General features: G+C 34.1%; 4 protein-coding genes and 2 pseudogenes across 10 annotated transcripts; 2 read left to right on the forward strand and 4 right to left on the reverse strand.

Moving 5' to 3' along the window:
• Nucleotides 1–13,424: 13,424 nt before the first annotated feature.
• On the reverse strand, nucleotides 13,425–15,124 carry LOC120159399 (annotated as a pseudogene).
• A 774-nt stretch (nucleotides 15,125–15,898) lies between these two features.
• LOC120159574 (plastidic ATP/ADP-transporter-like) lies at nucleotides 15,899–18,947 on the reverse strand. Its single transcript, XM_039170139.1, has 5 exons — nucleotides 18,198–18,947; nucleotides 17,402–17,656; nucleotides 17,040–17,183; nucleotides 16,592–16,939; nucleotides 15,899–16,501 (listed from the first exon to the last, which is right to left on the reverse strand). The coding sequence occupies exons 1-5, from the start codon at nucleotides 18,945–18,947 to the stop codon at nucleotides 16,142–16,144; spliced, it is 1,857 nt and encodes a 618-aa protein (XP_039026070.1). The 3' UTR covers nucleotides 15,899–16,141.
• A 10,160-nt stretch (nucleotides 18,948–29,107) lies between these two features.
• LOC120159600 lies at nucleotides 29,108–34,780 on the forward strand (annotated as a pseudogene).
• Nucleotides 34,781–38,451: 3,671 nt separating this feature from the next.
• LOC120159468 lies at nucleotides 38,452–40,214 on the forward strand. Its single transcript, XM_039170063.1, has 3 exons — nucleotides 38,452–38,540; nucleotides 39,021–39,533; nucleotides 39,623–40,214. The coding sequence occupies exons 1-3, from the start codon at nucleotides 38,471–38,473 to the stop codon at nucleotides 40,159–40,161; spliced, it is 1,122 nt and encodes a 373-aa protein (XP_039025994.1). The 5' UTR covers nucleotides 38,452–38,470; the 3' UTR covers nucleotides 40,162–40,214.
• Nucleotides 40,215–41,063: 849 nt separating this feature from the next.
• LOC120159476 lies at nucleotides 41,064–51,402 on the reverse strand. 7 transcript variants are annotated; one of them, XR_005519356.1, is made up of 4 exons: nucleotides 50,905–51,402; nucleotides 50,286–50,798; nucleotides 42,851–42,991; nucleotides 41,064–42,477 (listed from the first exon to the last, which is right to left on the reverse strand). XR_005519356.1 is itself a non-coding variant. In XM_039170068.1 (3 exons), the coding sequence occupies exons 1-3, from the start codon at nucleotides 51,304–51,306 to the stop codon at nucleotides 42,929–42,931; spliced, it is 978 nt and encodes a 325-aa protein (XP_039025999.1). In that variant the 5' UTR covers nucleotides 51,307–51,401; the 3' UTR covers nucleotides 42,485–42,928. The 7 variants fall into 7 exon arrangements, 4 of the variants coding, with proteins under 4 accessions (XP_039025999.1, XP_039026000.1, XP_039026001.1 ...); XR_005519358.1 differs by lacking the exons at nucleotides 41,064–42,477; nucleotides 42,851–42,991 and adding exons at nucleotides 47,892–48,210; nucleotides 49,319–49,501 and having other exon boundaries at nucleotides 50,649–50,798; nucleotides 50,905–51,401; XR_005519357.1 differs by lacking the exons at nucleotides 41,064–42,477; nucleotides 42,851–42,991 and adding exons at nucleotides 48,897–49,235; nucleotides 49,319–49,501 and having other exon boundaries at nucleotides 50,649–50,798; nucleotides 50,905–51,401.
• Nucleotides 51,403–58,773: 7,371 nt separating this feature from the next.
• Nucleotides 58,774–60,001, reverse strand: LOC120159515. The gene is made up of 4 exons (XM_039170100.1): nucleotides 59,971–60,001; nucleotides 59,658–59,756; nucleotides 59,220–59,330; nucleotides 58,774–59,129 (listed from the first exon to the last, which is right to left on the reverse strand). The coding sequence occupies exons 1-4, from the start codon at nucleotides 59,999–60,001 to the stop codon at nucleotides 58,774–58,776; spliced, it is 597 nt and encodes a 198-aa protein (XP_039026031.1).
• Nucleotides 60,002–72,089: the final 12,088 nt, after the last annotated feature.

Here is a 72,089-nt window from a genome sequence, read left to right on the forward strand (position 1 = left end):
GCAGATCTTTTACTAAGAGAGAAAATTTACAGGTGTTTACAAAACACTCACTACTCACAAGAAAGCTCTCTAGTATAGGAAGAAAGAAATGTTTTGGGATGATTTTGAAGCTAAATGGGTAAGGGTATTTATAGTAGAAACTTAGGGACTAATCTTTGAAAATACCCTAAAGTGCAATGACTAAAGTGAATTTACCCATTCCTATTTTCAACAAACATCTACCAAAATTTTACCAAACTTTGAAAAACATTTTTCAAAGAAACATTTACCAAACTTTGAAAAAAAACATTTTCCAAAGTTGGTTGCCAAACTTTGAAACTTTTAACAGGATGAACAGCTTCTTCGCCATATATCGGAGAGTGGGGGAAAAGGATATACAGCTTGCTCGCCTTAAATCAGAGCTTGCATTCAAGGATCAACAGCTTGCTCACCTTATACATGGTGAACTTGCTCGCCTTAGATCAGAGAATGAGATGCTGAGAAATAACAAAGATGAAATGATTGCTGGCCTAATATCAGAGAATGAGATGCTCAGAAAAGAAATTACATCAGAGAAATAACAACCTCCTCACTCATTGAACAAATGCTCCAATCTCTATTTCATCTAATCTCCACTACTTTATGCAATCCGGAATTCATTTACTGCATTATCAGTCTAGTCTCGTGGCTTTCGTTTCGAGTATGTTATTCAACTTACAACTTGGTACTGCTATTATTACTACTACCAAATACACTACAAATTTTATTGCACCGAACCTTGGTGCTCGTAGTAATATCACATTACTGACTTAAAGTTAATGTCATGGAATTAAACGTCATGTGATTACAAAATGTAAAACAGAAGAATATAACCATCTGTTTTTGGTTTCCTGTATATTGTTAAGGTTCAGTAAATGATCACTGACATTTAAGTAAATTTCTCTTTTTTATTAATGTTTTAAAATTAATAATTTAATCATTAAAATTAACAATTTAACTATTAAAATTACCAATTTATAATAAATCGGTCGTTCGAGTTTAAAACTCTCGTGCTTTCTTCAACGACGAGCACCAAAAGCTTCGGGGATAGCTCGTGGATCATCTGAAGAACATAGTTTAAAGCTCTCTTGCTTTCTTTAACGACGTGATGAAGTTGAAGAATGCTGATAACGACAAGAACTTCGTTATTGTATACTTTGATGTCTTTGGGTTTTAGGTTTTCTAAATTGCTTTCGACAATGGCGGATTCGAAGTTATTCCCATGGAATTTTTTTAGTCTAATAGTAATACAAATATTTTGCAAATACAACAGCTCGAATTCGAATTTTTTAAAGAGAACAACATCTATTTAACCACTTAGACTATTCAATGAATTCTTTACGAATTACAGCATAAAAATGTTAAGAGTGACACTAAATTTTCTTTAATTTATCTAATAACCTGAAAAGTGTTATATAACTATATTAATTATCAATACATATTTAGTTATAAATTTGAACTTTTGGGTTGGATTAGTATTTTGGATCTGTCATTTATGCATTTGGTTGTTTCTTCAAAACCATCCCCATCGCCATTTTTTTCAATAATTTATATGTTGTCATGCTGTATGCGAACGAGTTGGAAAAGAGCCCCATCGCCATTTTTTCAACAATTTATATGTTATGTTGTATGCGAACGAGGATGTCGGAAAAGAGTCATTCTGTCAACTATATATATATATATATTGTGGCAGATTGGGGTGGTGGTAGTTTTCTAGAAAGGGAGCGCATCTCATTTACTCGAGAGGGTTGATGCACTGGTTAAAGAATATTCAATACTTTGAAGGGGGAAAAAGATGATTCTGAACCTCTATTTTAAATTTATAGATATGCCACTGCTGCAACATGTTAAAGAATATTTATATTATGAGTTATTGGAAAAAGTTGACAATAAATTTAAGGAGCTTATCTTGGAACATGACTAGGTTTCAAATCTCTCTAATGCATTGTTTGTATTTCTTTTGGGTGAAGCAAACAAATGGTCCTCGGACTATATGATATTATTTTGCTGAATCTCCCAAATATTTAAAGTTACAAAACGGTCCCCTGACTGTAGGGCACTGCTTTGTTAAGTCCCTCGACAATTAAAAGTTACAAAATAATCACCTGACTGATCATATATTTCAAATTCATCATTTTCTATTAAAAATTTAACGGTGGTTTGAGCTTAACGTTAACCTGTTAACTAAGATATCATTTGATCCTAGAATCGTTTGAATGTATATTCATTGAGATTCTGGGATCAAGTGCTATAATATATTGGTCAGCAGGTTAACATTCAGCTCGGATGATCATCAATTTTAAATAGAAAAGGACAAGTTTGAAATCTATGAATAATGACCATTTTATAACTTTTAATAGTATAGAGACTTAAAAAATAATACCATATATCTAGAGGACCATTTCTTTACTTTACCCAATTTTTTCCTGGTTTGAAATCTATGAATAGTTGGATGGCCATTTTATAACTTTTAATAGTAGAGAGACTTAATAAAATAATATCATATAGTTGAAGGACTATTTGTGTACTTTACCCCATATTTTCTACTTTGTATCTTGTAAGACTAGAACATGGTTTTCAGAACCGGACCGGTTAGCGAACCGGCCATGCTACTGGTTCACTGGTTCAACCGGTCGAACCGGTCCGACCGGTCGGAAGAACTGGACGACGTCATAATTATTTAAAAAATTAAATAAAAATACCAAAAATATTTAATAAAAAATATTTTTTTTATATCACAATTCATATTCAAAGCAAGTCATAACATATATAAGTTAAAAACCATAAAATCAAGTGAAACAAAATGATTCAAATTAACTACAACATAATATTTAAGGTAAAACATATTAAATAATAAATATAACTATATAACTATAATTAAAAAAATAAATTTGGGGATAAAAAAATCATAACAAAATGATATTGTTTGGTTTAATTTTTTTTTAAAACAATCTCACATGGCTAAGAAACATAGAAGATCGTCCCAACTAACTTCTATAAATAATAGAAGTAATTTGGCATTCAAAATCATAGAGTCTTTTGGTGAACATTAAGTGAACTATTCTTTCACTTCAATCAAGCTCGAATTTTAGGCTTCAATCGAGCTTCTAAATTTTTTTTTAGTTCAATCCTTTTCGAGTTCAAGCCTTTTCGAGTTCAAGTTTCAATATTATATTTCGAGTTCGAGTTGAACTTGATAAATTTTAGCTCGTGAGTTTGAGTATAGTTGAGCTTACTTTTAAAGTGTTCAAGTTCGAGTCGAGCTCAGCAATACTCGAGTTCAACTTAGCTCGTTTAACAAACGATGTCGTTTGGTTTAACTTAAAAAAAAATTGACGGTTTTTCCCGATTTTTTTCGGTTTTCAACCGGTCCGGTTTGAACGGTTCAACGATTCTGATCGATTCACTAATAACGGTTCAACCAGTCTAGATTGAACCGGACTAAACAACGATTTCTGATTGAACCGGCCAGTCCAGTCCGATTTTCAAAACACTGGACTAGAAACGTTTTATTGAGGTGGTGATATCACTTTTCATGGGCATAAGCATGACTTAATATAATATTGAAGCAAGGGGTTTGGCCTTGTATTCTACCGGTTGCATCAACTGAAATTTTATTTTCTTTAATTTTTTTTCTACTTTCTATCTTGTCAGACTATAAATGTTTTCATATTGAGGTGGTCTTTTAATTCGGATATCATTAATGCCTCCTTGTATAGATTCCGCGTTTGTTTTGTGTACTTCATATCTTGGATTTAATAGTCTAAATCTTAGTTTTGACGGTTTAATTTATGAATTAGTTATTGGAAAAAGTTGACAATAAATTTAAGGATTTCTTATCTTGGAACATGACTAGGTCTCTAATGCATTGATTGTATTTCTTTTGGGTGAAGTACACAAATGGTCCTCCGACTATACGATATTGTTTTGTTAAATCTCTCAACTATTTAAAGTTACAAAATGGTCCCTTGACTATAGGACACTGCTTTGTTAAGTCCCTCAATAATTAAAAGTTACAAAAATGGTCACTCGACTATTTATGTATTCAAATTCATCATTTTCTATTAAAAAATTAATGATCGTCTGAGCTTGACGTTAATTTGCTAACTAAGATATGATAAAATTTGATCTTATAATCGTTTGAATGTATATTCATTTGAGATTATGGGATCAAATGTTATAATACCTTGGTCAGCAAGTTAACGTTTAGCTCGGATGATCGTCAAATTTTAAATAGAAAAGGACAGGTTTGAAACTATGAATAGTTGGATGATCATTTATAACTTTTAATAGTAGAGAAACTTAATATCATATAGTTGGAGGACTATTTTTGTACTTTACCCATTTTTTCCATATCATGTAAGCATGACTTAATATTAAAGCAAGGGGTTTGGCCTTGTATTCTACCGGTTGCATCAACTGAAATTTTATTTTCTTTAATTTTTTCTACTTTGTATATTGTCAGACTAGAAATGTTTTAATATTGAGGTGGTCTTTTAATTTTATTTAATTTCATCGTTATTTAATTATTTCAAATATTGAGGTGAATTAATCACTAATATCTAATTTATTGATCTAGTAATCTAAATCGAGTATTACAAAACTAATGGTGACTCTTCCATTATATACACACTCGTATCGACAGAGACCTGTACCTCATTCTCCGCCCCCCTTAAAGTCTCGGGCTATTGCAACCTCCTTATTTGGAGGAAAACTTCTGGGAAGATCAAGGTAGAGAAGCACAATTTGAGACCAAGTAGGAAGAGAACCATTTTAACGGAAAGGTCGAAGGATCATGGGAGATAACTGGGGATCAACAGAGGATCAGCCTTCAGGTATTTCTTTTACTGGAACTTCATTCATTACCATCTTCAAATCTTTTTGAAATTCTCAAAACTTGATCAAATCATCATTGTGATGGAAACTCGAACAAGTGTGGACGAGCCTGAGGTCCGAACTAGAAACTGTTTGTCTGGCACCGATTCCTCGCGATATCGGCTGCCTCTTTTGTTCTTCTCTGACCGGAAAATTTCTCAAGACACTCTCTCTCTCGTCCAGTACCTTCTGCAAGTTACTTCAGCAACTAAAATCTCACAGCCTCGATAGTTTATCTCCAGGATTGGCTGGACTGGACGTAAACATGCCGGAAGCAGCAAATGCATGCCCAACATGTGAATCGATAAACACCAAGTTTTGTTACCTCAGTGACTACAGACCCGACACTTTTGCAAGACATGTAGAAGGTACTGAACCAGAGGGGGTGTCTTGAGAAATGTTCCGGTCGAAGGTGTGGATATAGTAGGAACAAAAGAAGCAGTGTCAGGCAAAAAAACATAAAGTTCTCGAGTACTATTTCTTCAAACAGTACCATGAACACCGATATTAATTTAGGCCTCCGACCTCAGGTTTGTCCACCGAGGTTCATGTCTCTTTTGCATCATCTTACAGAATTTGGCGTCAGTGATCATATTGGTTTACTATGGGACACTGTTAGATGGTTTTTTCAATTGGCTGATAAAAAAATACTTTGAAATATTACATGGATTTTTCTTTTGTTTTTTTATAAGTTTGGAGTAAAAATATTTATTGTGGCAGATTGTGGTGGTGGTAGTTGGCAAGAAAGGGCGCCGAGTCCTTGCATACCGATCTCATTCACACAAGACAATTCCATACGCCCACCCCGCTCACCCTTGCTTTTCTCGGACTACTTCGATGGTAAGGCTGCAACCTGTTAGGAAATGTTCATTTATATTTTTCACTGAAAACTTGACGGTTCAAACTGATAGTATATATGTTTTTGAACTGCTTTATGTTTTTAGGCTCTGACGGCTTTAACCAGATGTTGGGTTCTCAAACCCAAGGGTACGCTGATGGTTCCATGCAGCCTAATGATCTTCCGAGCCACCCACATATTGGTAATATCATTAACCACTCTTCTTTTCTTGCACTAATTTTCCTTTAATCTCGTGCGTGTAAGCTATATGAATAAGTTTTTCATTTTACAAAGAAAGCTGCAAATGTTCTTTAGCTTTGCTTTCTCGTCCACATATCTAATTTCATCAAGTGAATGGCCCTGTTCATCCCTAGCTTTCTCGGGCAACAATCATCAATCTACTCCCACCCCAACATCACTAAGCAAAGATAAAAAATACAGGCTCCGTCTCAAAGCAAAACAGCAGGCTAAGGATCGTTGCATCGAAATGCTGAATCAACGAATTTCAAGGATGAATAGTGAACTTGCTAGCCTTAGATCAGAGAATGAGATGCTGAGAAATAACATAGATGAAATGATTGCTGGCCTAATATCAGAGAATGAGATGCTGAGAAAAGAAATTACAACTATCAAGCATAACAACCTCCTCATTCATTAAACAAATGCTCCAATCTCTATTTCATCTAATCTCCACCACTTTATGCAATCCGGATTTCATTTTCTGCTTTATCAGTCTCGTCTCGTGGCTTTCGTTTTAAGTATGTTATTGAACTTACAACTTGTACTGTTATTATTACTATTACCACATACTTTGTTTACAAATTTTACTACCGCATTCGCATAGTAATACTATGATATTATTGACATAAAGGTAATTATGTTATGGAATTAAACGTCATAATGATATTACAAAATGTAAAACAAAAGAATATAACCGTCTGTTGTTGGTTTTTTATATATTGTTAAGGTAAGGTAAATTGTCTGTGTAAAATGATCATTGATGTTTCTCATTTAGTTATTAAGATTATTGATTTGTAACAAATTATTATTCGACATTATCAGTGTGGCTGACACCGTTAATGGAGTGCTTCCATGAATCTGTCATGAAGAGAAGGCCCATTTTGGCTTGAATCTTGCTCGACCTCGACGAGCACCAAAAGTTTTGGGGACAGCTTGTCGTTTAAAGCTCTCCTGCTTTCTTTATCGATGCGATGAAGTTGAAGAATGCTGTTAACGAGAAGAAGTCAAGAATTTTGTTATCTTGTACTTTGATGTCTTCGGGGTTTAGGTTCTCTAAGTTGCTTTCGACTATGGCAAATTCGAAATTGATTTCCATGGATTTTGCATATGCTTTAATTTCTTTTCCGATGGTGTAGAACCGCTCGACACAGAGGCCGACTGCGGTTATTTGGAGGCGTGTGCACCGCTTCCGCCGCCGCCTCTTCCACCGCCTTGATAGCAAGGTATCTTTGACTGTAAGTCAATATATGATCTCAGAAGCGAACTTTTGATAAACAACCGAAACTACCATTGCTGCCACTCCGACTCATCCCTCCACCGCCGTCGCTGTTTCCGCCATTAGAAACACTTCTGGAGCTTCCGATCGTTCGGTTATACTGATATTCCGTTTCAGACTGTTATTATCTCTGGTATCTTCTAAAAAAATGCGGGTAAAATCAGCGCCAATTTTGTCCGACATTAAAGGCAGGAAAAGGGTTTGAATAAAGAACTATGGCCGAACGTTTCAGGTCCCAGACAAGTCACTTCTTCAACCCTACTCGTTTGTAGGGATTTAAATATCCGTCGTGACCGTAATAGCGCTTCTGATATAACGTTGGTCATGCCGTCTCATATTATTATTATATGATCTCGATACCAGTAATCACTGTAATAACATTTGCTACGTTTACAATCCCGTCATAATGCAATAAAAAATACGACTATAACCGTTATTTAAATCCATGCTCGTTTGACAGAAAATCTGAGGGCATATTTTCCCCTTTTTGATCATCAACGAGACTCCTTATTAACAAAACGAAGAAGAAAATGACAAACAAAAATTCACGTTGGAATATGAAGATGAATGTCCCGTAAAAGACAGAAAAACCGCATAACGACAATGAGCCGGTGAGAACGGCAAATTTGAGGGAGAGCCGGTGAGTGCGGCAAATTGAGCAATAGCCGGTGAGAACGGCAATTTGAGACAGGTAAGGTAACAGAGCTGAGAGGAGCACGAAGGAAGCTTACAGATTATGGGAGACAAACGGGGATCAGCAGAGGATCCACCTTCAGGTATTTCTTTTACTACAACTTCATTATTACCTACTTTAAATCTTTTTTACGTTCAACTTGATATAATCATCATTGTGTTGGAAACATTGGACAAGTGTTCTAAGACAACACTGCTACCAAATTCAGTAAGATGATGCATATGAGCCGTCAACCTCGGTGGACGAACCCGTGACTCGAAAACAACTGCAGTTTCTTCGAGTAGGATTTCTACTAACAGTGCTAGAAACACGGATATTTTAGGCCTCTGACCTCAGGTTCATGGCTCATTTGTGTCATCTTACAGAATTCGACAGTAGTGATCATATTGGGTTGAATTATGGGACACTGTTAGATGACTATTTCAATCGACTGATAAAGAAAAAAATCTTCAAAAAATTACATGGATTTTCCTTGTATTTTGTATAAGGTTGGAGTTATATACATATTGTATTTGTGGCAGATTGTGGTGATGATAGTTGGCAAGGAAGGGCACCGAGTCCTGGCATACCCATCTCATTCACTCAAGAGAATTTCATACCGCCACATCGCTCACCCTTGCTTTTCTCGGACTACTTCGATGGTGAGGCTCAACCTGTTAGGAATGTTTTTTAATATTTTTCACTGAAAACTTGACACTTCGAACTGGAAATATTTATGTTTTTCTGTTCTTATACAATTTCATAAGATTACACAAAATTTTGAGCACCGTGTGAAGAATAATGCATGTATAAAGACCAAGTTCACAGTGTTGGAGTTCTATATATTTTGTTCCGTTCCGTGGCAGAATGGTTCCATTGTGGTCGGGACTGGGCCATCTCATTCAGTCAAGATGCGGAATCTGCGAGTTTTCCCCAACATGATGTGCCGCAACCTATGCAAGGTTATACAGATGGTTCGATTACTCGGCCAAATGATCTTCAACATTTAGGTATATCATTAAACATTCCTTCCTTAAAAGTTATAATGGTTTTGGGGTTTTTTTAGAGCTTACTAACAACAAGATCAGCCCCAAATACATCAATAGCTTTTTGGGTAAGGATCAGCCCAAAGTGAAACCTAAAACCTAAATGAAAGAATGACTCGTAAACATGTCTACCGTTATGGGGTTTAACAGTCCTTCCTGTGAAATTAATATTGCTCACTCTTTGTTCTTTTTCATTGCAAAAACTGAGTACGTATATGTTAAGGATTGAAGAGAAATAGAGAAGAATACGAGAATAGAGATGATAGATGAGGAGAGAATTTAGAGAAAAGGAAAGTTCATTCATTTCATGAGGAAAAATGTTGATTACGCAGCAGTATTATTTAGTTACAAGCTGGTACAGGGAATCTAACAATGCCAGCTAGCATTCCTTACTAACAAAATACTAACAAACTGCTTCTTATCCTTCTTTTGTTGCAGCTGGTATTGGCCTTCTGACTCGGACTGCTCCAACTCTTCCTGAATCCACTCAGCCTGCTCCAACTCATTCGGTAAGTTAATCATATGCCCTTCACGTGCTTCAATTCCCAATTCCTCCTCTTCAATCCCTAACCCTTCCTTAATAATTCCCAAATCCCTTTCCTCGAGTCTAACTTCTTCTTCTATGCCTTCTCTCTGTGCATGACATTACCCCTTCCACGAATAGATCCTTGTCCCCAAGGATCGAAAATTGGAAACTGAGGTCTCAGAATGGTATGAGCTTCCCAAGTATAGTGATTTGAGTTCAAGTTCATCCATCGTACAAGTAAATTCTGCCAGTAAGGTTGCAATCTTAGGTATACTTTTCTCCAATTTGAAACTGTCGTTCACTTCGATTTTTATCAGCATGTTGTTTAATTTGTTCTGCAACATATCTGGGACTGTATGCACTATGAAATCTGAACACCATAGTAGAGTAGGTGGTTTATCAAATTTACATTTACTTCATACCACACCGCATCATTGTTTTGTGAAACTTTTCTCTTCCCTGTATCTTTTGGCCTCTCATTTCTCCGTTTCAAAGTAACAAGTTGCCCAACTCGAAGACCATAGAATGGAGAGGTAGAAACCCAATAGCTAGGCATGGTTCTTGGATTGACAGCGGTAAGATTAGAGCACTCCAAAAGATTAGAGCAACCATCTCTACCATTTGAAGTTTAAGGAAAAATTTTCCAAATGGTTCAGACATTCTAAGTTCTTCAACAACCAAATTTGATCGAACTAATGTGTACCCAAATAACAAACGGTTGTTATAATCTGCATCTGCCCTCATTTCAATAAGTGTGAACATGTTACGAAGGACAACAGTCGTCAAAACTGTCACCTTTGCATCGTCACAGCCACCCCCTCTAAGCATCCTCTCCTCAACTTTCTTCAGCTTCTTTTTGTTGTATCTGTGCCAAGCTGCTTGTATAAAACAAGCAGCCCAAGACCTCCACTGCTGCGAATAGAACCTAAAAGTGTGGCGCAGCTGCTTACTGTGAAGCCGACAAAACTGAGAAGCAACAAACTTTAAGTCATCGGCCATTAGAGCGAAGGCTTCAACTTCTGTCAGAGCTCGAACAGTTCTAGTCGAGATAGGGAGGTTCGACGAAGAATAGGGATCTAGTGCCCATGTGAGAAGCTCCTCTCCACAGAAATCCCCAGCCCCCAGATATTCAGAATTAAAGAAACCAGTTCTTCCAACATTTGTTGTCATGGTCAATAGTTTGCTCCTCATGATGAAGAGCATCTCATCAACTGGGTCTCCCTCCCGAACAATGTAGCTTTCCTCTGTGTAGAGAACTGGCTTGAGACGATCACACATTGCATCCAATAATTGCTCATCCATTTTCTCAAACATCGGTACTCTTATGAGCAGAGCCAAACAAAGATGGCGCTTTATATCCCTTCTTAGGTTCTTGGGGAGATTACAAAGTAAATTCTATTCATCAACTCCTCTAGTTTCTTGCCACCTATATTGCTCGTATCGTCTTATCCGCTCCCTTAGACTCTCAGGTAGTAAGCGGTGGGACATCCATTGCTCTGCATCGCGTCGTTTCACTCGCATCTTCTCCAACCTGGTAGTGGTGGACTGCAAATATGTCTGCATATTTCCAATAAGAAATGAAAATAGAACCAAGCCCGAGATTGAAATGAAAACTGCAAAGCAGATCTCGAAGACATAGGTACTAGTTTTAAGACTCTGACCCAGAGAACTTAGATTTTGCAGACCCCACCAGAAACAGTAAAAAAATTTCTCTAGAAAATCTTCCGACTCCACAACACCTAATTGAAGGGCATCAAGGAATATCCCAAAATTGAAAAGAGTCGTGTTGGGTGTTTGTATAGGACACGATTGATTCAGCAGCACACTAAAAGAAGAATCACCATCACAGTAAAATAAACGGGGGAAACATTCTGTATTATTCTTACAGGCGTCTTTTCAGCATGTGTATTCTCTTTCAATGGAAAACAAGTACCAAAAAACCCCAACAACTTGAGCATTCTCTGAAATGGTTTGATCTTGTTCCTCGATGTCCATTGAATTTTCAAGAACACGAGTTGCTACACCTTCACGTAGCAATCCAAGAAGAATATGCTCGGATTCAATATAGTTATGGCCAAGTTGGCGGTTTTCTTCCAAAAAGAGTTCCAATATAGTGTGGGCTGCTTTGAACCTATATGGGTCAACCAGGGAATCTTGAGACTGTCTGGAAATCACTTGACATTGACCATCATGAAACTCAAATTTGACACCTTGAATAGATTCTGACAAAATATCCAATCCTACCAACTTGGGAGCAGTAAACATTGAGTAAGATTATCTTCTGTCAGTATCAAGCTCACTTCTTCTTTACTATCCTTTTGATTTGCAAGGGATGAGGCATGATCACTACCAACTTGAAGACACTCTTCCATAGTTAAACCTTTACCTAAGAAAACATCATCATTGCATGGGATCTCAGGATCCTCGCAGTTCAATATGCAACAAATCATTTCATCATGAAGTTCAAGAGAATGAGGATTTGACAAAGACGCAGATGAAGGCAAATTGATTTTCGGATTCCCAAAATGCGATTGTTCAGCATGTCCAGATTGTGAATGTTGGTCTGGAACTTCATCCAACTTTGCAGGACAAGCAGTTTCCGAAGTACCAGGACACACATCTGAAACTAATGTTTCAGGTTCTTTAGTCTTTGGTGTTGGTAACTTATCGAACACCTGGGAATCATCATGTTTTTCCTCACACTTTTTACCAGTAAGCAACTGTAAAATGTGCTCCACATCTCTCTGTTGCGACGCTATTTTGGATTCCAACATAGTCAACCGACTGTCCTGCTTCTGCCACCATTTAGGAAGGTTATTTCCCTCTGTAGTTTGCTTCACCAGATTGGTAAGTTCTGCAATCTGCTGCTGGATTGAAGAAAGATTAGGATTTTCGACCATGGTTTGGTATTTTTCTGGGTATAGCAATGAACAAGTTGCCAAGATGAATAGCTCTGAATACCAATTTGTTATGGATTGAAGAGAAATAGAGAAGAATACGAGAATAGAGATGATAGATGAGGAGAGAATTTAGAGAAAAGGAAAGTTCATTCATTTCATGAGGAAAAATGTTGATTACACAGCAGTATTATTTAGTTACAAGATGGTACAAGGAATCTAACAATGCCAGCTGGCATTCCTTACTAACAAAATACTAACAAACTGCTTCTTATCCTTCTTTTGTTGCAGCTGGTATTGGCCTTCTGACTCGGACTGCTCCAACTCTTCCTGAATCCACTCAGCCTGCTCCAACTCATTCGGTAAGTTAATCATATGCCCTTCGCGTGCTTCAATTCCCAATTCCTCCTCTTCAATCCCTAACCCTTCCTTAATAATTCCCAAATCCCTTTCCTCGAGTCTAACTTCTTCTTCTATGCCTTTTCTCTTGTGCATGACAGTATATTCCACCTCTGGGGTTTGATATCAGCAAGCATTTGGTTCTGGATTCTGATGCAGCGCAAAATCGTCAGCCGTTGCAAAGATCACTAAGCAAAGATAAAAAATACAGGCTGCGTCTCAAAGCAAAGGAGCGGGCTAAGGATCGTCGCATCGAAATGCTGAATCGACAAATTTTAAGGATGAATGGTGAACTTGCTGGCCTCAGATCATAGAATGAGATGCTGATAAATAACAAGGATGAACAGATTGCTGGCCTTATATCAGAGATTGAGACGCTGAGAAAAGAAATTACATGTATCAAGCATAACAACCTCCTCATTCATTGAACAAATGCTCCAATCTCTACTCAATCTAATCTCGACTACTTTATGTAATCGGGATTCGTTTTGTGCATTATCAGTCTCGTGGCTTTGGTTTTGAGTATGTTATTGAACTTACAACTTGTACTGTTGTTATTTTTACCATACACTTTGCCACAGGGTTGGGAATCATACAAATTCATTTAATACAGTACAAATCATATTATTGCTACATTAATCCATTCAAGACATGGATTTTGTCCACTTGGGAGGAGTCCTACCTCGAACAAACTTTGCTTTGACATCCGTGGGTGTTTGCCTCCCGAAGTTACTCTCTCGGTCCTCTTCAATCCTCTCAAAAACACTCACGCTACTCTTAAGCGAAGGCATTATCCCCAGCTTCCTCTACCTGAAAAACCCTTTCCTCTTATCCATTAGTTTCTCCTTTTGCATCTGCATTGCCAGACATTGGCTCTGGACCCTCAGCAGCTCTTCTGTCAGCTTCTTTATCTCTATTTCTTGAGCGTTGATTTCTCGACATGCACCGAGCTGGGGGTTCAAGTCCGGCTGTGTTCGGACTCCTTGCTCTGCTGAACAATCCGCTCCAATCAACATGTCTATTGAGCTTGGTTTCTCATAGAACAAAACTTGAATCACGGCCCGAACAGGCAGACGTTCGTTTAGAGCAGCATGCAGGGATGCTTCTGGTGAGAGTTTTTGACAATCTATCAATCTGCACAGAACCTTCCTGTCTTGCTTTGACACACCTGGATGTTCCTGCAACAATTTAATATATTGTTTTCTTCATTTAAAGCAAAGACAATTTAATTGAATCATTGGTGAAGTGAAACTAGATGGATGCCTTTAGCAAGACAATTAATGTTTGAGCTAGAAAGAAATGGGAATGATATGAGCATACTTTGAGGTAAGTGTCAATGAAACGGTACAAGCCGTCATCCATGGCTCGGGCTTGGCTAGGAATAGCAGCACCAAGTGCTATAAACTCATCCAAGCTCAGATTGGTATCCAAAGCTGCTTCTGCCAAGTAGCAATCCACTAGCTTAGCTACTTTAACAGCCGCAATGCCGCTTCTAGCTCCTTCATCGAGGCCGGAAAATCTCTTAACCAGCCTTATCACAAGCTCGACATCCAACAGAGTGCCACTAGTGTGACTAAACGAAGGAATAAGCTTGGTCAAGCTGCCATGAAATCCTTTTCTCCAGCTCGGCTCTGTACGAAGGCTCCACACCGACCATGTTGGCCGTCCGGAGGAGGCGTAGGAGAAAGTTGCTGGGGATGGAATCCCATTCGGGTGGCAGAATTCCCACCAGGGTTTCAACAAAGAACCTCTTTTTCATCCACGAAGCCGACGCACTCTCCGGCGATGACTCTTCGAGACTGGTAGGGCCCTTTCAGCATCATCGCCGGAGAGATCAGGTAACCATTTTGATTCATAATGTACTATGAACGAACCTATTAATTGGGGACGAACCCCCTTGGACTTAATCCCTGAGATTGTCTTCACAAAGTAGTCCATGTCAAGTATACATGCATCATCGAACCAGCACTCGGCTGTGGATTGGTACGGCTTTCCTGGGGAAGTGATGGATGATTCCGTTAAAGCTAGCTTATTCATCCTGAACCTTACACAGTACCAGAAGAGTGAATTAAGAGGAAACAGTTATATATTGTGCTTCAAATAGACAAGTTGGTTTCTGGGGGACTATATAACATTGGTTTTTTGGGGGAGTAAAAGGAAAAAGTGAAACTTGAGGGGCTTAAGATTGAGGATTGGTTCATTTAGGTACTGACGGGAGGCTGGGGTGAAGATGAAGATGGACAAGAGGGGTAAAGGGTAGAGACAAAATGTTCATAAATGCTAAAATAAACCATCCAGTGACAGTGAGGCACCACATGAACTTATTCTCTGCTTCATCCAAAGGAGAACAAAGATAATTAATATGAATACCTTAGAGTGAAAGTGACCTGAAACTGATCTCTCTTGCCTACATGGGTCTTTTTGGGATGGCAGCTAGATTGGTGTACGTTTTCATACGCACTATGTAACATCAAGGTCTATACAAAATCGAAACCGCCATAGTTTTGCTGATCTTACGATTTGATCCCGAGACTTGTCAGATATCGGAAGTTAAAAGTGAAAGAACTATTGCAGAATCAATGGTGGGGAAAGGTACAATTCTAAATCAATTTTTTTTTTTACTTGTGATGTAAGAATACATTAGGTCTGAATATTTTCCCCAAGGAAACTGATTAAAGCAAGCTTAACATGGAGGAACCAAAACAAAAAACCTTTTGCTGGGAAATGTTTATATAATATTATGAGAATGAATGAAACGGATACATTAAGCCAAATAACAAAGATTTGTTACTTTCTGGAAGAGTGAACACGTGAACCTTGGTTTTTGCTTGGTTGTTTCTCGAGAAATTGAAGCCTGCACCTCTGCCCTGTGCATGGAAAGCAATACCAGTGAAGCATAACTTTTCTCGGTTCGTCATAGAGTCAACCTTGGGCTTGTATTACACATGAAAATACATAAACAGAACACGAATTGTCGAGTTTAACAAAAATGCTTGGTCTCTACTCTCTATGGCTAAAACTGGTTTTAAGAAGGCAGAAAATATAAACTCATGGCTCAGAGTACAGCTAAAAGATATGTTGGAGCATTTAATAACATGCAATACTCAGAATTTAGATCAAAAAATGGTTTCAATTTATGTGAAATCCAAATTAAATTCCAAGATACAAAGATTAAACAAACACTAAGCTCAACATCTGAGGAAATGGACTAAAAACGAAGTCGAGCATTTTTGTTTCCGCGGCTAATGTTCTTTGTATAAATAAAAGTAAATTCTAGTGCCAACAGTCACCTACCGCTGCATCTTATCAGCTTCTTATTCTTCCTGTTGAGCAACAAATGGAAGAAATTTTTTCTAGATATTGCTTGGAGTTGATGTTTCCGATGAACTTCCGGTCGAGTCACTCGCAGCTGAGTTTAGTGATGAACCACTTGCAAGAGAACCGTTTCCACTTTCAGACACAACTGGGATCTTAACCGCAGCTCTTTCCATCTCCTTCTCGAGTTCTTCTTCCCTGCGCAATTCTGTGAATTGAGTATCCAAAGACCTGGCTGCTGCTAGCCATGCAAGAACGATCACCAGAAGTATTCCTCCAAGGTATGGGGTTGAATTCGCAAGTGATCCGAAGGTCAAGATCATAAACTGCTGAATCAGAGCACCTCCTGATTTCCCCAGTGGATTGCAAACGACGTCGATTGCAGCCTTCCCTTTAACCTAAAGAGAGCATCAAATAAATTCTAAGTTAAACGACCAGAAGTTGCACGAAAAAACCGGAAGTTCGAATTGTGAGTAAAGATTCCAAACCTTGGTGTCTTCGTCCAAAGGAATATAGGCCATTTCTTTGCAAGGATCAAATAAACTGTACTTTGCGCTTTTGCTGAAAATGTTTTGCATGGCACCCACATATACGGCCGCAAGAAGAGGAGTCATTCCAAACTGTGCAAGAGTTGGCACGAGAGGACCACCAAATAATATCAACGAGAAGAAACCAACTCCAGTTAGAAGCAGGACAGTGGGTGTAATGCTGGCTGCAACTCCCCATCCGTATTTGTCAAAAATAAATTGACTTAGTAGCATCATAGTGAATGTCGCAATTCCAGTGGCAGTTGAGAAGTCACCCATGAAAGAGGAGTATTCGTTCGGGCTTGGAAACTGCAATATGGAGGGAGAGTCATTAGTTACTGAGCCAGTTATGATATAAAAGATAAAGAGAACAAAAGAGAAGAGCAGAAGAATAACCAAATAGGTTTACCTGAGCTTTAAGCTTCGATTTCCATGTAACTTCAACGAGGTTGATGCTAATACCATATGCAACCACCAAAGTGGCAAGATCCCGAATGTACTTGGAAGACACCAAGAATTTCAAGCTCTCCATTGTTCCCATCTTAGGCTTTTCCTGCAAACCGATTGACAATAAAAAAGAAACAAGGCTTCATCACTTTCATTGCATATACAACATAAGCATGGTGAAAAGTTTTTTCCTTTTAAACTCATAATGTCTCAACTCAAAAGACTTGAAATGAAAGTTTGTAATCAAACAGGCAGATCATGGAGCCTATGTATCTTGGTAAACAAATATGACAGAACAAGAAAAATAGCTCAAAAATGGATTACCTTCTTCTTCTTGCTACGTGTGGGAAGAGGAACAAACTTATTCACCCACCAATACAGGAAACAGATGGTAAGCCCCATCAATACGACAATGCTCATCATTCCCTTCAAGGATATGGCCCAACCATCAACTCCGGGACCCAAATTTTGCCTCATAGTAGAAAAGTACTTAACAGTTCGACCGGAGAAAATGAGGGCTATATTGGCTCCTAGTCCAAACAGAGGATAGAATCTTTTTGCTTCGTCTACAGTCGTTATCTGCACGAGAAAAATGCAGCAGTAGGTAAATACAGCTTTAATTCTCGAAATCAAGTAAAGGTTTCAGAGATGCAACTAAACAGAAAGACTATACAAAATGCACCAAATTAAAAACATCGAGATACAAGTAACAAGTTGCCAATAAACATGCAGCAGAGAAAATGCCACAATTAGAAAATAGATATTAGAACTGAAACAAAATCTTTGAAGTATACGTATCATCGAACATATTAACGAGACTTAAATACAGAAATCAATCAGAACTAATCAAAAGAAGCAAAATCATTGAAGATGCTATCTAGTTTTGAAAGACAGAAAGAAAGCAACTAGATGACTAGATATGTAGTCATACTGGCAAAACCTTAAACCAATACTAACTAGGAATGCACAAAAAAATTCCAAAGTCTGTCAGATTTACAAATCTTTAATTAAAAACTACTGATTTCTGACACAATAATCAGCACAGATAAAACCAACAAGCTAATATAACCATGAGGGTAAATAACTTGTAAAATTCAATTCCATAAGATAATATGTTCACCTGATTGGCAAACCCCCAAAATAGAACAGAAATGACCACGCTGCCCCAAAGTTCAGCCATGACATAGAACAAACAGAAGCTCCAAATCCTCATAATTGCAAGCGGACCGAGGAATCTGGGTCCAAGAACTGCAAGAAGCTTATCAGCAAGTGCCTCAGGGTGGATGTAATTGCTGAGAGGATACAATAGGAACCCAAATGCACCAAAAAAGGCTATAAAGGGAACAATAACAGTGTAGAAAAGAGCCTTCTTTGGCAACACATCAGCCAACTTCGTGTACAACAACATGAACCCAACGGCCATAGGCAAATTAACCCATGTCTTTAAGAATGGTATAATCTCAGCACTGCTTCCCTTAGCCGTCACCACCAACACATCCTTTGTATCCCTAAGGATTGTGTAATTGAAAAGGATGCAAAAGAACATTAACCCAAGCGGGATAATCTTCTTGAGTGTCACAAGTTCAATACCCAGAAACTTTGGCGGCTGAGTTTCACCATACAAAGGCTGCCCATCAGCAGCAGCAGCCTCAGCCTTGCAAATAAAGCTCTTCCCTTTAGAGGATAAACCGTTTGGTTTTGCTACAACGCTTGGAACTCTTTTGTAAGATATAGATAACCCATTAAGGCCTAAGGGTTTTGTGGAGAAAAGCCTCTGCTTTAAGCCTTGTGATGGGTTCAAAAGGCTTCTGACTCTGGTTGGAGTTGGTGGCAGTGAAAGAAGCCCTCTGCTTTGTAAAACAGCTTCCATATCTCTCTTAAGCTTCCTTCAAAAGAATTGAGAAATCAAATCCCCTCAAAAAGATTTGAACTTTTTTTTCTCAGAACATAAAGAGAAACACAGAAAGGGAAGAAGGAAGATGAAGAGATAAGGTGGGCAAATTATGAGTCTGGAGAAGAAGATTGCTTTCTCAAAAGAGAATAGGGCACTAAAGGAGTACCCTTTTTAAATCAAATAAACATAAAACCAAACCCGAAGCACAAAAAACTAGAACTTTTTTTAATCAAAGTTTAAGGATTTAAAACTTTTTATAAGTTCAGAAGAGATTTTTTTTCAAGGGTAAATAAAAATTAAAAGGTTCAGATAAGAAACAGATGGAGAGTGACACCCTGATTCCATGGAAACTGTGATAAAGGGGCTGTTATTGAATTCGCAACACAACCACCCAAGCTTTGACCAACTTGCCATTTTCTTATTAAAAATATCAGTTTGGTTCACATGGGAAATTTGAGATATTTTCCACTTTTTTCTTTCATTGCTTTCGTGCATGACACATCACAAAAAAGCGGCTTCATTGTTAAAATTGATCCCTGAATCATATATTAATTTTCATATTGGTCCTTAAAGTTTTGTTCGAAAGTGATATTTAAACGATTAATTTGCTCTCAGCTTAGTTAGAAAAATAGTACCATCAATAAGATTGTGGCATATAACATGTTCTTATTTGTTGGCATATAAGATAAAATAAAAATAATAGTTTAAGTATCACTTCTTATAAAAGAATTGAAAATCAATTGAAAATTAAGACATAATTTAAGGATTAAATTACTAATAAAGCTTTAAATTTTATGAATTAGTTAAATTCCTTAATTCATCAAAAAGTATATATGTTCTGAATCTATTTTCATAGGGTTTTTTCTTCTATATTTATCTAAATGTATATTTTTTATGATCTCAATGTAGTTTGAATCTACACAATTAGCATATTAATTAATTAAATGGAAATGGGACCAATGTGTGCAATAATAGCCGTGAATGTATGAACGGTGGAAATAAGGTCTCCCACTTATGAATCATATGATGAATTATTGATTATGTAAGAATGCTAATTTAAAATTAAATCACCAATGAGCAAGTAAATCGATTTGATAAATTGTTTATTTTTATTTTTTTTATATTTTTTAGGTTATGGATTTTAGACCGTTAAGAGTATTCTTTTTTTTATTTTTGGAGTCTCACTTTAAGTGGATGAGAGCGAGTGTTCGATCGAGTCGAGTAAAAAAAAATTTGAGTTATTTGAGTTGACGAGTCCTATTTCATAACTCTGAATTGACTTGAAATTTTTTAAAGTCAAGTCGAGCCAATTTTTTTAATTTTTTTTTAAATTTAATTGTAAATATTTACAATATTATGATATTATTTTATTTCAATTTAAATGTTATTTTGAACCAAATACAATACATATATATTTTTTTATATGTGATTTATATATATCGTACAAAGTCGAGAGACTTGACTCATACTTCGACTCAAACTTGAAAATCAATCTACTAACTACTAAAAATTTTGAGTTATTCGAATTATATTTTACAACTCGATTTGAACTTTAAATTTTTTCGAGTCGTGTTTATGAAATTACAACTCGAAGTCGATTCGAGTCGAGTTTTGCTCACCCCTATAAGTAGGATTAAAATTAGATTTAGAATTTATCAAAAATTTATATGACAAAAAAAAAACTCATCAAGTAGTCTCAATGACAAAAGTGAAGATTGTTCTTCCTAGATATTTTTGGTTCGAGCAACTACGTTTGTAGGAATGTGTGTGCATTGTTAATAGATTAAGAAATTTCTGAACATATACTACTTTGTAATCATCTCAGACATTTCAAAAAAAAAAGATTATATCATCAAATGCACAAACCAAACGACTCAATGTTTAAAGGAATGATTGTTATCCCTAAAATTTCTGAGCTTGAACACATCGTCTGTAGATGATGTTTAAGCATTCATTATTAAATTGATAAAAATACTTCGAACAAATATTTCTTTATAATCAGTTTTGATTAAAAAATCTATGATGAAATAAATACTTGATTTGAACCCTGTTTTTGAAAAATAAAAACCAAACGTGGAGCATGCTTTCTTTTAAGCTTCCACCTTTGTCTTATACCAAATTTTTGGTCAAAACAAGTGGCTTCCACACAGAGTTTCAGCCTAAATGCTTCTTCCTAATATTCCAAATATAAATACATTCCAATGTATATTTCTTTAGAAAAAATAAATAAATTCAATGTGCAATTGTCCATACAGGTATGGAATCGGACGGTATCGTAATAAGACTAACATAAAATTGTAAAGTTATTGTAACCTCAATCTTAATATTAAATCAAGGTCTATTCAGTAAAATAAATTATCGTCTTGTTGGTGTTGAAATTATATTTGTGCGAGGATGAATACGTATACATGTCTACTTTAGAATTTAATTTTTTTTAATAATAATTATCTATTTTTATTGTATTCATCGCGAAATTTTATTTATATTTATATTATATATGAAAATTGTATATTATTAATATATTGTATTTACTCTCAAAAATAATTTTAAATCTGTATATTGTAATTGCTTGAAAAAAGCTAAGGCATGGTACAACCCTCCCTAATTTGTCAGGGCGTAGCCATGCAAATTACTTCCCCCGCGCCGACGGTATTGTATTTGCGTATAAATATGCAACACGTGACTGAAGAAGAAATAAAAGTACAAATTTTGTCGTATGGTTGGGGTTAAGTAAGGTGGACGGTGATGGAAAGGGAGGAGAAGCGTGGGAAATACGAATGGATGGTATATATAGAGATAATTATTTCTCGAAAAATTTAAAATTGTCTATTTTTTTATTAAAAATATCTTCATTTTCTTAATATTTTATAAATTTATTTCTTTATTAAAATTTATAAATTTATTTCTCTAATATAAAATCTTTACCTCCCTTCCCTAATAAAAGTAACGCTCAAATATTGTTGTGGTCACCGTCACCGACGCAACGCTGCCTTCACCAAAGCGATTAGTTTGTTGCATAAAGGTAACAGTAACCGCTGACTCTGTGCCCACAACAACCCTCCTTGTTCCAGGAACGCTAATTTCTAAATAAGGTTCCAAGTGAGAGGTCTAATATTCATTAACATCCTCTCGCAATATTCCAAGTAATTTAACACCGTCCCTTAACTAATTCTAACTCCGTACGTGGTCAAACCTTGGATGAGACTTGGAACTTTGAACATTTAACGGCTGCTAAAGCAACTTGAAGCCCGACCTTACCAAACCCATAGAAGAATACTAATAAAATCAAACCTTCTCTTCTTGGTATTGATTCAGCCATTTTAGGGTTGGAGGCTACAAGTTGAGGTGATGGGTCCAATAACCATTCTGACTAATGCATGCAGCTGGCTCACAGTCGGCTACCAATATACCTTCCAATATACCCATAACAACGAACGAACGATGCTCGTCAATCCACGCGGTTGTTAAAAAAAGTGAAGGGATGGGAAATTGGCTAACGATAGCGACGGCAATGGCAAAGGCCAAAACAGGACAGAAACGGTATTTTGTTGGCACTCAGTACACCCACGTCAGGTTAAGTCTCCACCATTCTCATCATTAAAAGGGAGTTTGGGCTACCCCTTGGCGCCACTACGTTGTCTGCATGTGCTACAAGTTTACATACAACATGCCTTGTTTCAACTACATATCTTTTAATATATATTTTCACCCAGAGTTATAGGGGTATGGTCCAAATTTAAGCGGATAAAATAATTTACTCCCTGAATTTGAGAACTTTTCAGTGTCTTATCCTCAAAAGAAATAAAAATAAGCTACAAGTCCAAGTTCAAGGACTAATGTAGATCAAAACAAAATTATTTTTCTTCCCTTCTGTTTGATATTTTAGGTTATTTACACAGTGGAAGATAGTTTTCTTCTATCATATATGTCTTCCTAATTTGATATTAGTTCTTCAAAATTGTTGAGAGGCTTTTAGGTTGCTAGAAGAAAGATGGTTTACTTGGTAGCAAGGAAATTATTTTCCTCTTATTTTAGGTTGGTTCCTATTGCTCTTTCTAGCATGCATGTTGAATATATAGAGATGGCATGGGGTTTTAGGACTCGTTTGGGTCATCCCTTCACATAAAATACTGGGATTTAGTTTTATCAAAAAAAGGAAAAAATTAAAATTGTAATGAATGTTTACAACTATAAAAGTAAACGAAATACATAATTAGGGCATTTCCTAAAACATTGATACAATAAACTAGTCACTTGTAATCATAAAATGATCATATAAGGAAAAATAAAAATACATCTAAAAAAATAGAACAAAATATAGATACAAACAAATCTGATTGTATCGAAAGTTGAACCACAATAAGGGATTAAACTACTAAAAGACAACCAAAAGTCGCAAATCAAAGACGAGTTTCGTGCGAAAACTATCTCCAAATGCAAATCACATATCCAAATCCAGTTCGATAGTCCAAAGTAGTGAAGACAAACGACATAATAAAAAATAAACGTCATCTTAATCAATTGAGGCAACATCAAATTCAATCTTGAAAAAATTAATGAAGAGAATGATTAAACAACCGATAAAAAAGATCAAAAATATGTAAAAAGACATAAGAAAACGTACTATAAAGTTATAGGAAAAAGATTTTCATAAGGGAAAAGTAAATATTCAATCTAAGAAAACAAAATATGAATAAGGAATACCGACCGTGATGAACAACATTAAAACTGGTATCATCGCCAGCAAACAAAGATAAAAAAAAGAGAGAGAGAGAAAGGGATGCAAAGGAAACCAAGGCAACCCTATGTTAAATCGATTTTGATGATTATTAATTGAGTAAATTTAAAAAAAAATATTTCCATTGAATTTTTAAAAATTAAATATTTTAGTTTCTCGATTTTGAAAATAATATATTTTTATTTTGAATAATTAAAAAGATCGTACTCCATTTATTTTGGAAACTATCTAGTTAATTATCTCAATAAAAGAATTTTATTTTGAATATTTAAAAGAAAATTGAAAAACCTTTTTATCGAAAGTACACACACGATTATATACATATGAATATCAAAACTATTATGCAATGCAAAAAGCACAACAACAACAACAACAACAACAACAACAAATAATAATAATAATAATAATAATAATAATAATAATAATAATAATAATAATATAAAACAACAACAACAATAATAATAATAATAATAATAAGGGTAAAGTATATAAATAACCCTGAACTTTTAGGACGCTTGTATTTTGGTCACCCAACTTTTGAAACTTACAATACAATCATCGAACTTTTAGTTCGTTTTCAGTAAGGTTCAGGTTGTTACCTTATGTTAGGTTTAGTTGATGTGGCAATTAACGGTTGTTAACCCCCTCTTCTTCTTTTCTTCCTCATATTTCTTTTTCATCTTCTTATCTTTCTTCTCCTTTTTAACCAATGGAGGATGGAGGAGAGACGATTGTGAGGAGGCTCGACCGACCTGGTTTTGTTCGGAATGGTGTAAGGACTCCAACAGTGGTGGTGATGTGGCGAACGGATGACCCAATCGACCAAAAATGAATGAAAACAGAAAAGGAGCTTTGGGGGGTTTTCGACGAGATTCAGGGCCCTCTCCACAGTGAACGTAGGTGAGTTTCAGTGAGTGGCTAACAAGATTTTGGTCGAAATTGGGCGGCGCTCCAATTGGTACCGGCGGTGACGGTCACTAGTGACTAACGACGAAGATTAAGGATATGTGTTCGAATGGTCCTCATAATTTAGGATGAATAGTGGATGGTAAGTATGAATTGAGTGTAATATCCCAAATTTTTTACTTGTGACCAAAATGTAAAATTTGAAAGTTAATTAGCCAAAATATAAAGTTAGGAAAAGTTTAGGGACTAAAGTGTAATTTTAAAAAGTTATATATGGTCCCGTAGTTAACCCCCAAGAATGACATTTCCTTGGGAATTAGATTTTTTGTACGAATTTTGTATTAAAAGTTGTAAAGCTATAAAGTTCGAGAAAAATTCAAATAATCGAATCGAATCAGATTTTTAAGAATTTTGAAGGATGCTGAGGCAATGTTAAACTGTCATTTCCATGACTTAAATATGAAGGATTTAAAATTTATCATTGGATTTAAGTTGGTTTTCCATATTCAATTTGGATCGTTGGATGAAAAATGGCGAGATTGCAATTTTAGAAAATTCAAAGGGAAAAGTTGGTAACTACTAACTTATTGGTTTATTTTTTACCATTAGATGAATAAATTTACATGTGGAAAGTTATGGAGCCTTGGATTTCAAGGGCAAAATGGTCATTTTTCATTAAATAAAATTTTAATTAATTTTATCATTAAAAGATGACCAATAGGCTTAGATTTTTGTTTAAGAAAATCAAGATTTCTTCATCTTCTCCTTTGGGCCGTGAGTCTCCATACAAGGTAAGAATATTTTCTTTTGATTTCAAGCTAATTTCATAGGAATTTAGATGAAAACATGAAATACAAAGTTGATCTCCATGAAATTCTCTATCATTTGGTACCATTATTAATGTTTTCCATGCCTAGAATATTTAATTCTTGAATTGGATGGATGAAGGGGATATTAGGTTTGAAGATTTAAGGCTTGATTATGGTGTAGTAATGTTGAGGATTATTTCATGCGTATGATGATTGAACTACTTGAAAATTCATATATATATATATATATATATTCGACCAACATAGGGTTTAAGTGGAAGTTAGTTGTTTGAATTGAAATTGATATGTAATTGATTGTAGATGATTAGAAATGATGCTTAGAAGTTGAATTTATGCTTAAATCAAGTTTGAAATCAAGTCCAAGTGTTAGGGTATATTCGATCATGGTGAAATTTATAGGGGAAAATATATAAAAATTTCCTTAAGGTTATAATTGATGAATGGATGATTATGCAAGCCTTAGAAAGTTGTTATGACCAATTTGGAAGCTTATAAAGGTTAAGGGACCAAATTGTAAAAAGGAGGAAATGTGTGTTTGAAATGGAAATTAGCATGAAGTTGACGAGTAAAGTCTGAATGTGTAATAAGATTGTTTGATTTTATTGTTGGATACTTGGTTTAGAAGGTTTAAATGACAAGGGACCATTTTGAATGAATTAGAAATATTGAGATGAATTCTCAAAGAATTCATTTAATGGTTAAATGGTGAAATTTGAAATGGTTAGTTGAATTATAAGTTGATATGAATATTAGGAGGATTGAAATATATTTTAAGTGTTTCGGTTAGTTTTGACGTTTTGAAATGGATTTAGAATTGAATAAGTATCGATAAATTTTTTATGAATTTCATTAATAGATTGTGCCTATGTTAGTAGGATACTAATCTATTCTTTGAAATTGTATGTAATGGGTAAATAATACTTGTGTAGAAATAATACTTGTGTAGATCGTGATAAAAAACAAGTTCAAAGTGAATCAAAATCAAAGGAAAAAATTCAAGAATAAAGGAATATCGATAATAGGATTTCTAGTGAGGCATTATCAGGTGAGTGCATTTTACTTATACTATGATTATTATGACATGAGGAAGACTTGTGGTGAGTCAACCTCGAATGATTTGAAAAGAATTTGATTTCAAATCGTTTTACTATATATTTCATATTATTTTGCTAAATGATTTCTTTGAATGATTTCGGGTATGAACTGCCCACTATACTCTATACTGTTAAACGATACTTGATCTTGTTGATTTTGGAAAAGGACTATGATACGTGAATGATATATGAAACGATGGAAATGACTATTGTAAATGCATTGAGAGTTGTAGGTATAATTGGCATGCCATAGAGGTGGAGCAGCACGTCTAACGTCACTTATGTGACGGTGGTGCTATTAGCAGCTGCATGATTATTTAGCACGTCTGACGTTTGTGTGACGGTGGTGCTACTATCAATGATACCTAGCACGCATGACGTTACTTATGTAACAATGGTGCTACTTAAGTATATGCTCTTTTGACTCGCATATCTTGCATTCTTATTGATTTACATTGGGCTATGAAATGAATAAAGTGAAAGGCTTATTTGAAATGATAAGAAAATGAAATAGTCTGATCGATCTGAATTGGAAGTAAAGTTTTATTAAGAATTCTGATTTGACTTAAAACGTTTCATGATGAATCTTCGAATCATAGACAATCTTTTATATGATGTTATTATATTTTATACATATGTGATATTTTGATAAATATGTTTTATTATTGTTATTATTTTATTGATACTATATTGTATTTATATTATTATTATTAATAGAACTTAATGCCTCACTAAGTGTATACTTAGCGTGTGAGGAATTTTCACGCGTAGGAAAAAGTAAGTGTATGGAGTAAGGAGCTAAGCCCAACATCAACTTTTGAAGATTAGATCTGCTTATGGAGTAAGGAGCTAAGCCCAACATCAACTTTTGAAGATTAGATCTGCTCCATAACCAATATGTCATCTTTTGAATATTGATAGTACTAATTAGCATGTATATTATATGGTTATGATACTTAGAACTAGAGATGCTTAAATCTGGTTTTAAATGGATGATTCTTGTTGTTACAATTATGAATGATTGTTTGTTATTTAGTATTTTAGTAAAATGATTTTAATTATTAAGGAGATGAAATATTTTATGAACTTTGACAATAGTTAAATAATTTTGATAGAAACACTTTTTTACTGATTTTAGTTGGGGATTGGTTTGTAAGTATTATGTGATATCTTGGACTCGTATGCGAAAATGTATATGGTAAATGGGTGTTACATTGAGGGTCGAGGCATGTTCGGGAAGAGACGCCAGTGACGATGGTGATGACGATGTGAGCCACCTGACCGAAGGTGGGGTGAGAGAAGAAGAAGAAGAAGAAGAAGAAGAAGAAGAAAGGGGTTAACTGGAGTTAAGAGCCACATCAGCTAAAACTAAAGGGAGGGAACGACATAGACCTTACTGAAAACGAACTAAAAATTTGATGATTGTATTGCAAATTTCAAAAGTTGGGTGACCAAAATGAAAGTGCCCCAAAAGTTCAAGGACTATTCATATACTTTACCCTAATAATAAAATTAACAATATATGGACCTAACAGAAAACGGAAATAAAAAGATGAGAAAGAAAAGATAACATGTGAATCGATGACTAAATTGAATTAAGATAAAAAAGGAACGACATTGTAAATTTGTAAATCATTTCAGCATACTAATGTATGACATTGTAGATTCAGTGACATATCAATAAATATTTTTTGGATGGGCACAAATTTTTCGTACAAGTAGATTCATACAATAAATAAATTATTGTCAATATATAATTTATAGTGTCATGATCTTAGCACGAATATAAATGATAATAAATTATAGTGTCATGATCTAATTACTAAGACATCAATTTATAATTTAAAAATTAAAATCAAAATCTAATTAGTCTAGTCTCGAAATTATAAAGACACAAAATATTTAAATAAAATAAAAATAGACAATATTTAATTAATTTAATTTTAAAATAAAAAATAAAAATATTTATACCGGAAAATTAGGTCAACGTCTAATTTACATAGGTTTTTCCTAAGAAGTTATCATACAAAAGAATTGAGGGGTGATAGAGCCTGCCACCCACCACTTGTTCTATTCAGGTAGATATGAATAAATTTTATAAAATTTAAATATATACTTTATTTTATAATTTAATTTTTTATTATCTTCATTATATAAATGAATATCATCGTTTAAATCCAAGTTAATTATATTATCATTTAAATATCTCTATTTAATAAGTCCAAAAAGTTTAAAAACAAAATTCTGGAAAGTAAAACGAATAATACAGAAGAAGATTCGAAATGACTAAAAACAAAGAGGAACTAAAATGTCCAAAATTGAAATATATAATATAGAAAACAAAATTAATATTTATAAATAGTTTAATTTGTTTCTTATTGTCATTTAGCCTAAAATCCGAATTTTGACAAATACCTTCACCTAACCATACTTTATTTATCCAGAACAGCGGGAAAAAGATAAAAGAAACGAATAGATAGGTCGCCAGTCGCGCTCTTCCGCGATATGGATATATTATACACGCACTTGTGACAAATAATATATATATATATGTGTGTGTGTATGTGTGTATTGGAGAGAAAGTAACGCACGACATTGTCATTAACGCTGGCGTATTCTGGAAGAAAATTAAAATAAAAGGCCAATCGATTATATCGTTTTTCTCTCTTATTCTCTACGTTTCAGAGTTTGAATCTAATTTGGTTTGTGATTATTTTCTGAGAGTTGCTTTGGGATAATAATGGGAAGCGAAGTGGAGAAGAAAGCGGTTTTCGATACGGAGTCGGCGGAGGAGGTGGTTAAGGAGTTGAGAGCTAGCTTCGTAGCCGGAAAGACTAAAACCTACGAATGGAGAAGGACACAGTTGACAGCTATGTTGAAAATGATAGACGAGAACGAGCCGCAAATCGTCGCGGCTCTTCGCGACGATCTTTCAAAGCCAGAACTCGAATCCTCCATCTACGAGGTCAAAGCTTTTATTCATTTAAAACTTTAGTATTTATTGCAATGATTTTTTTAAAGTTTGATTTTGGCTGTTTACTATTATTATTATTGTTATTGTTATTGTTATTATTATTATTATTATTATTGTTTGATTAAATTTTGAAATTGATGAGAACACAACGGAGTTATTCTTATATCATGATTTGTGAATCATAGTATTAGTACAGTCAATAGGCTGCTGTAAGCCAGCTATGTTGATTCTTTTTATTCGCAATCAACTATGGAATTTTCACTGAGACTTGTTTTAGATTTTAATTGTAATAGAAAAAATTAATTGATAGTCGACCTGTCTCGAAAAATTAGAACAAAAGATTTGATGATTCATATTTGGTTACTGATAAAGAAGTTCAGCTACTTCTTTGTCTCTAAGGTCAATTGGTGATCTCTCTCTCTCTCTCTCATACATAAAGATATATTTTGTATTAATTATAAATTTTGTGTGAAACCTTGTTTCATGTAATTTTCAAGTGAGCATCCTGAAACTCGTGAATCAAGCAATTAGGCAGTTTTGAGAATTAGGAGTTTTTTTTTTTCTGGTGTCCAAAAATTTTAAAAGTGTGAAAATGCGTGAGACACTTGAAATCTTGCTGGACAGAAGTTGTAAACAGCTAGAAATCATGTACTTCGATCTTTATTGCTAATCCATCTAGCTGAATATACACCGACAGGATATAATTATTGTAAAAATTTAGATATTTTAAAAGAATTAAATCCTACAATTTATGAGAAACTGTGAGAACCTTGTTTGTAGCCATTATATATTATTGAGCTTGTAAGAGTTAAGTTGAAGTGTTGACTTACATGCACAAGAACTAAGGCCAATATTTATGTAGTATTGTTATTTTATTGAATTTTTTATTGAGTCCACGAAGTGTAAATGGTTTGATTGATTACTTTTTAATTCAACCAAGTTAAAAATACCTTGATATCTAGAACATGATTTTAGCTTATTTCAGATCCTTAAAAAAATTAACTGTTTTTTAAAATATTTACCTTGATTTTCTCAACCACTTTTTGCTATTTTTAGCCCGCACTACTATAGATATCAAGCTTCTTTTTCATTCTAAACCCACCAAAATTAGTTATATTTTTAGGATTTTAACTCATAAGAAACAATTATAGGGATGACCATTGTCCAGGAGCAATTAAATTTTTGTCATATTGACAATTCTATTTTGAGACGTCTCTCTTTTTTAAATTTGTTTGTCTTAATAGTTGATGTTTTATACTGCAACTGATGTTAAGCTCTAAATATCACAATATTAGGAAACATGGTACCATGGATTAGGTAACGCTATATGAGTTGTTTATTCCTGAATTTACTTGCATCAATTCTTTTCTAAGGAAGTCTCAAATGAAATACGATATGTTTGGTCCTCCTGTGGCGTTGACTTGGTTTATTCTGCAGATAGCAATGCTAAAGAACTCTTGTAAATTGGCTCTTACGAAAATGAAGCATTGGATGATGCCTGAAAAGGTAGACTTTTTACCAAGATATCTTAACTGGTTGGAAGCTTTTGTGATAGATTCTTCTTGACATTAAAAGAGTTTAATATGATTAGATTCACATCTTTGCAGGCAAAAACTTCATTAACGACATTTCCTTCGTCTGCTGAAATTGTATCTGAGCCATTGGGTGTTGTGTTAATTATCTCAGCATGGAATTATCCTTTTTGTATGTTATATATCCTTATGAACATGTTGAGAACTATGTTCTTCTGTCTTTCCCCCCCCCTCTTATGTTTGATACCATATTTCTTCTTTCAGTGTTGTCTCTTGATCCAGTGGTTGGAGCTATTGCAGCTGGTAATGCTATAGTCTTAAAGCCATCAGAGATTTCTCCAGCTACTGCATCATTGCTCGCAAAACTGGTAAAAGATTATTTGGATTGCTCTTGCATAAAGGTTGTTGAAGGGGCTGTTCTGAAACAACAGCACTACTGGAGCAAAAGTGGGACAAAATCATGTATACAGGTTATTGTTTTTTATTCCATTTACCTTCTCTAGCTAGATCTTAATGTCAAAATGATGCATTCCACACTAGGACAACTGCATTATAGGCTCATATGTGCATCATCCTTCAAGAAGTTTTCTACTGAAGTTGGTATCAGATTTGTAGCTTTCTAATACTTGTTACCAACCTAGCGTTGGAGGCAGCCTACTACCCTACCTCCCCTTACCCCATTACATATGGGAATAGGGTCAGCTAATTTTATACTTGTTACCAAACAGTTGGATGGAGGATTGGATTTGAATTCTTAAATTGTGCTGTCAGTTGTGCTGTTTAGAAACTCTGTACATAGTGAAGAAGAGACTGATGGTTGCAGTTGATCAGTTAACACTATTTCCCTTTTTGCTTTTAGTTCATATGTTTCTTTGTAGCTTATATGAGGTGTATATCACTATGTGATATTGTGTTAGATTCAAAATCAGGCATTCTTCAATTTTGGGTGGTTTATAGCTCAGTGTTTATCTGAACAGGTTATCTTGATAAGCACTATTTGCAGATTCTCCTAGCAATATTTTTTCTCTCAAGGATTTATTGTTGATAGTTGTGGTTATTTTTCTACACTGACTGCCACTTACCAGGCCAACCTACTGCAACTCTCATCCTTTGTCAGGTTTGGGATGGAAAATTATAAAGTACAAAACATTATGGCTTTAAGTTGGGCTCTTTTTATTGAAATCTCACTTCAACATGAACCTTTTCCCCTCTGTGAGTTGATTAGAATGAAGTACAACAAATCCTTAATGGGATATTTTGAAGAAAGTTGCATGGTCCTTGGTTGCAAAAAGCTAATGTGTTAACCTTGAGGAAAGGTTTTTGTAAATTGCAGCACTTGAACCAGTCAATATTTTGTTGGAATAAGGAGGTACAACTGGCGTAATTGTGCTCAACAGTTTCTCACCTTAAGTATTTGGAAAGAAAGGAAGAGGATTTTGCTTTAGCATATTAGATATATTTGATGTTTTGTAAAAATTCTGGTGCGGTGATATGCAGTTTTTGGATTATCTTCTATGACACCATGTTTTAAATTGTGTTTTTTAAAAAGATTAGAACACAAAGCAAAATTTTGGTGCTCTTCCAGAAGTAGTAATTTTCAATTTTAAATTGTGTTTTCAAAGAGATTAAAACATATGGCAAAATTTTGGTGCTCTTCCAGAAGTAGTAATTTTCGATTTATGGTTGTCATTGATGCTTTAGGGATTGTCATGCTATAGTATTTCCGTTGTCATTCCATTCTGATAAAAAAAAGCATTATGGATCAAAACTTTCTTGAATTTTTAGGCAATGGGAGAATTGCTCGCATTGTAATGGCTGCTGCTGCAAAGCACTTAACACCAGTTGTTTTGGAGCTTGGAGGAAAGTGTCCAGTTATTGTTGATTCAGGCATTGATTTACAGGTAAGCGTAATGTTTTTTTTTACCACCACGTTGGCTTTCTTTGCTACTTACTGACATATTGTGTGTATCTTTAGGTTGCAACTAGGAGGATTATTGCGGGCAAGTGGGGGTGTAATAATGGACAAGCCTGTATTTCTCCTGATTACATCATTACAACAAAAGATTATGCTCTGGAGTTGGTAAGGTTGCCAGTTCAGGTTTACATTTGTAATCCATTTCTTTTCAATCATTTTTCTCATGCACTTTTCATTCTGCAGGTGGATTCTTTTAAATGTGAATTGGAGCGATTTTATGGAAAGAATCCATTGGAGTCAAAGGACTTGTCTCGCATAGTGAATTCTAACCACTTTGCTCGTTTGCTAAAGCTTTTGGACGAGGACAAGGTTTCTAGTAAGATCGTCTATGGAGGTGAAAGAGATGAAACAAACTTGTAAGTTATAATCTGGGTTTTGCTTCTCTTTCAAGTGAACTGGGCATTTTAACACTGTTAAAACTCTCTTTTCCCCAATATCAGGAAGATTGCTCCCACTATCTTGCTTGATGTCCCACAAGATTCACTGATCATGAGTGAAGAGATATTTGGTCCGTTGCTTCCAATTATCACGGTAGGAGCTAAAAGAGTCTATTCAAGTAAAAAAATTGCAATTTATTTTTAATTTTCTTTCAAGTTTCTGTTGTTTATGTGTGGTAGCGCCTGTCCTTAAAAATTACAGTCTAAACCCCCTTTTTTTGTTGCTTGAGCGAAAATAATGTATACCATTTTCTTCAAATGGAACACAAATAATAGGACCTGCTCACCCTTTACTAGCAATTAAGTTTATGAAATAACAACTAAGCAATACATTTTTGAAAAGCTTGCAAGGGGAAAGTTCCACTATGATTTATCTGCGTAGAAAGAATGGCCCGGCAAAATTTATACCATCTGGGAATCGAAATGAATAATTATCTCAGTAGTTTTCTAAATCGGTTATAGAGAAAGATACGTGACATACACCTTACTTTTCTTGTCGTTGGTTTTATAACAGATTGACAAAGTGGAAGACAGCTTCGATTTGATAAATTTTCTGGAACAAAGCCACTAGCAGCTTATCTATTTACCCGTAACAATAAGCTAAAAGAGAAGTTTGTTGAAAAAGTCTCTGCAGGAGGTTTGGTTGTCAATGACACTACTGTACATGTAAGTAAACTTTTAACTCGTGGGGTCAATGTGGGCATGCATGATGCATGCATTATACAGTTTACATTTGTATTTATTTAACTTTAAAATTGTTGCTAATCTCCATGGCCAGGTGCAAATCATCCCTCAATATAGTTGAATGGTTAGATATAAAATATAAATGTCAAGTTTTTGTTTCCTAACTATACTAGATTCATTCTCATTCTTATTGAACTTTAGAAGTATATGTGATACGGACCTGATATTGTTTTCAGCTTGCTGAACCCACTTTGCCATTTGGAGGAGTCGGGGACAGCGGGATGGGTGCATACCATGGGAAATTCTCCTTTGATACTTTCAGCCATAAGAAGGCTGTTCTTTATAGAAGTTTTGCTGGTGATGCACCTGTGAGGTACCCACCGTACACGTCGGGAAAGCTAAGATTAATGCGGGCTCTTCTTGGCGGTAGCATAATAGACATAATCCGTGCTTTGCTGGGATGGTCCAAGGCTTAAATGAAAAACATGTGTGGCTATCTCTGTTGTAAGTTTTTATATGTTTCCATGTAATGCAGTTTGCTGATTTCAGCGTATTTTAAGCATTTAAGTCGGTTTGAAGACCACAGTTGGTTGTATACTAAGTATAAAATATGTAAATGACACTTTGATTTCATCTGAACTTGAGTGTGCAGAATAACGTCTAACTGATATTGCAATTGGCATTGTAACACCCAAATACCGATGCGGGTGACCCGATCAGATCTAAGGTGTCACATTAGGATCATCAGAGCGACCCACCATAACAATCTTGAAAAAATTTAAAATTTATGTTAAAACGTGTAAAGTCATAAAACAAATTATAATTAAAATACAAGTTCAGAAAATTATACTACAAACAGAATTTACGATCATACATGTTTCAGACTCGGATATAAAAAACCTGAATACAACCTACATGCCCCTTAATCACATATACTGTACTCTGCAAGAACGCCGGTGGAACTCCAAAACTGATGTCGATAGTTGCACTGGATTAATTCTTTTAACCTGAAATAGTGAGTAACAGAGTGAGCTTTGAGAAGCTCAGTAATACAGAACTACCAAGTGATGCGGAACGGAAGAACATGCAAATAATAGGCAAGCATAATTTTCCTTATTAATTCAGACATCTACATATTTTTGTGATGAGTTGAGGTCCCACTAATATTTCATCGAGTAAAAGCCATGAAAATTTCAGTTCATAAGAAACATTCAAAGTACCAAGTTTTCAGGAGGCCTGTAAGGATTTATCAGTTTGATCAAAGTTGAATCTCCAGACTCCAACCTACCTAGATAATGTCCCAATAAAACAGTTCATATATAAATCAGGAACAATTATATTTTTCAGTGAAAACAGAAAACTATATAACACATTTCAAGTAACCATAGTTCGTAAACCAATAGATTTTATGATCTATAAATTGGAACTACTATATTTTACAGTGAAAACAAGTAACCAGATAATATATACCATGTAGTCATAGTTCATAATTAGGGTGAATGATTTCGTCTTCTCTCAGTTCCATTTCCTCCCATTCCAGTAAAGGTACGGGAAGAGTACAACCTGTTAGAGCTTTCACCAGAGGAATTTCGATCGTTTAACTCCAAATCATCACCATATCTTTCGAACATCGGATGTTTCTCCACGATCACAAAAGTTACATCAGCTGCATATGATCTAGGTAATTCATTTTCCCCTCCTTCAAATGTAATCTTTGTTCGCTTCTTCCATCCCGACTTCACGATAACATCGGATGTTCAACTCTTTGCCTGCAGACATATAAGATCATAACAAAGCATCAGTTTCTGATTTTAGCATGTCATTGAGATTATGAAATCAGAACAGTCTTATCATGTTAAAGCACTGTGATATTTATCTTCTTTGTACATCCATAGCACAACACTTCTAGTGTGCAACCGAGTCGCCTCTCGATCGATGGTTAAGTTTGAAAACATGATCGGATTTCCGTTGCAATGGCTCGGGCTTCTCGATAGGGACTCAGGTGAACTATTTCTAGTTGTCGCTGTGTTTCTCAAGCTAATTTAGATATATGTGAGGCTGTAAATAATTTAATTATTGTATAAAAATTAAATCTATAATTTTTTTATCAATGAAGTATATCCATATATAAATATATATTTAACATTAGTTTTGAACACAACTACAAAATGAAATTAATACAATATGAAAGTCACACAAATTGGCAAATCTTATTCATCATGCATTGAACAGTGAAATCATTTTCCAGTAAATCCATACAATTTTCTTTTGGAACCCAGATTTTCCTGGGAAAAAATTGTTTAAACTTTTAACATGCAACAACATATGCAGCTTCTTGATAGCTTCTTCCCAAATTCCAATCTCAGAGTCTCATATGGCACATGCCAACATTAATAAACTTGAAAACCATTGCCGACCAACGAAGGAAAGATGCAAAAGAAAAGCATTAAAATAATAAAAAGAGTCCAAACTAGATCAAAATTCTCACTTGCAATTGCACATGCCTTGCTTCCATAGTTCATATTCAGATCTGAATGTTGCATTATATATATAGATTCTCTTCCAAATGTCACATTTTAGTTTGATTCTCGTGTTTTGCTGTCAACCCCCCCAAGACGAGTAATTTAATTAAAGAAAAGGCAATCCGATCCCAATCACTCAAGGTATATCTTTCCGTTATCCATGTATCTTTCTCAAAATATTTTTGGAGTTAATTGCAATTACGTTTTTTTAATTATGATTGTCATTCTAAATTAATTTAAATATTATAATTTTATTTTTAAATTATAAATTATTTTAAATTGATCTTTAATCTTTTAAATCTTTTAATTTTATTTTTAAAATATTACTCTCATTCTAACATATCAATATATACTAATCACATTTTCTTCCAATAAAATTATTATAAAATTTATTAATTGTCATGTAAGGATTGATGTGTATTGTGTAATAATATGATGTGTCGTAAAATAATTTAAAAACAATAAGTTAAAAAAATACTATTTGATAACATTGTAACATGACGTGTGATATCAATTGATAAAATAATATTAATTTTAACCGTCAATATTGATAGATAAAAATATATTAATAATTTTTTTTAACAATTTTTATTAGGAAAGGGGAAGGAGAATTTTACTTTAATTAGTATTGAACCACAACTTAAAAATGAGTAGAGGTATCAACTGAGAATTTTTAATCGCTTACTCTATAATAAGTCGTTGATATTAAATTTCTAAATATAAAGATTAATTAAAGGGGAAAATATTTAAGAATTTTTTCAATACCACGAGCCTTAAAATTATTATGTTCAAAGGAATAATTAGAGTTGACGTTTGATTAACCTCAAATATTGAAAATTGATCTGGAAATAACAAAATTAATTAGCCTCGACCGACAATGCAACAGTTTGCCGTTTAGTCCATGTGGTTTTGAACAATTTGTCGGAATCAACCTCCACCAAATGAACACCAAATCTGAAATTAATTTTCAAGCACGTCATCTATTATAAAGAAAATCCCCAAACCAATTAATTAATTTATTAGTATTAATATTCGAATCAACTCCCAAATATTACGGAATTATATATACAGAAAGAGGAAATCATATCTCAATATAAAGAAAACATATAAGAATCTATCAAGTAACTTAGGTGATAGAATGAAATGTTGGTAATAGTGCAAGGATCTTAATCTTGTGGTCGTGGGATCGAGTCCTACGGTGGGCAATTTATAATTCTGACTGTCGGAGATCTCCCACGGAAGCTGCTCTCAACCTGGCGTTGGGGGCAGTCTACTATCCTACCTCCCCTTATCTCATTACATATGGGAATAGGGTCAGCTACATTTTATATAAAGAGAATCTATCAAGTAACTTAAGTGATAGAATGAAATGTTATTTTTCTGAATGATTTGGCCAAACAATTATTTCTGCAGAGTGTGTGTACGTTAACAGTGATAAAATTGATTAATATAATTAAAGACCTAATTGTAATTACGATGATTATCCAATATATAATAATTGTATAATTACATTCAAACTAAGTTGTAAAACGACTCTTCAAATACGCCTTTTAGTTTCAACTTAAAAAATATAAAATTCAAAATTTATTTTCAAACAGCAAATTTCAATTATTTTATTTTTTAAATATTATCGAACAATATGTTGGATTTTCAACTCTGGCCAGAGGGAATATATGATAGTTACTGCAGTGGCAGTGATGTAGTTTGAGCAAACATTAATGGCTTTTGTTTAGAGCAAAGAACATAAAAGCCCAACACCAGCACTCGTCATTTCCATTCATTTTCATTTCTCTCATTTTCTTTCACGATGGAGAAGATCGCTGTGTTCTTAATGCTACTCTGCGCCACTTCTCAAATAGCTTCCTCTGTCAAAGATGGTAAAGCCTAAGCATCTCAAACATCTCTTACTTTCTGCATTTCTTCAATTACAAAGTTTTGAGTTTTATTAATCTCGGTACCCGGCATTTAAATATCGGTCTGCGATCGCTATAGCGCCCGAAATAACGATAGCGCTGCGTTCCGATATACCTGTTATATCCGCACCTGTATGATATTTAGCTGTATTTAATAATCCAAAGTTTGCTGAAATATTCCGGTGAATAATAAATTGCTGACGGATGAATGGGAATGAATGATAGTATAAGAAAAGAGTTATTTAAAATGCTGACGCATCAACAACATTTGGTTATTGAACATTATTCTCAGCATCGATGGATCGAGAGAGTTGGCAAAATCTTTGAAAATTTTAAATTTTTATATGATTTAACTTTTTTTTCATTTTTTATTAATGTGTTCGTCTCTTGAAACTTTATAAGTTCAACCTTCTTAACATAAAATCTTACGTCTGTCCTTCTTAGGTTTGTTGCCGAATGGGAACTTCGAGTATGGGCCAAAGCCGTCAGAACTGAAAGGAACAAAAGTGATGAGCCCCAAAGCCATTCCCAACTGGGAAATTTCAGGCTATGTTGAGTACATAAAATCAGGTCATAAACAAGGTGACATGTTGCTAATAGTACCCGAAGGTGCATTTGCGGTTAGGCTAGGCAATGAGGCCCTCATTAAGCAGAAGATTAAGGTCACCAAGGGCATGTTTTACTCTCTAACCTTCAGCGCGGCTCGCACATGTGCACAAGAGGAAAGATTGAACGTGTCGATCTCGCCGAACTACGAGAAAAATGACTTTGGTTTATTACCGATTCAAACAATGTATAGCAGCAATGGATGGGATTCGTATGCTTGGGCTTTCCAAGCAGACGAGTCCGAAATCGAGATCTCGATTCATAACCCCGGTGTGGAGGAAGATGCAGCTTGTGGCCCTCTTATCGATTCCGTCGCATTGAAGACCTTGTACCCTCCGAAACGTACCCGAGGTACATAAAACCGATCGATCCATCAATTGATATTTTTGAAATTGAAGTTCATGATTCACTAACTGATTGCTTGATTCAACCATTTGCAGCCAATCTACTAAAGAACGGAAATTTCGAAGAAGGTCCTTATATCTTCCCGAAACCGACTTCCGAAGGAGTTATAATTCCCCCCCAAATCGAAGATGATCACAGTCCTTTACCCGGCTGGATAATTGAATCCCTGAAAGCCATTAAGTACATTGACAGTGAACATTACACTGTTCCTGAGGGCAAACGGGCCATCGAACTGATCGGCGGAAAAGAAAGTGCGGTTGCACAGATAGTTAAGACGACAATCGGGAGTACCTATGCGCTCACATTTGCTGTTGGTGATGCTAAGAACGGATGCGAAGGTCCCATGATGCTCGAAGCATTTGCAGGCAAGAACACTGTCAAGGTGTCGTATAACTCCAAGGGCAAAGGAGGATTCAAACCAGCTATTCTAAAGTTCAGAGCGGAGTCGGAACGAACTCGGATTATGTTCTATAGCACATTTTACACCATGAAAAGTGACAACTCCGGTTCTCTTTGTGGACCTGTTTTGGATGATGTGAAGCTGCTTAGTATCCGAAGATTGCATCACCTGTAATTAAAACTGTTTGAAAATTGATTGTTGCATTGCTCAGGCAACAAATCAATGTGTTTCGTCCATTTAGGGGTAACAAAAACAATGAGGGTTTAGACTGACCCAGGGATGGATCAAGGACTATGTAGGGCGGTCGCCCTTTGAAAATTTTTAAATTATCATATAATTTAGATATTTTCACTGTATTTTATATTTGTATTTTGTTTTCGCCTCTAAAATTTTATAAGATTGCTCCTATCAAATACCAAAGTTCATCAATCCAATAAACTCAAAGATTGTGGAGTGACAATTCTTACACACCTTACCGAACGCAGCAAACACTTCATACAAGAAAGAAATAACATTAGAATTACATTAAACAAAACAACTCTTACAGAATAGATTTGGTGCTCTCAAGTTCGTCTTCTTCAAGAGAGATGGCAATCCATTTTATTAACTCAATTTAATCTGTTAAATTCAACAAGATAATCTTTTTTATCTGCAGGATAACAAAGAGACTAGTGTACTACTTCAATTCAACAATATCCCTCCCAACTCAACTATATTTTTATAGTTCAAATACAATAAAGATCTATTATTTCAAAGTTTAAAAGTTAATCATATGCTTCAATTTTAAGACTTTATATTTTTATTATCCTTGTTGAAAGATCTTGGTTTCTCCTATTACTGTTCAACCTAATAGCAATGAAAAAGATGAAATAACCTCTTTTTTTAATCATCTATGTTTACTGTATTTTTGTTAATTTAACCTTTAATCATTGAAAATACATAAAAATTATCATTAATTGAAAATTATTATTATACATACAGCATTTAAAAGTCAACTTGATATAAGCGATTTTATAATTTAGATCAACAATCAATAATAATTTCGAAGTTAATTGAAAATTAAAATGTGAGAATAAATTTTATATTATTTATATGGGATTAAATTTATCTTCCAGAACCCAACGTCCGAATGTGTTATCATTCCACTGCAGACTGAAGACGGTCAGTACTTTATCCGGCTGCTGAAAGGAATCAAGTACATTGACAGTGAACATTTCTCACTTTCCAAGGGCAAACGGGCCATTGAACACATTACCGGAAACGAAAGTGCGGTTGCCAGAAAACTATGTGCTCTCATTATGCATGCGAAGGTAGAAGCAGTTAAGGCAGAAACACTACCAAGGTTTCTGACAACTCCAGCTAGACTTGAGTTCAGGGCAAAGTCGACACATACTCGGATCATATTCTATAGAACATTTCACACCATGCTAAGTGATAACTCGGGTTCTCTTTTGCGGACTGGTGTTGGATGATGTGAAGTTGCTTAGTGTCTGAAAATTGCTCACCTGTGATTACAACCGTTTAAAAAATGATCCTTGAGGAATGGTCTCAGTTGGCATGAGCCTCTCACTCGCCCGAGTTTGAGTTTATCTGTAAGATGTGCGTGAGTTTATCCAATCAAGATAAAGACATATACTACAATAAACCACAACAGATTATTAAAAAAAATAGTTTCTACAATAAAAAACTATCATAATTTTAATGCTAGTCATTAGTACACTTTACAAGGTCAACCTATGAACAATAATAAAATTCCAGTTTTCCTTTTTTAAAATGATGTTAAAATATTAACATGTTCCACATTTAGAATTAAACAATGGCATTAGGCAACACAAGAAACCAATATCAAGAGGTTCATGAATTCATGAGTCTCGGTATCAAATTGAAATTCCACTCCGGTAGAAACAACCGTTAAGGTTCCTCTATCAGTATGTCTCTGCCTCATGATCTGTAGTTTCACATGTAACAATAAACATGGACGAATTTAAATTGAAGGCCAATTAACCACAGCATGTTATGATTATGAGAATAAAGAGGCTTTTTGATAAACATACCTTAGCCAAAGCATTCATATTTCTTAAACATGAAGTTAACTGGTAGCCAAAGCATCCAATATAAATAGCAAACAGAACTTGCCAATTACAAGAAACCTACCTAATACCGAAGGGTATGAACTGAAGCAACCAAAGTCCATACTGCATGCAACGACAATAAATAGGAATCTAATATCTGAATTTCTGATAAACCACTTCTACTCAAACATGATCTAAAATGTCCCACTAAGCATCAACCGCTGATAATGATTTGGGAAAAGAATGTGTTACCTGCATATTCTCATGCACTGTACATTATAAAGGAAAACCAACATTTTAATCACAGCATGGATCTTTCGTCATGCAGAATCCATGAAAAAGAAAACAAGTAATACTGTGTAACACAGGTGATGATTTTCAAACTGGGAGATCTTTGACGGGGCTCATATGTACCCATCTAGCAAAATCAAAAACCGCTTGTGAAGTAAAAGCACCGTTTCGTCATGGTACGTAAACACCGATTTCAACTTGTCCAAAATCTTCAGTATGTACAAACTTGTTAAGAAAAATTAATGCAGCTACGGCCACAAATTATCAAATTCAAATTAGAATGCAGGTTCAGAGCAATTTATCAATTATGCAGCCTTAAAGGTTCTGTTATTGGAAATAATCATCCCAAAATACCAAATTTTATGCTTAATACAACTTGAATTGAAGGTCGTCTTTTAAGATTATTTTGATTTATCGGAAGTGGCAACAGATATAATGATCTATACCAGCATTTCAAAAGACAAATCCAAATTCGAAAAGCTTTATAGAAAAATCCGTACCAAAAGCAGGGTTTAAGGGATCCATTAGGGAATAAACCATGTATGTTGCCCACGGGTCAACTGCAAGAGGTGCCAAACTTAAACCCAATCATGGCTTTTGAAGCTATGTATGGATGCCTCCAACAGTGACAATGAGATACTCTGCAAAAGCATCAGGATATTCCCCAACATAAATTCCAGATACCACTGAAATGAAGAAAAGTATAAAATTTATACCCACCTTCAAAAGACGATGCGATAACATATATAAAACTGCAAATATATACAATTCCAGGTCGAATCATTAAACCAGCCAGCACAACATCATAATTTACAAGAGCCATATTTATGAAAATCAAAGATAAATTCAGAGACAAAAGAGTAAAAATAAAATATTTCAGAAAATCAGGCTCAACTAGATGCAATTTTCTGAAAATTGGGTACTTATACAACAGAATACATCAGTGTCCTTCCCAGTAACTAAAATGTACTTGCACTTCTTTTCATTTAAAAGATATTTTCAACAGTCAACAATTATCACTTAGAGGAAGTAGCCTTCTACTCTGTTGAGTTAATATTGAGACACAACGCAACTACAAAATCAGCATGAGAGAAGTTAAGACCATTATTCCCTAAACCACTACAGCTACCATTATTCCCATGTCAAAGAACCAGAAACATACAATGCCTCAAGGGCTTGCTGATAGGCATGTAGCTCCGACCTGTGTAAACCCATTCCCATTCCTTCACTGGTGCAACCAGAACTACCTTCTTCTCCACATTTCTTTTCATAATAAGAGTCAGCATCGCTACAATAATCCTCTAAGTTCTCACGGCCGTTTGTTACATAAGCAGGAGACAAGTTAAGACCATTATTCCCTAAACCACTACAGCTACCAACAGACGATGCACAACTCAAGCTATCACTGGTATCATGAATTCTATAAAGGGAAGAAGGCGTGCTTCTTTCACCCAGTATATTATTTGGGGAAACAAACGCATCTACCTTTTTAAAAGCTGGAAAAGGAAGCCGAACGATTATCCTTTTACCATCAACACTACCCTTTTCGATAGCCATCTTCTTCTGCTCACCGGCATCCGAGAAGTCAAGCGAAGATCTTTTTCTCTTAGATGAGGAATTTGACGAACCCTGTTATCAAAATAACGATTAGGGTAAGAATCAATAACTTATAATAAATAAAAGGAAATAAAGAAATAGATAAAATTATTGAGGAAAAAACAGACCTTTCCAACGAGGAACCACTTGCCATCTTCCCAAGATTGTCGAACACGCAGACGAGATCGATGTACTTCCAGTTCTCTACTCGATCCAAGAATCCTGACAGAAAATTTGTTTCCACCGAAAACCCAAACGACCACGGCCGGTTTCCAACACAACTCGTCGAACACCTCTAAGACGTCGCCAGGAACCCAATCATCGTCCCCGTTTGTAGGAGGAGGGCAAGGCCTAATCGCTTTCCTAGGGACTCTATCCACCGTCCCCGCCTCGCCAGTGACTGGAAACCAACCGTACCTGACGCTGTAAGTGCGACCGTTGCCAGAGATAATCTCGGCGCAACGCCAGGATCCTGTTGGAATCTCCTGCTTTGTAAGGACCTCGACTTTGCTACCTTTCATGAATCTCATGATGGGGGATTTCGATTATAATCAGTGAAATTAGGGTAACAGAAAAAATCGCAGGAATTACTGAAATTGGGAACAATTTTGTGAAAGAAATCAAAGGAATAAACTTGGGAAGGAGAGTTAGAATGGAGTCTATATAGGGATAAGGGTTTTATTAGTTAAATCAGAAGTGTTTGTGATGATCCGACGGTTAATAAATGAGGGATCACCCAATGCATCTGACGGTCAGGACGAGGACGCTTAGGTTAAGCCGTTCCTTGCCAGCTAAAAACTCACAGGAGTTAGCTGCTTATATATATTTTATAATATATTTATAAATTATATATTTATACTTTTTCATTTATTTATAATCTTTATATTTATTTTATTACGGATTTGAGAAGAGACAAAGTCATATTTTTTTTTACGAATTAAACTTGAATTATATATTTTTTTATGAGAGTCAAGGTGTAATTTTAGTATGTGTATTGGATTTTAATTTTATAATTTTTAGAATAATTGAATTACAACTTTGTAATTTTGTGGAGGCCAAAAAGTAGTTTGATCATGTATTAGTTTGTAATCTTTTGATTTTTAGAAGGACTTATACTTAATTTAACTATTTTAGGAGGGCCATAGTTCCTGTCAACCTCCAACTGGCCTATAAATTTAAGGTTATTTAAGACTACAATAATTTTCAATTTAAGAGTTTGGGAGTTATGAGTGAATTAAATTTTGTATACAAATGATATTTATTTTATTTTAAAAATATGAATGTTAGAAATCAATTATGAATTATTATTTTATATTTTAAACAATTATTTTAAATAGAACTAATACTAAATATTAACAAATTTATGTCATTTTATAGGATTAAATTTACAGTAAATACTTTTTTTTTGATAAATTAACATGACATCTAAATTATTTAGTTAAATCTCTTTTAATTTACAAATCAGAAGATAACATATAGTTAAATTATTTAGTTCAACCAAGATCTTTAATCTTAGGTTCAAAATTCCAAGATTTCAATTATGTTAAATATTCGATATGAGAGTTAGATCAGAGAAATCAAAGATTGAAATTAACAGTAAAAAATGAAAAATATTCACTAGAAAAAAGAGTTAATCTCAACCTTTGATTTCTCGGTAAAAATTATAAATTAAAAATTTTACACTAAATATAAATCGATCATAATTCATATATAAATTAAGCAACAAATATTAGTTACAAGTACATATGATGCGCCTAATATTTCATCATTCAAAGATGTCACATCAATAATTTTTGGAAAGATGCATCAAGTTAAAATATCAAAATAATATTGAACCTAATTTTCAGATATATTTTCGTTAAAATATCAAAAGAACATTTGTTGTGTGAAGCATGATTTTCAGAATCGGACCGGTTAGCGAATCGGTCATGCTATCAGTTCATTGGTTTAATCAGTCGAATTGATTTGACTGGTCGGAAGAACCGGACGACGTCATAATTATTTAAAAAATTAAATAAAAATACCAAAAATATTTAATAAAAAATAATTTTTTATATCACAAGTCATATTCAAAGCAAGTCATAACATATATAAGTTAAAAACCATAAAATCAAGTGAAAAAAATGATTCAAATTAACTATAACATAATATTTACGGTAAAACATATTAAATATTAAATATAATTATATAACTATAATTAAAAAATAAATTTGGGGTTAAAAAATCATAACAAAATGATATTGTTTGGTTTAATTTAAAAAAAAACAATCTTACATAGTTAAGAAACATAGAAGAGCATCCCAAAAGTCTAAAGAGTAAAAATATGAGAACAAAACAATCTCACATTGCTAAGAAACATAGAAGCGCATCACAACTAACTTCTATAAATACTCGAGTTCGACTTGGCTCGTTTAACAAACGACGTTGTTTGGCTTATTTTTTTAAAAAAAATCCAGGTTTTTTTCGATTTTCAGCCGGTCTGGTTCGAACGGTTCAGCGGTTCTGACAAGTTCACTAATAACGGTTTAATCGATTTAGATTAAACCGGATTAAACAACAATTTCCGATTAAACCGACCGATCCGATCTGATTTTCAAAACAGAGGTGTGAAGGAAAGAATGGTAGATAGAGTCAAAGTTGGCTCCCACGTTAGTAGACCAATAATTCATCATTCAAAATACAAAAATAAATAACAGCCATGAGATTTACTAATCACTCACTATTCGAACTTTTTAGAAATATAAAAATACACTAGTAAACTATATACGTTATCAATTAATTAAGAAATTTTTGAATAAATATTACTTTATGATCACGTACTAATCAAAATAAAATACACTCATTTCTGTTTTTTTAAATTTGATCTTTATCTTTGTTATAATAAAAAAATTGAGTTGACATTATTTATTTTATTTTATGAAGATTAAAAAGTTAACCAATTATTTGTTATGTGTGTGAACTTTAATATTTTATTAAGAATAGTTTGTTTCATAGAAAACATGATCAGTATCTATATAAAAAAACATGATCATTAAAAAAATGACGTATAAATCAGCGAAATAAATATTTCCTCTAAATTGAGGTTTTTTTTTAAAAAAAAAGAACCCATTTTTCAGAAAATTACTCATAATAAACTAAATGATTTTTACATCAAAAAATTAATTTTATATGAGTTAAATTATACATATATAAATTTTAATAATTAATTTCTATAGATATTCATATACCAACTTTTAGGCCTTTTCCATTGTAAAATATAAGGATTGCAATTACGCGCTTGTATAGTTTTTTTTCTTTAGCTAGATATTTATCCCCGCTACTCTCGGGAATTAAATAATTAATTATAAATCTAAAATTTAAGTTTAATTATATTAAACAATTATTATATTTCTATGGTTTATTAAGATAAAAGTAAACGTAGAAACTTTTTTAAAGATTAAATAAACGAAAAATTAAACTAAAACGTTTTACAAATATTAAAGAAACTGAGTTACACAGAAAATACAACATTAAAAATAATTGAAATAAATTATAACGTAAAAAAATATAAATATATAAATACATGAAACTAATTATTTGTGCATAACAAATCACGTTAAAAACATGAATTTATATACAACACGAAACAACTTGTAAATGATAATTAGAATAAAATACATGAAATCCGCACAAATATGCGATTAATCCGATCCCACTAAGCAATGATGACCAAACACTTTAAAAACATAAATCAAATAACAAGATCAACCCTTATGCTAAATGCATCATATTTAAAAATGTAATTTAATCAATAAAAATATTTATTTTCAATGGGTATCTTATGAACTAGGGGAAAAACAATATTATAATTTTATAATGAAAGAATCAATTATTATGCACAGACATACGAGATGATGGTCGCAATATATCTAAATTTAAAACAAAACAACTCTAAACATGACGCATAAATAATAAATTTGAATTGAGAACCAACCAAGAATATCAAGTATGGTGAAGCTTAAACTTGAACACACAGGATCCTAATGCTCATCCAAGAATCCAACTTCATGTGGGGTAGACTAGAATCTTGTGGAGAGGGTCTTATGTTCCTTTGAACCCAACTTCATGCCACATAAAATTGCCCTTGCAAAAGCTAGGTGGGGTCGATGAATGAATTCCTTGAAGAATTGAACAATAATTTATGAGGGAAAAATAAATAAAGCTCTAAATTGACAACCACTACAATTTCTAAGTTGCCCATCACCAAACACCATAGCTTCAAAACCTACCAAACCAAGGAGATAGTGAAGTCCTAACTATGATATCCAAGTCACCAAATATGCTCCACATGAAACACAAACCCATATCTCAGCCTGCCACAAAGCTATCTCCATTTTAAAATAACTACCAAGACACACACATGCAATTCACATATCTGAAATATGAACCAATGAAAGCACAGCTAAATTTCATATTTGGTGGAATGAATGGTCATCATCACTCATGAAATTCTTTCCATCAACAACTTCCTGAAAATGTGAAAAAGCATAAAATAGGGGAAATGGACTTGTAATTTTTTTTTTAAAAAAAAGCTTCGTGTTTCTTTCATGTTATTCAATAAATGGATCATAAGCATTTCAGACTTGGGCATTGCAACGAGGATAGCTTAATGCAGTTGTATCCATCCAACAACAAAGGAACCAAACGTAACACATTAAAAGACAAGCTGCATCTAGAATAACTACTGAAATCACGAGGTTGTGTTTCGTAACTTGAACCTAAAAAGGAGGAATTTGGACTTCAATTATTAGTATAAATTATATTATAGCTTTCACGATTATTTTAAAATGCATGAATTTGCTAGATCCCTATTTAGTGGTGAATGTGAAATACCTATAGTTAATAGTGAATATCTAACATCCGAACAAAATATATATATATATATATATATATATAATATATATATATTGCATAGTGGGCACATTGCATTCTCAAAAATTAAAATATCTGATGGTAGCAAATTCTTTTCACTACTCAAGAATTTAAGTTTAGAAGTATTTGCTCAAAAGAAGCGAGAGCGAGATATAAATTTATTAACCATCCTACCAAAATTGTTCCGCTATTGGATATGTACTTTCTAGAGATACAAAACCTTTCCGCTACGGGATATATCTAAAATTCTCATTTACTCTTTAGGGGGTGGGGGCAGAGGGGATAGAAGAAGATAAAATTGTCTTTCCATAAGTGCACCTGCAACCTAACAATTTACATGCTAAAGTATAGGCCAGCTTTTAAGATTATCTTGTTTTTCTGCAACAAGGAATACAGTGACCTATACTGGCATTTCCATAGATAAATCAGAATGTTGAAATATTTTTAGAAATAATTCATACCAAAAGCGAGGCTTAAGGCTTCCTTTAGGAATAAACCATGGATGTTGTCCCCTGGTCAACTGTAAGAGATGACATACTCAATCCATCATGGCTTTAGAAGGAAAGTATCGATGCCTCCAACATTGGCCATGAGATATTCAGAGAAAGCATCAAGATATTTCTCAACATTAATTCCATATGCTGCTGAAATAAAGCAATTATAAGAATTGTACATCATGATGATATGATGTAGAATAGCTACACATACATAAAACTGGAAATGTATGAAACACTAGCTAGAATCATAAACCAGCCAACTTCACACCACAATTTCCAAAATCCCAGCAGCTACTGAACTAGAAAGAAAGGTCGTTTTTGTGGGTAAAGACCAGGAACAAGGTCAAAGTAATTTTAGAGTTAGAGGACAAAATTGTGAATATCAATGTGCTGGGAAAGACTGAAACATACAATTCATGTTACTGTTTCTGGAAATTGAATTTGTATATGCTTAAATTCAATTTAGGAAATCTTCAAGCGGCTAAGAATGTAATTCACCTCTTTGTATTCAATGTAACTCAACAGTTTCACAAGGGATAATAGATTTTACTGTGCTGAAATATCCGCCCAACAATATGCAACATTTACGAAAGGTCAAAAGCAAAAACGGAAAGAAAAAAACAGAAAAAGGATGCTTAAATATATATAAGCTTAAATCTAAACTAAAAGAATTACATAAAGAACAAAAGCCTTTTTCATGAAAATAATAGAAGAAACTAATAAAGCAATTACACAATTGAAAACTCAAGTATCTTTACAATATCTACATCATTGAAGTAAAACATAACACGGTCGAATTACCAGATAGAGATGTAATTCATTAAATCTAGCAACAACTAACAAAAAACCTATTATCATCATGTCTCAACTTTCTTAGCTCCCTCAAATGTTCATCATTTGAAATATTAAGAGAACGACGTAGGTTAGTCACCTTTTCTTCTTTTTCCCAAGTCAAAGGCCCAGAAGCATGCAATGCCCCCAGTGCTTTCTGATAGGCATGCAGCTCCGACCTATGGAAATCTGTTCCCAATTCCACACTAGTGGAAAAAGAAATTCCTTCTTCTCTACAACACCTTTCAGAATATGAGTCAGCGTCACTACAGTAAACCTCTAAGTTTTCACAACTTTTTGTTACATAACTAGGAGACAAGTTAAGACCATTATTCCCTAAACCACTACAACTACCAACAGATGACGCACAACTCATGGTATCATTGGTATCATCAATTCTACGAAATGAAGAAGGCATACATCTTTCACCCAGTATATTTTTTGGGGAAACGAATGCATCTACCTTTTCAGAAGCTGGACGAGGTAGCCGAACTATTAGTCTTTGACCACCAATACTACCTTTTTCAATCACCCTCGTCTTCTTTCCGCCAGCATCCGAGAAGCCAAGCAATGATCTTTTCCTCTTCGGTGGTCCAGACGAATTCGACGAGCCCTGTTATCGAACATAATAATGAGGGTAAGAATCAATAACGTACAGTAAAAGAAGTTAAAGAAATATATCAAAACTTATAGTTTAAAGAAAAGTTCAATAGAATTACCTTTCCAACAAGGAACCATCTGCCATCTTCCCAAGATTGTCGTACACGCAATCGAGATTGATGTGCATTGAGTACGCTACTCGATCCAATAATCCTAACGGAAAAGTTGTTTCCACCGAAAACTCTAACGATCACCGCCGGTTTCCAGCACAAATCGTCGAACACCTCAACGACGTCGCCGGGAACCCAATCATCGGCCCCGTTTATAGGAGGAGGACAATGCCTAATCGCTTTCCTGGGGACTCTCTCCACCGGAGCTGCCTCGACGGTGATCGGAAGCCAACCGTACTTCACGCTGTAAGTGTGGCCGTTGCCGGAGATAATCTCGGCACAGCGCCACGCGCCGGTTGGAGCCTCGTTCTTGGTTAGTACCTCAACTTTGCTGCCTTTGTTGAATCTCATGATTGGTCAATTTGATTTTCAGTATAAAAAAAGGAAATAAAATTGTTGAATTGAATTTTTAGGAAGAAAAGACGCAATGAATTTTAGGAAAGGTCGTTGATGATAGGTTTATACTTCTATATAGGGGCCAGGGATTTCATAAATGGATTAGATGGAATTATGAGATCGGACGGTAGAGGGAGTGAGAATTACGATCATCGGACAGTTATGATGAGATCGATTGGGCGTTAAGGGAGGCCGTTAGAATTGGACGCCTCTGATAAGATTATTATGACCAAATAGACTAACGGAGTCGTAATCTGAGGTTTAGTTAGTTATGTATGGAATTACTTGTTATTTTAGGTTTTAAAAATTAGGATTTATCTCTATCTTTAAATTTAGATATGCTTATCTAACTAAACATAAACATCATAAAAATAAATTAAGTATATTATATAATATTTTAAATTTAAATTAAACGCAGTAAAGAGATTATAATTATATTATTTTATATGTCAAGAATTCTAGTCAAAATTGTCTCCCAAGTTTGTAGACTAATTCTTTTTTGAAGGAATCTCATTCAATTTCTTCTTCTTTTGAAAATAAAAAGTCAATTTGCGCATACATACAAAGGATTTAGTGAATTTTCATCATTTTTTAAACTTAAAATTTATATTTAAATTAAAAATATATTTTATATTATTTGATCTCGAGTATTAGCATTCGATATGAATATGAATATGAATTCAATATAAATATAATTAAATTTTGGGTTAACATAAAAAGTGTTTATGTCATTTTTCTCAAGGTGGTGTCTAAATCTTTTCGATCAATCCAAATATTTAACGTTACAAACGTTATCACTCTAAGTGTCTCGGTTCATAAAAATCGTTAAAATATTTTGTTCAATGACACGTGTCGCGTTTATATAATTTTGAAAATTTTATTTAAAATAAAAATATTTTGTATTAAAAAACCTCAAAATTACCAAAAATTTAAAAAAAAAAAAACCCAAAAACTTTGAAAATCTTAATTTTTATCCCATACCAACGTCGATCATCACTTTTGTCGTTGTAGTTATCGACCAAGCCTACTCTCGAATACACCTTCACCCGACGATCAGATACCAAACGACCAGCCATCTGAAAACCCCACGCAACGATAAAATTGAATATAAACCTGAGGAACAAAACGTTTGGAATTCATGACGCATGACGACTCTGACGACCATACCGACGACAGGACTTACAACAACAAAAAAGAGATATGGCAAGGGCAGCGTCGACGTCGACGGTCGTGGTCGGCAAGGGAGGTAAGGTTAGGGTTAGGGTTAAGATTAGGATTAGGGATTTGAGATTTTTAGATATTTGGGACTTTTTTATAATTTTAGAAAAATTAGAGTTTTTTAAAATATAATAATATTTTTAAGTTTTTTTAAATTTCAAAATTACCTGAATATGACATATATCATTTAATGAGTTTTTTAAACGGTCGTTATAGCTGAGACACTTAAAGTGGTAACGTTTGTAACATTAGACACCTGAATTAACTGAAAAAAATAAGCATTATTTTAAAAAATATATATATAGTTTGAACACTTTTTTTTTAAATCCAAAGATTTTTAAGATTATTATCTATTTGGAGTATTCTTATAAATAATAACTTCGCATCCATACATCGTACACAAGTGTTAAACATAGATAATTAAAAAAATCCAAATAACATAATATACATTTACTTTTTAAAATATTTTTTTTATCTAGGACTTGATTAGCATTTTCCTCTTAAATTATATATATATTACCGAGGTGTCCCTTAATTTTTTTTTTTTGAGTTATAAACTTTTAATTTTATCTAATACAAGTATTTTCTATATTTTATTTCTTTTTTCCTTATGTAGGATTTTTTTTCATTTGATAATTTTTAATTTAATTAAAATTAGAACTCTTTCCTTTCGAATACATTTTAAATCGTAAGTTTCTTTGGGGAAGTGAAACCGATTATTCTCACAATCATTTGGTTAATTGGGAGGCAGTATGCAAATCTAAATCGGCAGGAGGACTTGGAATACGTAGAACGAAAGATACGAATCTCGCGTTGATGGCTAAGAACGAATGGAGAAAATGGAACAACCAATATGCTCTTTGGTGTAAGATCTTCAAAGAAAAATACCCAAAGGATGTAAACTTAATGGATGCCAGGCATCAAGCTAACTCATCATCAACGTTGAAGGGAATTTTAAGAACCAGAGAGATTGTGAAGAAAGGGTGCAAACAACAGATCCGCTCTGGAGAACAAACGAATTTCTGGCATGATTGGTGGGTGGGTAAAATACCTCCTGGTGAAGATTATCCCGAAAGAATTGATGATAGAGATGAAAAAGTAGCAAAATATATCACCGAGGAAAGAAATTGGAATACTCAAGAGCTCCAAAAGGTTGTCTCAGAGGATACAATGAATCTGATCAGAAGTATTCCACTACCTTTATTGAATGAGGAGCATGAACAAGACAAATCAAGTTGGGGCCATACAATAGATGAAAAATTTTCGGTGAAGACAACTTTTAAAGAGATCATAATTAGGGAACAAGCAAGACAACAAAATCAGGATCTATAATAGATTTGGAATGTAGAAAACACAGAACGTGTAAGGCTATTCATCTGCTTGAGTCACCTACACAGGTTAAACACGAATGAGAACAGAGTTAAGAAAAATATGGCTCAAGACACGAACTGCAAAGACTGCCAGGGAGTTCGTGAAATTACAAAACACATTTTGAGGAATTGCACAAAAGCAAAAGGAGTTTGGGACTGCAAAGACTGCATGTCGAAACGAGAAATCAACGCTCAACAAATATAGATAAAGAAGCTGAAAGAAGAGCTACTGAGGGTCCAGAGCCAATGCCTGGCAATGCAGATGCAAATAGAGAAATTAATGGATAAGAGGAAAGGGTTTTTCAGGTGGAGGAAGCTGTGGATAATGCCTTCCCTTGAGAGTAGCGTGAGCGTTTTCGAGAGGATTGAAGAAGACCGAGAGACTAACTTCGGGAGGCAAACACCCACAGATGTCAAAGCAAAGTTTGTTCGAGGTAGGACTCCTCCCAAGTAGACAAAATCCATGTCTTGAATGGATTAATGACGCAATGAAATGTTTTGTACTGTAATAAACGTATTTGTATGATTCCCAACCTGTGGCAAGGTATATGGTAATAATAATAACAGTACCAAGTTGTAAGTTCAATAACGTACTCAAAACAAAAGCAACGAGATGATACTGATAATGCAGAAAATGAAATCCCGATTGTATAAAGTAGACGAGATTAGATCGAATAGAGATTCAAGCATTTGTTCAATGAATGAACAAGTTGTTATGCTTGATAGATGTAATTTCTTTTCTCAGCATCTCAATCTCTGATATAAGGCGAGCAATCTGTTCATCCTTGTTATTTCTCAGCATCTCATTCTCTGATCTAAGGCCAGCAAGTTCACCATTCATCCTTAAAATTTGTTGATTCAGCATTTCGATGCATCGGTCCTTAGCCTGCTCTTTTGCTTTGAGACGCAGCCTATATTTTTTATCTTTGCTTAGTGATCTTTGCAAAGGCTGACGATTTTGTGCTGCATCAGAACCAAATGTTGTTGATATTCAGTTTTTGCAAGGAAAAAGATCAGAGAGTGAGCAACATTAATAAGGACTGTTTAACGACATACTTGAATGTTGGTGTGGCCTAACAAGGTCATTTGGCTGCAGGGGGTAACCAATGTACCGTGGAGTTTGTGAACTTGAGGGTACATCCAGCAGCTGGTTAAAGGTCGAATACTGCAGCTTTTCTCTAAAAAAAAACCTTATACATTGATTAGAGAAAGATTAGTGCAACCTAAAGAAGAAAAGAACAGTGTGGTTAATGATATTACCAAAATGAGGGTGGCTCGGAAGATCATTTCGCTGCATGGAACCATCAGAGTACCCTCGGCTTTGTGAACCCAACATCTGGTTAAAGTCGTCGGGTCCTAAAACCAGAAAACAGTTCAACAACATAAATACTAACAGTTTTCAGTGAAAAATATAAAAAGAAGATTCCGAACAGGTTGAGCCTCACCATCGAAGTAGTCCGAGAAAAGCAAGGGTGAGTGGGGTGGGTTTATGGAATTCTCTTGAGTGAATGAGATTGGTATGCCAGGACTCGGTGCCCTTCCTTGCCAACTACCATCACCACAATCTGCCACAAATACAATATATATATATATATATATATAACTCCAACCTTATACAAAATACAAGGAAAATCCATGTAATATTATTTTAAAGGAATTTTCTTTTATCAGCCAATGAGCCAACTGAAATTTTACCAAGATAAATGGTCATCTAACAGGTTATAATCCGACAACATTGATAAAACAGTGTCGAGCTATAAGAAAAGAGATCATAAAAGTACTGATTTGATCTCATACTGAACCGAAATACTAACAATAGAGCTCATAAAAAATTCAACAGTACTAAGAGACCAGTCTCCTCAGCTCTTGGCAATTTCTAAGTCTGTTTTTCACCCTAAATTATAAATCACTTTCGAGTTTCCAACACAAAGATGGTTTTATCAAGTTTTGAGAACTTGAAAAAATATTTGAAGATGCTTTCATAAGCTGGTAATGAATGAAGTTGTAGTGAATAAATGTAAAAGAAATACCTGAAGGCTTATCCTCCGGTGATCCCCTGTCTCCCATGATCTGCAACGCTACCAACGACTTAGTCCCAGTTTCGTCCACAGAAGGAGAATGTATGTATATTTGGTGTAAAGTTTCCACCCTTGGATGGATACATATTTACGTATTTATGTTTCGATGAACTCAAGGTGTTCTTCCAGGTTCAACATATATATTTTTTATATATGTATATATACGTAACAGAAGTTTTGATAGACTGGTATCAGGGGTGTGCAAAAAATCCGATCCGACTGATCTGATTCGAAAATTCAGATATTTAATATGTTTTTTATTTTTGGATATTCCAGATCGGATATCCGAAAAAATTTAAGATAATTGGATTGGATACGTATCAGATAAATTCCAAGTTTGGATTATCCAAAAACATGAAGAAAAAAAATTGGGCTTTTAGATTTTAGATATTCTTCTACCTAATAAATGAGTAACTCATTAACCCATTAAAACTCTAACACAATAAAAAGTAAGATATTTAATTATTTATTGTGTGTGAGTAATTAAATATATATATATATATAGTAGAGGTATCAAATAAATTAAATTAAATCAAAAAATTTAAATTTTAAAATTAATTTTTTTCAAATTAAATTTTATATTTGAATCCAGTTATCCGATCCGAAAATTCAGAATATCCAAAAATTCGGATATCCGATTTTTTCGGGTAGGATAAGATCACTCTTTTAGGTATATGAAATTTTCAGGTATCCGAATTTTTGAACTATATCAGATCTGATATTCGAATTTACACACCCCTACTTGATGTCACATGAAATATTTATTATTAGTTTGGCATGAAATATTTTATTGTTAGTTTGACATTGAAAAAAAATAATTTTTATATAACTCATTAACCCATTAAAGCTCTAATACAATAAAAATTAAGATATTTAATTATTTAATATATGTGAGTAATTAAATGTATGTATATATATATATAGTAGATGTATCGAATAAATTACATTAAATCAAATAATTTAAATTTTAAAATTATTATTTTTCAAATTAAATTTTATATTCGAATCCAGATATCCGATCTAAAAATTCAGATATCCGATATTTTTGGATCAAATACTATCATTATTTTAGGTATCCGAAATTTTGAACCATATCAGATTCGATATTCGAATTTACACACCCCTACTTGATATCACATGAAATATTTTATTATTAGTTTGACATTAAAAAATAATTTTTATATAAATCATAATAATTATGGATTATTTACAGAAAAGTGGTCAAGGAACCGCGCGTCAAGATTTCATAGATGACATATAATGTCCTTTTCTGGGTTTAACTACTGAACCCACCAAAGTCCAAAACCGCTTGTTATAAGTTTATTTATCTCTTTTATTCTTAGTTAACAAAACAAAAAATCTCTTTCATTCTTTGGGTAAACTATCTATTTGATCTCCTATATATTCTTGTATTTATATTTTGGTCATTTACCTATTTTTTAAATAAAATCACGTCTTATTTTACATTTTATTTCTATTTTGATCAGTCGTTAATTAAATTTAATTGTTGAAATAATAGAGCTCATAATATGATCTAGTATAGTAACAATTTTAATCTATAAAATTTATATATTATATCAATTTGATCATAATTTAAAATAATTTATCTTCGATTGTTTATCAAAACTTTACTTCAGTGATCACATATTGACTTACAGTCAAAGATACCTCGTTGCCGAGGCAGTAGAAGAGACGGCGGCGGAAGCAGTGCACATGCCTCCACATAACCACAATCGGCCTTTGTGTCAAGCAGTTCGACACCATTTGAAAAGAACTTAAAGCATATGCGAAATTCATGGGAATCAACTTCGAATTCGACATAGTCCAATGGCGTATCTAGGCCTAGGCCATGCCCAACCCTTTGCCAAAATATAGGGTAAATTACTCTTTAGCCACCCACTTGTTATTTAGTTTATGTTTTGGTCATTCAACAATTATTTTTTTTTCAAAAAGCATACCTAATGATATCTTTTGGTTCTATTTTGGTCACATGCCGTTAAAAAATTAACAATTATACTAACATGACATTTTTTATTATTATTTTTCAATTCTGATGTGTTATTATCTTACGATGACTCTTTAACATCAATGTTAATTTTTTAAATTAAAAGTATATATTAATAATATTAGATGAAGTTCTTGTCGTTAACAACATTCTTCAACTTCATTGCATCATTAAAGAAAGAAGGGGAGCTTTAAACTCAGTTCTTCAAATGATCCACGAGCTGTCCCAGAAGCTTTTGGTGCTCGTCGAGCAAGATTCAAGCCAAAATGGGCCTCCTTTTCTTTGCAGATTCATGGAAGCACTCCATTAACGGTGCCGGTCACTGTGGAAATGGTTGTTAACGGTAAATGACCGATTTGTTATCAATCGATAACTTTAATATATAAATCGTTAGTTTTAAAACTACCATGAAAAAACATTAGTGACCATTCACACAACACACAAGTTACCTTACCTATAAGAAACCAACAACAGACGGTTATTCTTCTGTTTTACTTTTTGTAATCACATTATGATGTTTAATTCCATAACATTGCCTTTAAGTCAGTAATGTGATTATTACTATGAGTACCAAAGTTCGGTGCAATAAATTTTGTAAACAAAGTATGTGGTAATAGTAATGATAACAGTACCAAGTTGTAAGTTCCATAACATACTCAAAACAAAAGCCACGAGACTGATAATGCAGAAAATGAAATCCCCATTGCATAAAGTAGTGGAGATTAGATGAAATAGAGATTGGAGCATTTGTTCAATGAGTGAGGAGGTTGTTATGCTTGATAAATGATGTGATTTCTTTTCTGAGCATCTCAATCTCTGATATTAGGTGAGCAATCATTTCATCTTTGTTATTTCTCAGCATCTCATTCTCTGATCTAAGGTGAGCAAGCTGTTGATCCTTGAATGCAAGCTCTGATTTAAGGCGAGCAAGCTGTATATCCTTTTCCCCACTCTCCGATATAAGGCGAAGAAGCTGTTCATCCTTCATCGCAAGCTTCAATCTAAAGTCAGCAAGTTGTTCATCCTTCTTTTGCTCTTTTTCCTTGAGACGCAGCCTGTATTTTTGATCTTTGCTTAGAGATCTTTGCAACGGTTGACGATTTTGTGCTGCATCAGAACCAAATGCTTGTTGATATTCACGTTGTTGGTTAGACCCCAGAGATAGAGTACACGTATTGAGTTTTTGTAACGACATACCTAAATGTTGGTGGGGGCTAACAAGGTCACTTGGCTGCGGGGGATAACCAATATGCCGTTGAGTTTGTGAACTTGTGGGTATATCCAGCAGCTGGTTCAAGGTGGAAGACCCTGAGATTAAAACAAAAACTTCAAAGCATAATCACTGCCATCACTTGAAGTCGTTAAATTTTTGATGTTTGAATAGTAAGTAGCTGAACACCCTTGGTTTTGCATAAGGTGGTGCTCAGCACGGTGGGGAAGACTTGGAGTGGGAGTAGATTGATCATTGTTGTCAGAGCAAGCTAGGGGATAAACAGGGCCGTTTACTTGATGAACTGAGATGGGGGGGAGAAAACAATTTTGAAGAATGTTCGCAACTTTTCTTTCAAAAAGGAAAACCTTATTCATTGATTAGAGAAAGATCAGTGCAACCTAAAGAGTGGTTAATAATATTACCAAAATGTGGGTGGCTCTGAAGATCATTCGGCTGCATGGAACCATCAGCGTTCCCTTGTGTTTGTGAACCCAACAACATCTGGTTAGAGCCGTCAGTGCCTAAAAACAGCAAGCAGTTCCAAAACTTAAATTATTTATAAGAAATCCAGGAAGAAGATGAGTGTTCATAAGAAATCCAGGTTATTATCTATAATGGTAGACATGTTTATGAGTCATTCTTTCATTTAGGTTTTGGGTTGATTGTGTTGATACTAAGCTCTAAAACAACCCAAAGCCTTTAACTTTTAAAAGGAAGTAATGTTCAATGATATACCTCCAACACTGTGAACTTGGTCTTTATACATTCATTATTCTTAAAACAGAGCTGAAAATGTTATGTATATTCTTATGAAATTGAATTGTGTAACAAGTAATTGATATGTACCTGATGAATACAACATCTCGTCAAAGCCGGTAAGGCCTAAGAACAGAGCAGTTCAAAAACATAAATATCTTTGAAGTGTCAAGTTTTGAGTGAAAAATATAAAAGAAGATTCCTAACAGGTTGAGCCTCACCATCGAAGTAGTCCAAGGAATGTAAGCGCATGGCATTCTCTTGAACAAAATAAAAGGACAAACCATGTAATATTTTAAAGGATTTGTTTTATCAGCCAATGAGCCAATTGAAATAATCATCTAACAGTGTTCCGTAATTCAAATCAATATGATCACTGCCGCCAAATCCTGTACGATGATGCAAAAGAGAATCTCGGTGGACAAATCTGAGGTAGGAGGCCTAAAACATCGGTGTTTCCCCTACTGTTAGAAGAAATAGTACTTGAAGAACTCGATGTTGTTTCCTTTGCTTCTTTTGTTCCTACGACATCCACCTCCAACGTGAACATTTCTCAAGACACCCCCTCTGGTTCAGTACCTTTTACATGTCTTGCAAAAGTATCGAGGCTGTGTGATAAAGTATAGAGGCTATGAGATACTGTAGTTGCAGTGACCAAACTTGGTGTTATTCGATTCACATCATGGGCATTTTCTGTTTCAGGGCATGTTTAGGTTGGCCAACCCCGGGGATAAAGTATCGAAGTTGTGTGAGACTGTAGTTGTTGTAGTAACCAAACTCGGTGTTGCTCGATTAACATCTTGGTCATTTGCTGCTTCCGTGCATGTGTATGTTGGCCAATCCCGGTATCAAGGCTGAGTGAGACTGTAGTTGTTTTAGTAACCGAACTTGGTGTTGCTCGATTCACATCTTGAGCATTTGCTGCTTCCGGACATGTGTAAGTTGGGCAGCCCCGGCGATAAACTATCGAGATCGTGTGAGACTGTAGTTGTTGTAGTAACCCAACTTGATGTTGCTCGATTCACATCTTGGGCATTTGCTGCTTCCGGACATGTTTATGTTGGGCAGTCCCGGCGATAAACTATCGAGACTGTGTGAGACTTTAGTTGTTGATGTAACTTGCAGAAGGTACTGGAGGAGAGAGTGTTTCTTGAGAATGTTCCGGTCAGAGAAGAACAAAAGAGGCAGCCGATATCGTGAGGAAGCGGTGCCAGACAAGCATTTTCTAGTCGGACCTCAGGTTCGTCCACACTTGTTTGAGTTTCCAACACAATGATGATTTGATCAAGTTTTGAGAATTTGAAAAAGATTTGAAGATGGTAAAGAATGAAGTTGAAGTAAAAGAAATACCTGTTGGTCCCCAGTTATCTCCCATGATCTCTCAACTTCCTTGGAGCTCTCTGTTAAAATGATGCTTCTGTACCTTGGGATCTTCCCTGAAGTTTACCTACGGAGAAGGACAGTGTGTATATTATATATATCTGAATAATAAACTATTGCTGTGGGAGAAAAGAGAACTATACCGTGTGAATCGATTAAAATGCGTGGGTCATACGTCATAACCCCTATACTTCATTAAAAATGTTTTTTTAATATTTGATAGGAAATATAATTAATAAGATTATAAAATGGCAAACTAGTGAATATTATATATATATATATACTTCTAAAATTTAACTTTTTGAATCTTTGTAATATGATATTTTTCTTGGTACAAAAATTTAGGTCAAGGGTGGTTCCTTCGATTCAGGGTCAGGACATACTCAAGACTCAAATGTGATTAAAATAGGAATTTACAGATTATCCACCAAAAGTGAATGTGGTAGGATTCAAACATGACCTTACAAGCTCAAATTCTTTAATCTCAACCACTTGTATCAACACTCGTTAATAATTCATCTTTTAATTTTTATTTAATTTTATTGTTAATAATTAATTTAATAATTATAAAAGGAATAAAATATTATTACAAAATGTAAAACTCTTTTAGTCTTACATAAATTTAAGACAGTTGAGATTAACGATAGGAAATAAGGAGATATTCACTGAAAAATAAATGAGTTAAATATAAGTAATCTATTTTTACTCATCTAATGATCTTAAATATGTGTAAAACTAAAATCGAAGAAAATAAAATTTTAGTTGATGTGAATGTGTAAAACTAAAATCGAAATCCTTTTGGTTCTAGAAAATATAGTCTATTTTCATTTTCTTAGAAAACAGAAAATGTTGAAGAAAACATGTTTGATTGTAAAATTAGAAAATGTTTTTTAGAAAATGAAAACAAAAATAAGTGAAAATATGAAAACATAAAAAAGATGTTTTTAGTATTTTCATTAAAATTATTTTGGAAATTTGGAAAATATGGGAATATGGGATCTAAATTTTAACTTTACTTACATGAGTTCAAATCTTTCTAACAATTTTTTGACTTAATGGTATTTTTTAGTCTTACATAAATTTAAGACGGTTGAGATTAACGATAGGAAATGAGGAGATATTCACTGAAAAAAATAAATGAGTTAAATATAAGTATATTTTTACTCATTTAACGGTCTTAAATATGCGAATGTGTAAAACTAAAATCGAAGTCCTTTTGGTTATAGAAAATATAGGCTATTTTCATTTTCTTAGAAAACAGAAAATGTTGAAGAAAACATGTTTGGTTGTAAAATTAAAAAATGATTTATCGAAAATGAAAACAAAAATGAGTGAAAATATGAAAAACATAAAAAAGATATTTTTAGTATTTTCATTCAAATTGTTTTGGAAAATTGGAAAATATGGAAATATGAGATCTAAATTTTTAACTTAACTTACATGAGTTCAAATCTTTCTAACAATTTTTTGACTTAATGGTATTGAAACCCTCAAACTTTTATAAAAAATCAATATGGTCCCTAAATTCTTTTTACACTTAATGTGATCCTTAAACTAATTTTTTAATAATTTATATATTTAATGTATTTAATATTTTAATAATTATTTATATTTTATATTTTAAATTTAAATAATTTTTATTTTTTCTGAAAATTAAATAAATCCTCAAACTTTCTAAAAGAATCAATAATGCCCCTAAACTTAGCCAAAAAAATAATTAAGCTCATTTATCAGACAATCGTCCATCATGTACTACCATAACAATATCGTGAATTGTAACATTAATATTATAAATTGTCATGTAAGTTTCGTGAATTGTCATGTAAGCGGTGTGACCGTCAACGCTTGATTTCGTTGGTTAAAAGGTTGTATCGATTTAAAAAAAAAACTTAAGAGTCATATTGAGTGCACAAAAGTTTAGGGACAACACTAGTTTTTCCCAAATTTGAGGACCTCAATTGCCACTAAACATATTTTTTATTTTAATGACACTTTTTGTGTGCTCTTGCTTACAACAATATTTTTTGTTTATTTTAAAATTTAATTGATGTCTAATATAAATCAATATTATATTCTTATTATAAATTAAAATATTTTTTGTGTTATGAAATTTCCTATCAACTTTATTATTTTATATTTGCATAACTCACATATTAAATTTATATAATAAAATTTTTAATAGTTACAGTTTAATTTAATTATTTATTCATTTCTATTCAAATTTTTATTTATATTAACTAAACAATTTTTTTATTTTCAAAAAATTAAAATTAAAAATTATTTTCAAAAACTAAAAACAGAAAATATTTTTTAGAACTAAACTGTTATGAAACAGAAAATTTAATTCTTTACCTACGTCATCCAGTCATCACCTTATCGGTACAAATTGAAGAAAACAAAATTTCAGTTGATGCGACAGGTAGAGTGCAAAGTCAACTCCTTGCTTTAATAAGTCATGCTCACGCCAATTAAGCTAGTGAGGGGCAATTTAAAGTAACCCAACTAAATATATGATTAAGAAAAAAATTATAAGAAATTTTAATATTTTTTTAATCGGATTCTGCATAAAATATTATTTTTATCAAAAATACTAATATTAGACGTTACCTAAATTTTTATTTTTTTAAATAAAAAATTAGATAGTAAAATTAATATTTTCGATTGAAAAAATAATATTTTATATAACGCTTTATCAGAAATATTAAAAAATATTAATATTTCTCGTATTATATTTTCTTAATCATATATTAAATTGTTGTACGGTAGAATTAACCAATAAGAAGATCATCTCAGTAATAAAAACATTTCTAGCACGTCATATAAGATCCAAACCAGGAAAAAAATTGGGTAAAATAAATAAATGGTCCTCTAGCTATATGGTGTTATTTTTTAAGTCTCTCTATTGTTAAAAGTTATAAAATGTTCATTATTCATAGATTTCAAACTTGTCATTTTATATTTAAAATTTGACGATAATCCGAGCTGAATGTTAACATGTTAACCAATATGTTATAACATATGATCCCAGAATTTCAAATGAATATACATTTAAATGATTCTAGGATCAAATTTTATCATATCTTAGTTAGGAGGTTAACTTTAAGCTCAGATGACCATTAAATTTTTAATAGAAAATGATGAATTTGAAATATATGAACAGTAAAGTGATTATTTTGTAACTTTTAATTGTCGAGGGACTTAACAAAGCAATGTCCTACAGTCAAGGGATTGTTTTGTAACTTTAAATAGTTGAAAGATTCAACAAAATTATATCATACAGTTAGAGGATTATTTGTGTACTTTACCCAAAAAATACAAACAATGCATTAGAGAGATTTGAAACCTAATCATCTTCCAAGATAAGAAATCCTTAAATTTATTGTCAAATTTTTCCAGTAACTAATTCATAAATTAAACCATCAAAACTAATATTTAGAGACTATTAAATCCAAGATATGAACTACACAAGCTCCAGTTTGAATTGTCAAGTTTTCAGTGAAAACCATTAATATTCTCTAAATTGGCCCCTGAAATGTTGGTTAAGATTATGATCGTAAATGATTCGAGTCGAGTTTGAATATTGTTGAATTCGACCTGATTCATAATTTGTGAGCTTAAAATTGTCAAGATCATTCGAACTTGAAATAAAAAATTGAAACTCAATTTGACTCGAAAGCTCGCGAGCTTAAAATTTTCAAAATCTGCACGAAATAAAAAAATTGAAGCTTAACTCGAGCTCGAATCAAAACCTTAAGTACATGAAAGCCTTATATTGATTTTTTTAAAATAACATATAAATATTAATATTATTAATAATTTAATTTAAAATCTAAAATTTTAATAGATTATCTTTTTTGAGTAAGTCGCAAGTTTTTCTTAGTCAAGTATTAAATAGTTTAATTCGGCTCATTAAGAATTTAAGTCGAGTCCATTCAATTTAAATGTTTAATCGAGTTAATCTTGAGTAGTTCATGATCTGTGTCATCTCATTTACAATCCTGTTTTTAAATTAGTGGAATTAAGCCTTGACCCCAAATTTTTATAATTTTAATACTTTTTAAATTAGTCACTGTCACTTGCCCCACTACTTTTCTTCGTTTAACCCCCCCCCCCTTCCGAATAACAACCTTTTAATGTCTAAGAAACAAGAAGGAAATGAGGGGGGAAAAGGACATTGGTAATGCTAATGTACTGGAATTCAGAGTTTGTTGATGCAACTAAGTTTAAGGTTGAAAAGGACATTGGTAATGCTAATGTACTGGAATTCAGAGTTTGTAGCTGTACAAGGTTGAAAACTATAATATCCAATATGAATAAACCAGGCGTCATCTAATTTAACAGCTGATCCTATTTCCATATGTAATGGGATAAGGGGATGTAGGATAGTAGGCTACCCCCAATGTTAGGTTGAGAGCAACTTTCGTGAAAGACCTCCGGCAAATTATGAATTGACCACCGTAGTACTCGATCCTACGATCACAAGGTTAAGAGCCTTAAGCTCTACTAACTGAGCTGCGCGGACAATTCAGGCATCATCTAATTGATGCACAAAAATCTAAATCTAAGCCCATCAACTGAAGTTCCAGAAAAGTGTTTTCTTTCTATTGAAAATCTGGAACGAGTAGACCTGCTTGACGAATTGAATACCACTGAGCTCGCAAGTGACCTTCATACAAAAACCACAAAGTAAAAATCTAATAAGTGATCATTTGTGTAATTTATCCAAAACTTAAACTATCTAAAATAAATAAAAGTCAAATAAAGGTATATTTATTAAATTAAAATTGAACGATACAAAATCTAACTCATCCAATCTCTTGCCATCTTATAAAATAATTAACAAAACCCGAAAAATTGAGGTGCCTCACTGCTTCCAAGAGATGGTTAAAGGTTATAGTAGGAACTCCATATCACCAAGGTGCACTTTGAAAATTAATCTTCATAAAGCATTTGACTCTATTCATTGGGATTTTATTTCAGCTATTCTTAAAGCTTTAAATCTTCCTCAAAAATTCATCGATTGGACTGAAGCATGTTTTACTCAAGCAAGATGTTCCATATCTTTCAATGGCACTTTGATTGGTTATTTTAAAGGAGCTCGTGGTCTTAGGCAGGGAGATCCTCTTTCCCCTTATCTCTTTGTCCTTGCTATTAATGTCTTATCCAAATTACTCAACCTGGCTGCTAGTAAGGGTTTATTTGGTTATCATCCTAAATGTAAGAAGATAGGGCTCACTCACTTATCCTTTGCAGACGACCTCTTGATTTTCTGCAAAGGTAATTATGATTCTGTTGTTGGCGTTCTCAGTGTCTTGGACCATTTTAAAGATATCTCGGGCCTCAAGATCAATTCTTCTAAATGTGAGATATTTCATGCTGGAATTTCATCACGTTCAAATGACGACATCAAACAGATAACTAGCTTCAAAATTGGTCGACTTCCTGTCAGATATCTCGGAATTCCTCTGGTCACCCGCAAGTTGAATGAGAAAGATTGCGAAGCTCTTATTGATAAAATCAAGCAAAGACTCCACCATTGGTCTGCTAGGAACCTCAATTATACTGGCAGATTTGAGTTGATTAAATCTGTTATTTTCAGTATCAGCAACTATTGGTGCAGACAACTTATTTTGCCTGCTTCGATACTTAAAAAAGTGGAGCAGCTTTGTTCAAGATTCTTTTGGAAAGGCTCGGACAAACCTGCTGCTGGAGCTAGAGTGAGCTGGGATAAAATCTGCCTTCCTAAATCGGAAGGTGGTCTCGGACTGAAGAACCTAAAAAATTGGAATAGAGCTTGTATTGTTAACCTCATAAAGAAAATGTTGGCTGGTGAAGGTTCTCTATGGGTGGCTTGGGTTAATAGCTATGTCATTAAAGATCAAATTTTTTTTGCAGTTTACACCTGGTCCCAACGTCAGCTGGTGTACCAGAAGAATTTTTAAACAGAGATCAGAAACAATGTCTCTCAATTCTGTTATGTGCGGTTAAGGAAATTTATGAAGAGCTTAGAACTAAAGGGCAGAAAGTACCTTGGCATAAACTTATATGGTTCCCACTGCATATTCTAGTTTTATCGTTTGGATGGCTCTTCAAAACAGATTGCCTACTCGAGACCGTCTGCAAATCATGGGAATTAACACAGACTCTTTATGCGTTAATTGCAGAAACTCTCAAGAGTCTAGGAATCATTTATTTTCTGAGTGTTCAATGGATGTCTGCTTATTGAATTCAGTTTTGATTCAGTGTGGATTAAATTCTTCAAATCTGTCTTGGGATATTATGGTTAACAGAACAAGCTCATTATGGAAAGAAAAATCTCTTATCACCTTCATTTTAAAGATAGCATGGTCTGCTCTCATTTATTTCTTATGGCAGGAAAGAAATCATAGAATTTTCCAAGCTCGATCTAGATCAGTAGAACAACTGTTTACTGAAATTTCTGATGCTGTTCGATTCTGCCTTAGGGGAAAAACTTCAATTGGCTTGATAGCACTAACCTTTTCCTTTGTAATGCTTGGGGCTTATAGTTTTTACCAATCATTGATCTGTCTAGGTTGTGCACTGATTGTATAGGCTGTGCAGATTTTGTTTGGTTGATTGATTTGTAGCAAAACTTTGCTAATTTGGGTAATAATATCTTAATTATCCAAAAAAAAGTTCTGGATATAAATAATTATATCTATAAATTATACGAATTATCAATAATTAATAAATACGATGAACAACCTCGAAAAAAATAGACCACACTCTTTTCTTTTTATTATTTTTTTGGAAAAGGAAAAATGGACAAAAGTCTGAATAAGTTGTTTTAGTGTATGCTAATTTTTATTTAATAGAAAAATCTCCCATGCGACCAAAAACCCAAACACGAAATTCATCCAAATTAAAATGTTTGAAAATTTTAAACCCTAAACCCCTTTTCAAACTCGCACACAAAATGATTCGGAGATTTTACGAGTCTAACTCATTGTAGTTGTGTTACATATCTAAACGAATCATGACTCATTGCTTTAATAAGTCATGCTCTCGCCATTAAGCTATTTGATATCCTTCAATTAAGAAGAACACCTCAATTATACGAACATTTCTAGTATGCCGTATAAGATCCCAAACCAACGCTGGAAAAAATACAATCAATGCATTGGAGAGATTTGAAACCTAATCATCTTCCAAAATAAGAAACCCTAAATTTCATCATCACTTTTTTCCAATAACTAATTCATTAATTAAACAGTCAAAACTAATATTTAGACTTGTAGAACGTACTGGCCTAGAGGGGGGTCTCTTGAGAAATATTCCGGTGGGAGGCGAATATTGTAGGAACAAAAGAAGCATACCTCAGGTTCATCCACCGAGATTCATGACTTGAAATGTAAAAGAAATACATAAAGGTTGATCCTCTGCTGATCCCCGGTGGTCTCCCATGTGATAAGATAGCAGTGAAGCTATCTAAAGAAGAAAGATAAGGAAGTGAGAGAGAGCAGAGACTCTCCAAACCTTTTATTAAAAAAGCTATACCAAACCTTGTACAAGACTAGCTATTTATAATAGCTGAAAGAACAGAAACCCTAACAACCTTATAACTGCATGCATAACAGAAACCTAACAGCAAGACTATAACAAACTATACTAACACCATGATCTGTCAGCTTACTAGGAACTCTCTGTCAAAATGACTCTCAAGCTCAACTTCCTGTTGAAATAGAGAGAAGAGTATTGAGAAACAATGGCTTGAGTTTTTCATTGATTAAGAGTGAATATATATACATAAGATGGGACACATAGAAATGGGAAACTAGCCTAGAGTTAGTGGATTACAACTAATTACAAGGCACATAAATAGGAAACTAGCCTAGAGTTAGGGGATTACAACTAATTACAAGGCATAAATAAGAGACTAGCCTAGAGTTAGGGGATTACAACTAATCACAAGAATATTATAATTGATTACAATAATTTAAAATTTAAATAAAATTTGTTTTAATTAATTATCTAATATGCCACCTCAAGATGGAGCTCCGGAGGAGACACCAATCTTGACCCTTAAATCTTGGAATCGACTTCGTGGAAGCGGTTTGGTAAGAGCGTCGGCAAGTTGATCTGCTGAGGAAACATGAGTAACACGAAGAGCACCTGATTGAACTTGACCCCGAATAAAGTGATAGTCAAGTGCCACATGTTTCATGTGCGAACGAAAGACTGGATTAGAACAGAGATATGTGGCACCAACATTGTCGCAGTAGATAACAGGCGGTGTAGGAAGAGTGATGCCAAGTTCTGTGAGAATGGAACAAATCCAATTGAGTTCAGAAGTAGTAGCGGAAACTGATCGATACTCAGCTTTCGTGGAGGATCGAGCAACTGTACATTGTTTCTTGGATGACCAAGAAATAGGATGACGACCAAGATAGACAATATAGGCACTCGTTGAGGTATAGTAATCTTTGTTTGCACCCCAATCAGCATCTGAGAATGCATGAAGAGAAATTGGATTTTCCTTGTGAAGGAATAATCCATGAGTTAATGTGCCACATAGATATCGAAGCAGTCGTTTTGCAGCATTCCAATATTCAGACGTTGGGCGATGCATGAATTGAGAAAGCTTGTTAACAACATATGCTATGTCTGGCGAGTGAGGCAAAGATACTGTAGACTGCCAACAATTGTTCTATATTCTGTGCAGTCAGTTAGAGCTGTACCTGAATGTAGTGTGAGATTTCCATCTGTAACAAGTGGTGTAGCAACAGGTTTTACACCAATCATTTTTGTCCGGGAAAGAAGATCAGTGGTGTAGCGCCTTTGAGTAAGCAGCAGACCGGATGGAGTGGTTAGAACCTCAATACCGAGAAAATAAGACAAGTTGCCAAGATCCTTAATTGAAAATCTTTATGCCATGAGGTCAATGTAGCGCTGAATAATATTGGTGTTGGTGTCTGTGATAATAATGTCATCCACATAAACAAGTAGATATATAATAGTGTCACCTGAGTGAAGAATGAATAGAGAAGTGTCTGCATGAGAGTTTGTGAACCCAGACTCAATGAGGAAGTGGCGAAGTTCAAGGTACCAAGCCCGTAGGGCCTGCTTGAGTCCATATATAGCCTTCTTTAGTTTTCATACATGTGTTGGATTATCTTTATCAACAAATCCTGGAGGCTGGGCCATGCAGACATCTTCGGAAAGATGGCCCTGAAGAAAGGCATTATTAACATCCAATTATCGCAATTGCCAACCTCTATTGAGTGCCAGGCTTAGAACAAGCCGTATTGTTGTCGGCTTGACAACCGGACTAAAAGTGTCATGATAATCCACTCCAGGTTGTTGATGAAAGCCTTTGGCAACTAATCTAGCTTTGTACCTGTCAATAGAACCATTAGGAAGCCGTTTAATACGAAAAACCCTCTTACATCCAACAAGATTTTGTAGAGAAGTAGATGGAACGAGCTCCCAAGTTCCATTCTGAACAAGAGCATCAAACTCATCATTCATAGCTTGTCTCAATTTAGGATCTTTTAGGGCTTGAGAAACAGTATAAGGCTCAATGTCTGATGGTTGAAAAATAATAGCAGTGAGGTTCATTTTGGTTAGGGGTTTGTGGATGTTGTTTTTCGATCTAGTGATCATGGGATGGGTATTTTGATGGGTGGGTTACACTATGATTGAAGCAGAAGAGGTCTCAGAATTGTGTGGTTCTAGTGGTAAATATTCGACGATGGTTTCTTGGCGATTAACCGAGCTGTGTTCGGGTAAAGGGAGATCTATTTGGGTATTTTGTGACGGATGTTGACATGGGGAATCCCTTTGTGGAGGCGTATTACGTGAGCCACTTAAAATTGGTAAAATTTGGACCAGGAGAAGCCATTTGGAAATGATCTCTGGGGTGGGACGCGATAGATGGATTTGGTGAGTGCTAAAGGGAAAGGAGTTTTCAAAAAATTTGACATGACGAGAAATATATATTTTAGAAGTGGATAGAGAGAGGCAAATATATCACTTTGTGTTGAACAGTAACCAAGAAAGACACAAGGAGTGGAACGAGAGTCAAGTTTATGTTGAGAATAAGGACGAAGCCACGGATAACATAAGCAACCAAACACCCGAAGTTTAGTGTAGTTGGGTTGAGACTCAAAGAGTTTCTCAAAAGGAGATGAAAGATGTAATGTGGGTGTGGGCATACAGTTGATGAGATATACAACAGTGGCAAAAGCGTAAGTCCAATAAGTTAAAGGCATTGATGCATAAGTAAGGAGAGATAGACCAGTTTCAATAATATGTCGATGACGTCGGTCAGAAAAACCATTATGTTCTGGTGTATGGGGTGGTGTAGTAAGATGTGATATACCATTGGTGGAGAGGAAAAGATCAAGGGATTGATATTCACCACCATTATCTGAATATAATGTAACAATTCGATGTTTAAATTGGTTTCGACTAATGCCTTAAACGTACAAAGACATCATACACATAAGATTTTCGTTTAAGGGGATAATACCAAATATATGTGTATAATGATCAACAAAAATAACATAGTATTGAAAACCATCAACAGAATAAACAGGAGAGGTCCAGACATCAGAAAAGATAAGTTCAAGCGGGTGAGATGAGGTTAAGGTAGAAGAAGAAAATAGGATTTTATGACTTTTATTGCATGAACAGGCATTGCAATGTGTGAAGGAGGATAACAGACTAGACAATGGTAAAGGAAATTTGGAAACAAT

The sequence above is a fragment of the Hibiscus syriacus genome, unplaced genomic scaffold, assembly GCF_006381635.1.
Source record: "Hibiscus syriacus cultivar Baekdansim isolate YM2019G1 unplaced genomic scaffold, ASM638163v2 tig00111366_pilon, whole genome shotgun sequence".
Lineage (NCBI taxonomy): Eukaryota > Viridiplantae > Streptophyta > Magnoliopsida > Malvales > Malvaceae > Hibiscus > Hibiscus syriacus.

What these genes read in the sequence shown, in the direction of transcription:
- LOC120159574 (XM_039170139.1), bottom strand. Translation starts at nt 18,947, where the DNA reads ATGGAAGCTGTTTTACAAAGCAGAGGGCTTCTTTCACTGCCACCAACT. An exon ending in TTTGGGGGTTTGCCAATCAG is followed by an intron (nt 17,657 to 18,197) that starts GTGAACATATTA and finishes TTTCTCGTGCAG; the next exon opens with ATAACGACTGTAGACGAAGC. An exon ending in AATCGAAGCTTAAAGCTCAG is followed by an intron (nt 16,940 to 17,039) that starts GTAAACCTATTT and finishes TCCATATTGCAG; the next exon opens with TTTCCAAGCCCGAACGAATA.
- LOC120159476 (XM_039170067.1), bottom strand. Translation starts at nt 51,306, where the DNA reads ATGAGATTCAACAAAGGCAGCAAAGTTGAGGTACTAACCAAGAACGAG. An exon ending in GATGGTTCCTTGTTGGAAAG is followed by an intron (nt 50,799 to 50,904) that starts GTAATTCTATTG and finishes GTTCGATAACAG; the next exon opens with GGCTCGTCGAATTCGTCTGG.
- LOC120159468 (XM_039170063.1), top strand. Translation starts at nt 38,471, where the DNA reads ATGGAGAAGATCGCTGTGTTCTTAATGCTACTCTGCGCCACTTCTCAA. An exon ending in AGCTTCCTCTGTCAAAGATG is followed by an intron (nt 38,541 to 39,020) that starts GTAAAGCCTAAG and finishes TGTCCTTCTTAG; the next exon opens with GTTTGTTGCCGAATGGGAAC. An exon ending in CCCTCCGAAACGTACCCGAG is followed by an intron (nt 39,534 to 39,622) that starts GTACATAAAACC and finishes AACCATTTGCAG; the next exon opens with CCAATCTACTAAAGAACGGA.
- LOC120159515 (XM_039170100.1), bottom strand. Translation starts at nt 60,001, where the DNA reads ATGTATAAAGACCAAGTTCACAGTGTTGGAG. An exon ending in CCAAGTTCACAGTGTTGGAG is followed by an intron (nt 59,757 to 59,970) that starts GTATATCATTGA and finishes TGCTGTTTTTAG; the next exon opens with GCACTGACGGCTCTAACCAG. An exon ending in TAGCCCCCACCAACATTTAG is followed by an intron (nt 59,130 to 59,219) that starts GTATGTCGTTAC and finishes GTTCTGATGCAG; the next exon opens with CACAAAATCGTCAACCGTTG.